Source organism: Pseudophryne corroboree, chromosome 10, assembly GCF_028390025.1.
Source record: "Pseudophryne corroboree isolate aPseCor3 chromosome 10, aPseCor3.hap2, whole genome shotgun sequence".
Classification (NCBI taxonomy): domain Eukaryota; kingdom Metazoa; phylum Chordata; class Amphibia; order Anura; family Myobatrachidae; genus Pseudophryne; species Pseudophryne corroboree.
In genome coordinates this window covers 84,344,197-84,416,285 of record NC_086453.1, presented here as the reverse complement: position 1 = coordinate 84,416,285, position 72,089 = coordinate 84,344,197, and positions in this window count along the sequence as shown.

The window sequence follows — 72,089 nt, the reverse complement described above, 5'->3', positions numbered from 1 at the left end:
AAGTAGTTCACAGAAATAATGGCTGTAACGCCTGAGTCAGGAACAATCAGAAAGAAGTTTTCTGGACAATGGAAGAGGAAGAGGATTTTGTTCTACTGGATGTTTCTATTGATGCCCAATGTTGCCCTGTTTTTGGAAGCTATGAGGAAGTGACAAGTGACAGTGAATTAAATTGAATCAGGAATCTGATAGAGATGTGCACCGGAAATATTTCGGGTTTTGTGTTTTGGTTTTGGGTTCGGTTCCGCGGCCGTGTTTTGGGTTCGAACGCGTTTTGGCAAAACCTCACCGAATTTTTTTTGTCGGATTCGGGTGTGTTTTAGATTCGGGTTTTTTTTCAAAAAACCCTAAAAAACAGCTTAAATCATAGAATTTGGGGGTCATTTTGATCCCAAAGTATTATTAACCTCAAAAACCATAATTTCCACTCATTTTCAGTCTATTCTGAACACCTCACACCTCACAATATTATTTTTAGTCCTAAAATTTGCACCGAGGTCGCTGGATGACTAAGCTAAGCGACCCAAGTGGCCGACACAAACACCTGGCCCATCTAGGAGTGGCACTGCAGTGTCACGCTGGATGGCCCTTCCAAAAAACACTCCCCAAACAGCACATGACGCAAAGAAAAAAAGAGGCGCAATGAGGTAGCTGTGTGACTAAGCTCAGCGACCCAAGTGGCCGACACAAACACCTGGCCCATCTAGGAGTGGCACTGCAGTGTCACGCAGGATGGCCCTTCCAAAAAACACTCCCCAAACAGCACATGATGCAAAGAAAAAAAGAGGCGCAATGAGGTAGCTGTGTGACTAAGCTCAACGACCCAAGTGGCCGACACAAACACCTGGCCCATCTAGGAGTGGCACTGCAGTGTCACGCAGGCTGGCCCTTCAAAAAACTACTCCCCAAATAGCACATGACGCAAAGAAAAAAAGAGGCGCAATGAGGTAGCTGTGTGAGTAAGCTAAGCGACCCTAGTGGCCGACACAAACACCTGGCCCATCTAGGAGTGGCACTGCAGTGTCACGCAGGATGGCCCTTCAAAAAACACTCCCCAAACAGCTGACAATGCTAAATACTTTTGTCGTATAAACAACCCTTTATGAAGTCTAAGAACACTGTACGCTGTTTACTTAAGAAGTACCGTACGGGTACGCTGGTTGCGTAACGATCGCTCAGCCGTAGGCGAGACGCTCAAGCGTCACGTTCGCTCACGGCCCAGTGATCACAGGACACGTTATTGGCTGTTGACTAACGTAATGATTCGCTATGGCGTAGCAGACGCTCGAGACCACGAGGAGATCACCAGCAGCGCAGACGCTCACAACGCTATAGCTTTATGTCTAAACCTTTTAACAATGAAATACACAGAATACCTTAATGTGAATACAGGGTGTAAGTGCAACCTTGTGTAACCTGACTAACTACAAAGCTGCTTGAGCGTCACCGACGCTCAAGTGAACACTTAACACTATAGGAAATACACAGATACTGGTTTAGGGTCCAAAGCCTATTAACTGTATTATATCTAATATACTTGTAAAAGAGAATCACAGTACAAATGATACACTACAATATAACAGAGACTACCTAACCAGATAACTACACAAGAAATACAATACAATACAATTACTATTTATGGGAAAATGGAAGGGGAAGAGAAGAAGAGAGAGATAGAGAGAAATGGCTCATGATAACATTAAATAAGAGACAACATGGTTGCAGATAAAACTACACATGTGAGAGACAATCGCTGCGCAGTTAGTCAATGCTGAATACAGCATGGGATGGAAGCTAGACTCCATTTTGAGAAACCTCCACTTGATTCCAAAGACCACACCACATGGCTGAAAGGGGGAGGGGAAGACATCCAGCAGCAGCCATTTTAGATTTGCAGGTCCAAACACATGGCACTCTATACTAAACCACAATCACATAGCAGAAAACACAAGACTCCATTTTCTTCCAAAATGTCCAAGCCTCAAAACAATGCATATGTTCTGATTTTACAATTCCAAACCATCTAAAACACCTTTCACAATGTAATCCAACTTCCTAGAACCATCTCATAATTTCACATCCTAAACAACTTCAGTATCTCACTAACCAGAGCATATTCATCACAAGACCAGATCACAATGTAATTAACACAAACGTAACTGCATGGTGGTATTTATGATTAACAGGATATATATATTATAACTAACCAGCACAATCTATCTTAAATCTCCATAGGCAAACAAATACCACAAATACTATGCTACAGATTGTATACTGTTCCAATTCATCACGGACTTCACAGAGTATCCACAAACACCCAACAATCACACAACCAAGTTACAATATCCTATTTAAACCAGAAAGCAATCTATCTGTTTCCTTATCTAGCCATGTGAGGTTCAATACTTAGCCTTTAGTTTGGAGGATGTCCTGGGGATTCAGCCGCCATGCTGCTGGGTGCTAGGTAGCTGTGTGTGTGTGTCAGTGTAGCTACATTACATCTGTTCTCTGAGGCCACACCTGACCACTACCTTCCTGTTTGACCAGTACCTGGGGGAGGGGTCTTTCTTTCTCCTTTGTATTGAGTCACCATTCTCTTTGTATATGCTAATCAGGTTCAGCCCTGAAAACTTAGTAAAAGGTTGTCTTGAGCATCCATTGTTCTAACAATATGATCTTAGCTTTTATACATATAATCATATCTATCCGCTGCAATGTCCCACAACAACACAACAGGCCTCAAACTAACCCACACCTCATTCTGCTTGCTTCAATACCAAACATGATGTGTTTATCTGGTTCGGTTCGAATGATACACATCCATGACATTAATTCATCAGCCAATTCTAAATCTCCATTATGTCTGGTGTTTGCTGTGCTCGCTGCGCATATTTGCAAGTATAGCGACTTATATGTGTGCAGTTTATATGGTCTCTCTATGTAATATTTTTGACTTTGACAGTCCACCCTTTGGCAGTCACCAATAACTGCCACTTCCTAAAACATTTCAAAAAGAGAAAAATATATGTCAGGGGTTAATACATTTCCATGGTTGGGTAAGGGAGGAGAGAGGAGAAGGTGTGAAGAGGGTATGACCTAGTGAGATAGCAGAAGCATGTGTGTATGAATCCATGTTTGGGGGGTCATGTATCATCGTGCCGTACGTGTTGTACATCAAGCTTCGAGGTATTGCGAAGTATACATTTGAATTCCTTCTTATCCCGTACTAAGGGTCTGTGGATGGGCTGTCAAACTTTACCGAGCTCATTTCGGCTGTGGTTGTAACAAAATGGGGGAGCACATTTTAGTTGATGATACATGAATGGGGGAGGTATGTGGTTGCTGATATCTGTGCCTGTATTCCCTATCGACTATGTGTGTCATTACCTGAGGGTTGTAGAGATGAAGATAAAGAACACTTATGGAAAATGCAATGATATTCTATGTCAGGGAAATGTACATCTGTTGTTGAAGTTTTGTTCGGTATCTGTTGAGAGTCGTCTTCTTTGCGCTGTATTGCTCTTTGGGCATGAGCAAATAGCTTTGTCAGTGCCATCAGATTTACAAAAAATGTTGGGCTAGCGTGAGTTTAAAATACTAGGGAAACTGGGGATCCATGGCAAAGTTCATCAAGTGTCCATATCATAGGTCGTCAAAACTTCATCTTTGGTTCTTGTCTGTTGTCTGTATAGCGTCTCGTTAACTTCCTCGTCCAAGGGGTCTTTGTATCTTGGAGAAAAGCAGAAAAACAGGTGAAAGAAACGGACCGTATAATCGCATTTTCATCACATCATGGTTTCTATCATTGGGTCATATACCAAATCCAGGTTAATTACAGTTTCCTCACTCCTTAGACTCATTACCTCAGGTAGTACTTTTCCAATACAACACAATCCTTCAGAGTTTGGGGCAAGCCGCTCATACGCCTTTCTCCCACATATGAAATATGCGTCATCCTCTACTGGCTATGTGGCGTACAAGCTCTGTATCTGTAGGCATTTATCTGCTCTATGCGAAAAGGTCATGGTTAGGTTGCTCCATGACACTTCCCAATTTCCCGGCTTTCGGGGGTTGGAGATGTTAAAACATAATAGGGACCTATCCACATGGTATTGGTGGAGCTTCAAACTAGGAGGGCTGGAGATGTTAAACCTCCTGTCCACCGGTCTCCCACCCTTTAGCTCAAGTACCTCCCCTACCGTTAAAGGAAATGGTACTAGCCCTGATTTACTATGACCCTGAGGTACTTGAGAGCATACCCAACAATCAGTTTTGTTTAACACATTACCCACTAAGGAGTGATGGTCACTCAATGGATGCTGGTCCATATGGATATTAAGACTGGATTGGCATTTCTTTATGCATCCATCTTCAACCATTGTCACAGAGCCTACAGATACAGTTTTCTTTTTGAACTAACAATCCTTCACAATTGTTTACAAATAACATGGTTGTTAGATCGTGCCCGGTACTCGCCTTTGCTTGGTGATTGGGTTGCTATTGGAAATTTACACCTCCGTCTCAGTCATCAGGACCTTTCTGGATCCTTTCTCGACCTCACTGGTACTCTCACCGAAACAGACTGCTCTGGTCAACATCATGGTTAACGGGAAAATCCATATCACAGTCTCTTGGGGCAAGTCCATCTTACAGGAGGAGAAAAGAAGAAATTTGTAAAGGGGGTATAAGAAAACAGTTTGAGGGGGAGAGAACTTGTTACGATAATAAGTTCTCTCGTCTTGTTGTTCTTCTTGTTCTGCTGTCCTCTCAAAGGTGCTGTCTCTCAGTCTTCCAAACGAACATTCTGGTGATGCAATATTCCTTCCTAACCGGCGATCTTTCTGTAAGGAGAAAAAATCTGGCATTACCATTGGTCCAACTGAGGGGTGACATACCATCTTTAAACCATGAAAACATGAGTGAGAAGAGAGAGAGAAAAAAAAAAAAAACCAAGAGATAGAGAACAATTCATATGCATATATATATTACATAACTCGACATTAACCATCAATAGGAAAAGAGAAACAAAGCATTTTTAAAACATTGTCAACATTAAGAAAACATTGTTAGCATTAGAAAAACATTGTCAGATTATCAGGCTGTCATATCTACGTGTCTAATGGTCTCCTTGAGCAGTCCCTCCCCACCAGCACCTGCATTACTCCACTGTCTGTATCTGGCCAGAAATACATTGTGGCGGAGGTCATGCTGGGGTTTGGTAGACTTCTGCAAGGACCAAGTGGGTATGCAATGTGTGAATTCTTACCAATACTCGTCAGAGATGGGGATAGAGAGAGAGAGAGAAAAAACATTTCACTGATACATTTACAACGTTTCACCTGGTCATTCCTGTGTCTTTCAGTGAATGACCTCCCAATTTATTAACCGTTACCTCAGGCTTACCATCAGTCGTATGATCACCTTTCTTGACTACCTATCATGGGTGTGGCTCAAAATTCTTCCTATGTGATCCCTGCTTGTAATTTGGTGTGTCATAACTTTTGCTCATTTTCATGTCTAGGGGGTCTGATTTTATGTGGGCTGTTGCAGTTACTGGCATAATGCCCTTCTCTTTTGCACAGATCACAAATCCTTAAGTTCCTCCATGTGCCAATGGCCTGGGGTTTTGGTTGATTTGATGCCTCCTCAAACGCTTGGATGCTCATCACCATCAACCGCTTTCCCTGTACCTACCTGATTCCTTGTATACCATGATTATGTCGTTGTCTAGGGGGTTGGTATGCCTTCTGTGAATCTTTGATCATACAGTTAGATCTTTCCTAGGATCTGGGTAATCAGACATGATTGATCTCAATTCTGTCCGGGACCAGGGATGGCGCATTGCACTGTCCTTGACGGGAATGGTTCCCTGATCGTCAGTCTTCCCATTGGGGACTGTGATCACCCTGACAGGACTAAACTCAATTACATCACCTTGTTTTGGTCTTACAATATGGGGTACATTTGTTTGTGCGTGATATAAAACATTGTACGTACCTGTGGACACGACCTCACCTGACCCTCCGTTAGGGGGTTTGATTATTGCCTTTACCAATTTGGTCGCGTCCACCTGGATGTCTTGTAGGATGGCTTCTGGAAGAGGTGCCGACATCGTTCTGGGCTCACTTTCTTGTTGGTAATCCTGAGGGAAGTTTAACATGGGGTGCGACTTGCACAGGTTAACATTTGTAATTTTTACACTTTCATTTTCATAAACATTATTACATTTAACACTTTCATTCTTAATACAGTTACTAAGTGCATTTTTATCGTACAACATTGTGCCATTTCTCTGCAACCATAATCCTCTTCAATGCCATGTCTCTCCTCTCAAGATGAAAGTTAGATATGTAAGTTACATTTCTTTGCATTTCACTTTCCTGTTGCCATAACTGCAAACAATCATCATGTTTAACTCGTTGTTTCCAGGATTTTATGAGACTGATCCTTTGCCTTAAATTATGCAACACCTCTAAGTCAAAACTACCTATCCCGGGAAATGGTGCCTTATCCCCCGCAGTCATTCGTGTCCATTCATCACAAAAGGTCTCAGTGTGGGGACCATATTTCCCCCACATTACTAACCGAGCAGACCCTCGGGGTCTGCAAGCCTCTGGAGTCTGAATCCTGACCTCCGACCGTCTCTGTGTTGTGCACTTGGCTGCCATTGTGGACCTTTTTAACACAGAAAAACTTCCTAAAATGCACCAAACACAGAACTTCGTTGGAAATCCTTAAAGCTCTTCCACTGAACTTCTTCTGCTCCGGGTATCCCCGTTCCGCCTTCTAGCAGACACGTGTAGCCGTTGCAGGCCCTATCTCTAGAGATTTTCCTGAGAAAATTCCCTTCCTTTTTCTTTACACAAATCACGCTTGCATGTGCTCCCTACAACACGTATGAGGGCAAGATTTACGCATGGATATACGACCTCATATCACGTTGCGTTATTGGTCACACATACAACCGTGCGGTCCAATCGTACCACTTATAGACACTTGTTGCCCATAAATGGTAGGATCATTGGAGTCTCCCTACTGTGCTCCAAAACAGCCAGAGCATAATACAACGAACTTTATCACACTCTGTTGCACGTTTTCACTCAGATCGTGCTCATCACGTTCCACATAGATCACACAGATCACAAAGTCCACAAAGCGGAATTCAATACCGTTTTATCACATAGATCACAAAGTCCACAAAGCGGGATTCAATACACTCATACCGTTTTCAACCCACTATCATTCTTATAGTTTTCTGATCAGAAAAATCATTTCCCGTAGTCTGATAGCTCTCCCCAGAGGCGTTACAGTAAAGTAAGGTATTTAAACTAAATTTTGGAAACTGAACAAATGTGTGCTATTGTCTTGTGGCTTCTGTATCGCCTTACTATAAGCGATATTTCACTATATAAACGCTTACCAAACACCACACAGTATCTTCTATGCTGTGTGCTTGTTTTTTCTCAGCACGTTATCAATGCAAATGGCAAACAGGAAGGTGAGATGTGAAACTTACACAGATGAAAATGCAATTCTAAATTTAATCTAATAACATACATTGATGTAAGCACACGCATATGAAATTACATATAAGTACCAATCACTATTACTTATGATTGACTATGATATAGATTAAATAAATGCATAAAAAAAAACTCATTAAATGATGATTTCTTTTTAACAGTGGATGGCTGATTGTTTCCTGAGTCAACTGAAAACCAGCCGCTCAGAAAAAAAAATAAAAAATTTGACCTTCCCAAAATGGCCGCTGCTCCTCCCCCTTCCACCTCCATGAGGGTCACACAAAATGGTGGACAGACCATGCGGCCTCTTGTCACAAAGAAAGTCATCATTCAAAACTCCTAAAGTTATTCTAGGCCTGAGTGTGTAGTTGGCACCAAATTGAAATAAAAACCAGATTTTCAAAGACAATAGCGTACTGTTCTTACCTCCGGTCCCGGATTCCCTCAGCACCCTTTACTAAGCGAAACAGACGCTTATCCAATCAGCACTGCAAGGAATATGATCCCGCCCTTTGCTGATGGATAATGTCTGCTGATATTACCTAGCAGAGATATGTGAAGGATAGGACGAGTCCCCCAATTGACAATGCTAAATACTTTTGTCGTATAAACAACCCTTTATGAAGTCTAAGAACACTGTACGCTGTTTACTTAAGAAGTACCGTACGGGTACGCTGGTTGCGTAACGATCGCTCAGCCGTAGGCGAGACGCTCAAGCGTCACGTTCGCTCACGGCCCAGTGATCACAGGACACGTTATTGGCTGTTGACTAACGTAATGATTCGCTATGGCGTAGCAGACGCTCGAGACCACGAGGAGATCACCAGCAGCGCAGACGCTCACAACGCTATACCTTTATGTCTAAACCTTTTAACAATGAAATACACAGAATACCTTAATGTGAATACAGGGTGTAAGTGCAACCTTGTGTAACCTGACTAACTACAAAGCTGCTTGAGCGTCACCGACGCTCAAGTGAACACTTAACACTATAGGAAATACACAGATACTGGTTTAGGGTCCAAAGCCTATTAACTGTATTATATCTAATATACTTGTAAAAGAGAATCACAGTACAAATGATACACTACAATATAACAGAGACTACCTAACCAGATAACTACACAAGAAATACAATACAATACAATTACTATTTATGGGAAAATGGAAGGGGAAGAGAAGAAGAGAGAGATAGAGAGAAATGGCTCATGATAACATTAAATAAGAGACAACATGGTTGCAGATAAAACTACACATGTGAGAGACAATCGCTGCGCAGTTAGTCAATGCTGAATACAGCATGGGATGGAAGCTAGACTCCATTTTGAGAAACCTCCACTTGATTCCAAAGACCACACCACATGGCTGAAAGGGGGAGGGGAAGACATCCAGCAGCAGCCATTTTAGATTTGCAGGTCCAAACACATGGCACTCTATACTAAACCACAATCACATAGCAGAAAACACAAGACTCCATTTTCTTCCAAAATGTCCAAGCCTCAAAACAATGCATATGTTCTGATTTTACAATTCCAAACCATCTAAAACACCTTTCACAATGTAATCCAACTTCCTAGAACCATCTCATAATTTCACATCCTAAACAACTTCAGTATCTCACTAACCAGAGCATATTCATCACAAGACCAGATCACAATGTAATTAACACAAACGTAACTGCATGGTGGTATTTATGATTAACAGGATATATATATTATAACTAACCAGCACAATCTATCTTAAATCTCCATAGGCAAACAAATACCACAAATACTATGCTACAGATTGTATACTGTTCCAATTCATCACGGACTTCACAGAGTATCCACAAACACCCAACAATCACACAACCAAGTTACAATATCCTATTTAAACCAGAAAGCAATCTATCTGTTTCCTTATCTAGCCATGTGAGGTTCAATACTTAGCCTTTAGTTTGGAGGATGTCCTGGGGATTCAGCCGCCATGCTGCTGGGTGCTAGGTAGCTGTGTGTGTGTGTGAGTGTAGCTACATTACATCTGTTCTCTGAGGCCACACCTGACCACTACCTTCCTGTTTGACCAGTACCTGGGGGAGGGGTCTTTCTTTCTCCTTTGTATTGAGTCACCATTCTCTTTGTATATGCTAATCAGGTTCAGCCCTGAAAACTTAGTAAAAGGTTGTCTTGAGCATCCATTGTTCTAACAATATGATCTTAGCTTTTATACATATAATCATATCTATCCGCTGCAATGTCCCACAACAACACAACAGGCCTCAAACTAACCCACACCTCATTCTGCTTGCTTCAATACCAAACATGATGTGTTTATCTGGTTCGGTTCGAATGATACACATCCATGACATTAATTCATCAGCCAATTCTAAATCTCCATTATGTCTGGTGTTTGCTGTGCTCGCTGCGCATATTTGCAAGTATAGCGACTTATATGTGTGCAGTTTATATGGTCTCTCTATGTAATATTTTTGACTTTGACACAGCACATGACGCAAAGAAGAAAAAAAAGAGGCGCAATGAGGTAGCTGTGTGAGTAAGCTAAGCGACCCTAGTGGCCGACACAAACACCTGGCCCATCTAGGAGTGGCACTGCAGTGTCACGCAGGATGGCCCTTCAAAAAAATACTCCCCAAACAGCACATGACGCAAAGAAAAATGAAAGAAAAAAGAGGTGCAAGATGGAATTGTCCTTGGCCCTCCCACCCACCCTTATGTTGTATAAACAGGACATGCACACTTTAACCAACCCATCATTTCAGTGACAGGGTCTGCCACATGACTGTGACTGAAATGACGGGTTGGTTTGGACCCCCACCAAAAAAGAAGCAATTAATCTCTCCTTGCACAAACTGGCTCTACAGAGGCAAGATGTCCACCTCATCATCATCCTCCGATATATCACCGTGTACATCCTCCTCCTCACAGATTATCAATTCGTCCCCACTGGAATCCACCATCTCAGCTCCCTGTGTACTACTTTGTGGAGGCAATTGCTGCTGGTCAATGTCTCCACGGAGGAATTGATTATAATTCATTTTAATGAACATCATCTTCTCCACATTTTCTGGATGTAACCTCGTACGCCGATTGCTGACAAGGTGAGCGGCGGCACTAAACACTCTTTCGGAGTACACACTTGTGGGAGGGCAACTTAGGTAGAATAAAGCCAGTTTGTGCAAGGGCCTCCAAATTGCCTCTTTTTCCTGCCAGTATAAGTACGGACTGTCTGATGTGCCTACTTGGATGCGGTCACTCATATAATCCTCCACCATTCTTTCAATGGGGAGAGAATCATATGCAGTGACAGTAGACGACATGTCCGTAATCGTTGTCAGGTCCTTCAGTCCGGACCAGATGTCAGCATCAGCAGTCGCTCCAGACTGCCCTGCATCACCACCAGCGGGTGGGCTCGGAATTCTGAGCCTTTTCCTCGCACCCCCAGTTGCGGGAGAATGTGAAGGAGGAGATGTTGACAGGTCGCGTTCCGCTTGACTTGACAATTTTGTCACCAGCAGTTCTTTGAACCCCAGCAGACTTGTGTCTGCCGGAAAGAGAGATCCAAGGTAGGTTTTAAATCTAGGATCGAGCACGGTGGCCAAAATGTAATGCTCTGATTTCAACAGATTGACCACCCGTGAATCCTTGTTAAGCGAATTAAGGGCTCCATCCACAAGTCCCACATGCCTAGCGGAATCGCTCTGTGTTAGCTCCTCCTTCAATGTCTCCAGCTTCTTCTGCAAAAGCCTGATGAGGGGAATGACCTGACTCAGGCTGGCAGTGTCTGAACTGACTTCACGTGTGGCAAGTTCAAAAGGTTGCAGAACCTTGCACAACGTTGAAATCATTCTCCACTGCGCTTGAGACAGGTGCATTCCACCTCCTATATCGTGCTCAGTTGTATAGGCTTGAATGGCCTTTTGCTGCTCCTCCAACCTCTGAAGCATATAGAGGGTTGAATTCCACCTCGTTACCACTTCTTGCTTCAGATGATGGCAGGGCAGGTTCAGGCGTTTTTGGTGGTGCTCCAGTCTTCTGTACGTGGTGCCTGTACGCCGAAAGTGTCCCGCAATTCTTCTGGCCACCGACAGCATCTCTTGCACGCCCCTCTCGTTTTTTAAATAATTCTGCACCACCAAATTCAAGGTATGTGCAAAACATGGGACGTGCTGGAATTTGCCCATATTTAATGCACACACAATATTGCTGGCGTTGTCCGATGCCACAAATCCACAGGAGAGTCCAATTGGGGTAAGCCATTCTGCGATGATCTTCCTCAGTTGCCGTAAGAGGTTTTTAGCTGTGTGCGCATTCTGGAAAGCGGTGATACAAAGCGTAGCCTGCCTAGGAAAGAGTTGGCGTTTGCGAGATGCTGCTACTGGTGTCGCCGCTGCTGTTCTTGCGGCGGGAGTCCATACATCTACCCAGTGGGCTGTCACAGTCATATAGTCCTGAGCCTTCCCTGCTCCACTTGTCCACATGTCCGTGGTTAAGTGGACATTGGGTACAACTGCATTTTTTAGGACACTGGTGAGTCTTTTTCTGAGGTCTGTGTACATTTTCGGTATCGCCTGCCTAGAGAAATGGAACCTAGATGGTATTTGGTACCGGGGACACAGTACCTCCAACAAGTCTCTAGTTGCCTCTGCAGTAATGATGGATACCGGAACCACGTTTCTCACCGCCCAGGATGCCAAGGCCTCAGTTATCCGCTTTGCAGCAGGATGACTGCTGTGATATTTCATCTTCCTCGCAAAGGACTGTTGGACAGTCAATTGCTTGGTGGAAGTAGTAAAAGTGGGCTTACGACTTCCCCTCTGGGATGACCATCGACTCCCAGCAGCAACAACAGCAGCGCCAGCAGCAGTAGGCGTTACACGCAAGGATGCATCGGAGGAATCCCAGGCAGGAGAGGACTCGTCATAATTGCCAGTGACATGGCCTGCAGGACTATTGGCATTCCTGGGGAAGGAGGAAATTGACACTGAGGGAGTTGGTGGGGTGGTTTGCGTGAGCTTGGTTACAAAAGGAAGGGATTTACTGGTCAGTGGACTGCTTCCGCTGTCGCCCAAAGTTTTTGAACTTGTCACTGACTTATGATGAATGCGCTGCAGGTGACGTATAAGGGAGGATGTTCCGAGGTGGTTAACGTCCTTACCCCTACTTATTACAGCTTGACAAAGGCAACACACGGCTTGACAAATGTTGTCCGCATTTCTGTTGAAATACTTCCACACCGAAGAGCTGATTTTTTTGGTATTTTCACCAGGCATGTCAATGGCCATATTCCTCCCACGGACAACAGGTGTCTCCCCGGGTGCCTGACTTAAACAAACCACCTCACCATCAGAATCCTCCTTGACAATTTCCTCCCCAGCGCCAGCAACACCCATATCCTCCTCATCCTGGTGTACTTCAACACTGACATCTTCAATCTGACTATCAGGAACTGGACTGCGGGTGCTCCTTCCAGCACTTGCAGGGGGCGTGCAAATGGTGGAAGGCGCATGCTCTTCACGTCCAGTGTTGGGAAGGTCAGGCATCGCAACCGACACAATTGGACTCTCCTTGTGGATTTGGGATTTCGAAGAACGCACAGTTCTTTGCTGTGCTTTTGCCAGCTTGAGTCTTTTCATTTTTCTAGCGAGAGGCTGAGTGCTTCCATCCTCATGTGAAGCTGAACCACTAGCCATGAACATAGGCCAGGGCCTCAGCCGTTCCTTGCCACTCCGTGTGGTAAATGGCATATTGGCAAGTTTACGCTTCTCCTCCGACAATTTTATTTTAGATTTTTGAGTCCTTTTTTTACTGATATTTGGTGTTTTGGATTTTACATGCTCTGTACTATGACATTGGGCATCGGCCTTGGCAGACGACGTTGATGGAATTTCATCGTCTCGGCCATGACTAGTGGCAGCAGCTTCAGCACGAGGTGGAAGTGGATCTTGATCTTTCCCTATTTTTGGAACCTCAACATTTTTGTTCTCCATATTTTAATAGGCACAACTAAAAGGCACCTCAGGTAAACAATGGAGATGGATGGATACTAGTATACTTATGGATGACGAGCGACTGCCGACACAGAGGTAGCTACAGCCGTGGACTACCGTACTGTGTCTGCTGCTAATATAGACTGGATGATAATGAGATAAAATTAAAATATATATATATATCACACTAGTACTGCAGCCGGACAGGTATATATTATGTAATGACGGACCTGCTGGACACTGTCTGTCAGCACTGCAGACTCCTAAAGTAAGCTACTAGTATCAAGAAGATAGAAAAAAAAAAAAACCACGGGTAGGTGGTATACAATTATGGATGGACGAGCGACTGCCGACACAGAGGTAGCTACAGCCGTGGACTACCGTACTGTGTCTGCTGCTAATATAGACTGGATGATAATGAGATAAAATTAAAATATATATATCACACTAGTACTGCAGCCGGACAGGTATATATTATGTAATGACGGACCTGCTGGACACTGTCTGTCAGCACTGCAGACTCCTAAAGTAAGCTACTAGTATCAAGAAGATAGAAAAAAAAAAAACCACGGGTAGGTGGTATACAATTATGGATGGACGAGCGACTGCCGACACAGAGGTAGCTACAGCCGTGGACTACCGAACTGTCTGCTGCTAATATAGACTGGATGATAATGAGATAAAATTAAAATATATATATATATATATCACACTAGTACTGCAGCCGGACAGGTATATATTATTTAATGACGGACCTGCTGGACACTGTCTGTCAGCACTGCAGACTCCTAAAGTAAGCTACTAGTATCAAGAAGATAGAAAAAAAAAAAACCACGGGTAGGTGGTATACAATTATGGATGGACGAGCGACTGCCGACACAGAGGTAGCTACAGCCGTGGACTACCGTACTGTGTCTGCTGCTAATATAGACTGGATGATAATGAGATAAAATTAAAATATATATATATATATCACGCTAGTACTGCAGCCGGACAGGTATATATTATGTAATGACGGACCTGCTGGACACTGTCTGCAGAATGCGTTTATAAAAACACCACACGACGAGTGTTTAACTTTTTCAGGCAGACAATCACAATATACTGGTGGTCAGCAGACAATCACAATATACTGGTGGTCAGTGGTCACTGGTCAGTCACACTGGCAGTGGCACTCTGGCAGCAAAAGTGTGCACTGTACTTAAAATATGTACTCCTGCTATAACTGCTCCCCAGTCTCCCCCACAATTAAGCTGTGTGAGCAGTGAGCACTCAGCACAGTCAGATAATGATATACAGTATTACATATGATGCAGCACACTGGGCTGAGCACAGATATGGTATGTGACTGTGTCACACTGTGTATCGTTTTTTTTCAGGCAGAGAACGGATTAATTAAACTGGTGGTGGTCACTGGTCACTGGTCACACTATCAGCAAGTAGTACTCCGTCCTAAGCAGACAATCACAATATACTGGTGGTCAGTGTGGTCACTGGTCAGTCACACTGGCAGTGTGGCACTCTGGCAGCAAAAGTGTGCACTGTACTTAAAATATATTATTTATGTACTCCTGCTCTAACTGCTCCCCAGTCTCCCCCACAATTAAGCTGTGTGAGCAGTGAGCACTCAGCACAGTCAGATATACAGTATTACATATGATGATGCAGCACACTGAGGCTTAGCACAGATATGGTATGTGACTGTGTCACACTGTGTATCGTTTTTTTTCAGGTAGAGAACGGATTAATTAAACTGGTGGTCAATGGTCACTGGTCACACTATCAGCAAGTAGTAGTACTCCAGTCCTAATATGCTCCCCAAAATTAGTAAATAGTGTCTCTAACTCTCTACTCTCTTCTCTATAAACGGAGAGGACGCCAGCCACGTCCTCTCCCTATCAATCTCAATGTACGTGTGAAAATGGCGGCGACGCGCGGCTCCTTATATAGAATCCGAGTCTCGCGATAGAATCCGAGCCTCGCGAGAATCCGACAGCGGGATGATGACGTTCGGGCGCGCTCGGGTTAACCGAGCAAGGCGGGAAGATCCGAGTCTGCCTTGGACCCGTGTAAAAAGGCTGAAGTTCGGGGGGGTTCGGATTCCGAGGAACCGAACCCGCTCATCTCTAGAATCTGATTCTGTCATCATTCAATGCCCTCGAGAGATTGCCCAGACAAGGCATTCAGGGGGTAATTCAGAGTTGATCGCAGTAGCAAATTAGCTGTTGGGCAAAACCATGTGCACTGCAGGTGTGACAAATATAACATTGACAGAGAGAGTTAGATTTGGGTGGGTTATTTTTGTTTCTGTGCAGAGTAAATAATACTGGCTGCTTTATTTTTACACTGCAATTTAGATTTCAGTTTGAACACACCCCATCCAAATCTAAAGGGGGGTACTCACGGAGCGATATTCTAAGCAATCTGACTAGATTGCTTAGAATTTAAGCATTATCGCTCCGTGTGTACCACCTACAGCGATAGCCATGTGCAGCCCCGCGCATCGCTATCGCTGGTGCTAGATTGGCCTGCATGCAGGCCAATCTAGCCGGTCGCTCACTTCACCTGCTGGATGAAATGAGCTGCCCCCCGTCTCTCCCCGCATGCTCAGCACAGATCGCGCTGTGCTGAGTGGCGGGAGAGATGTGTGCTGAGCGGTTCGCACAGCACACATCTCTCCCACATCGGCCCGTCTATATGGGCCTTAACTCTCTCTGCACATGTTATATCTGCCACCCCTGCAGTGCACATGGGCCCTCATTCTGAGTTAATCGGTCGCAAGGCGAATTTAGCAGAGTTACACACGCTAAGCCGCCGCCTACTGGGAGTGAATCTTAGCTTCTTAAAATTGCGACCGATGTATTCGCAATATTGCGATTACTAACTACTTAGCAGTTTCAGAGTAGCTCCAGACTTACTCTGCCTGTGCGATCATTTCAGTGCTTGTCGTTCCTGGTTGACGTCATAAACACACCCAGCGTTCGCCCAGGCACTCCCACCGTTTCCCCGGCCACTCCTGCGTTTTTTTCGGAAACTGTAGCGTTTTCATCCACACGCCTCTGAAACGCCGTGTTTCCGCCCAGTAACACCCATTTCCTGTCAATCACATTACGATCGCCGGAGCGATGAAAAAGCCGTGAGTAAAAATACTTTCTTCATAGTAAAGTTACTTGGCGCAGTCGCAGTGCGAACATTGCGCATGCGTACTAAGCGGATTTTCACTGCGATGCGATGAAAAATACCGAGCGAACAACTCGGAATGAGGGCCATGGTTTTGCCCAACTGCTAACAAATTTGCTGCTGCGATCAACTCTGAATTAGGCCCTCAGGACAGGACTCGTTAAATGACTCCCCAAAGATTTGCCAAAAAATGAGAGGTGTAAGCTGATTATCCTTTCATGAAGTCCACAGAATAGACTGTAACAGCCCTCTGGGAAGAATGAAATCTATGGATCACTTTCTGCTGGAATGTCCCTTTAACATACGAGTATTTAAAAATGTTTCCAGCCCCTTCGTTATCTCTTTCTAATCTAGTTTAATTATTTAACAAGAATAATTGTGAGCAAAATGTTTTTGTTTTTTTCAGGTGGCTCGGGTACTTTTCACCACTAAGTATCATATTTATATGGCACATGGGGGGTCATTCCGATTTGATCGCTAGCTGAATTTGTTCGCAGCGCAGCGATCAGGCTAAAAATCGGCAGTTCTGCGCATGCGTATGCGGCGCAATGCGCACGCGCGACGTACGGGCACAACGAACAATGTAGTTTTGCACAGGGTCTAGCGATGCATTTCAGTCGCACCGCTTGCCGCAGAGTGATTGACATGAAGTGGGCGTTTCTGGGTGGCAACTGACCATTTTCAGGGAGTGTGCGGAAAAACGCAGGCGTGCCATGAAAAACGCAGGCGTGGCTGGGCGAACGCTGGGCGGGTTTGTGACGAATTTTGTAGCCGCTCTGCAATACAGCCGTTCGCACTTCTAAGCTAAAATACGCTCCCAGTGGGCGGCGGCATAGTGTTTGCACGGCTGCTAAAAACTGCTAGCGAGCGATCAACTCGGAATGACCCCCATTGTTGTCTGCATTTCCAAGAAAACTCCCAACTTCTAAGAGTAAAGAAGGACATATAAGCTCATGTATATTTGCAATAGGGAGCTGCAAACCCGAGTAACTCTGGGCCAGATTCATGTTTGTATGCAAATGCAATTGCTATTTTCTAGGCTACCTAATTACTAATGTTAGCAAGTGAAGCTGTCGCCCAGAAATTAGGTAAGTTCAGACCTACTCAGAAACTGCACAAACTATTTTTGTAGTGTTAACAGCACAGGCATTCGCACCAGGGGCGTAGGGAGGGCGGTTCCTGTGGAGCGCACGCTCCAGGCGCTGGAAACTTCAGAGGGCACCTTGCAGCGGCGCCGGCAGCATAAGCAGGCCCGGCGTTACCCGCTCGGCAAGGTCTGGAAAGCAGGGGGGTGCTGGGCTTGAGAGGGGCGCCGCTCTCCCTCCCTGCTCTGCAACCTGCTGATGCTCAGCGCCTGTCACACTGTAAAGGGCTGCGGTGCCGAGCCACAGCATGAACAACAGAGGCGGCTCTTAATTTCCTCCTGTGTCAGGGCCCTCCCCCCATCCTACTTACTCACCGCTGCACTAGTCATGTAAGACAGGCAGCAGCAGCAGTATCGCCCACCTCTCTTCCCTTCTCTCTGTGACTTCAAACACAGCACAGCAGTCTTCAGCACCGCCCCCTCTCTCCCCTCCCTGTCCGTCAGAGCAGCCCTGAGACGAGGAGCAGCACTGCCAGCCAGCCACACGAGGATCGGAGGCTGAGGTTAGTCAGTTCTGCTGCAGCTAAACAAAAGGGGGTGGGGGGAGAAACTGTCCTATTAATGTGTGCTGGGGGGGAGGGGGGTCCTACAGGGGCGTAAGTTATTATAAGACGCCCGGAGGTGAAAAAGTTTAGATTGCCCCCCCCCGCGGCCCAGTCCAGGTATACACTCACAGCCACATATACACGCATACACGCACTCACATATATACAAATACACACCCAACCACATATACACACACACATTATACCACTTATACACACATAGCCACATATTTATATACACACACATAGCCACATATCTGCATACTCACAGTCACATACACATGTAATATCACTAGAAAGTGGGTTCGTACCTGAAAGTTCTGTCGTTTTCGTGGTCAGCCGTATCCACTCTTCAACGATGTCGAGGCCAGCGACTATTCTTCCCGTCACCTGTGAGGCTGGGGCAGAAGGACCAGGAGGACCCCGGAAGGACAACCCAAACACAATATACTCAAAGACCACTACACATGGAGGCGGTGACAACCATTTATTGCACTGAAATATCAGTCACCGCTATAACTCAATTCTCATTTGGATCAATTGCATAGGTTGAACATCCACACAATACCCTGCTTCTTTCCCTGTCTATAACAGTGTTCACAGTTTAGATTTCTCAAAAGTATAACTATGACTGGATCAAACAATCAAATATTTCACATGCAAGAACAATCATTTGGAGGGTAACGTTATCTTAGGGTAAGGAATGTCCTGGCAGTAATGTGGGAGCACCTCCTAAACTGTTCACATATTGGCGCTGTATGCCGGGCACTAATGTTCAGTTCCTGCGCCACAGTGGGCGTTTGCGGTCAGCGTCTTTTTTAACAGAACACTTGTATCCTAACGGTGGACTCCTGGGCAGACGTCGGTGGACTAAAGGTAAGTATCTGTAGGAAGGTGTGCAGATCGGACTGCTTGTAGTACAACACAGTAATAATGGTCAACGGTATTAACCGTGTTTGTATTCCACAACAAGAGTAAGGCAGGGGAAATCAAGTTGCTTCGGGTGTAGTGCCCTATGGGTGGAACCCTGATATCATGGCCACGGGGTGCTTGTCTCAATGTGAGAGGCTCCCGCTGTCCGCCTCTAAAGCTCTGGCGGCAGTCTCTTCTATATGTTGCTGGTTAACTGGTGGGATATGGGTTGGAGCGGCCTGGCTTGTAGAATGGTGAGGGGAAAGTACTATTATGTCACAAATTCGGGGGCTGTGGATAAAGGTACCTGTGTGTGTTGCTGGCTCCTGCCAGTCAGATCACTCTGCGGGTCTCCATCCGGTCCTGTGGCTCCATTATCTGCCCGCAGTGTAGTGAACGGGCAACTCCAGCCGCCCCCCTGGTTCCTGCGTCCGCCTCTCTGCTCTGTGCGGCGGCTGGTGGCTCTGCTCGCAGGCGTACGGTGACGGCTGTCCCACCCGCAGCTCTCCCTCCCTGGCGCTCCCCACAACGGCTCTCTTCTCCTGCGCGCACTCAGCGCGTCCCTCCGCTGCCGCTGATCCCCGCAGCGTCTCGTCTCCCAGCCACCACTGGACACAGCCGCTTCCCTTCCTCAGCGCGGCGGCTCTTCTCTCCCTCGCTGGTCCCGCTGCACCCTCCTATATCCCTCGGTTTCTCCTCCTCCTTTTTCTTCCCGTGCCCTCCGTCTTCCAATCCCCATCCCCAGGGCTTCCCGCTCTCCAGGATCCGGGCTGTTGCTAGGCAACCGGAGAGGGGACTTTTTTAACACTGTCAGCGCCTGCCCAGCTGACAGAACTCCCCGGGCAGCGCTGGCTGCGGTTAAGGCCATGATGGGGTTAGTAGTGGTATCACAAACGTGGGTACCACACACATCTATACAAATACACACACACACACACACACACACACACAGCCACATTGACAAACACACTGTCTCCCACCCTGACACTTTCCTCCATCAGATACCTCTTCTTACCTGCCTCAGTGTCAGCATGCAGGAGCTGGGCAGCGGCGTTGTGCGGCAGGAGCTGAAGCCGGGAAGCTGTGCTGTGGTTTTGCAGGAGCCGAAGCCGGGTAGCGGCACTGTGGGGCGGGAGCCGGCCAGCCGTGATCAGGCTGAAGCCGGAGCTGGGCAGGTGCGCTATCGGGGGCGGGAGCTGAAGAGACACAGTATCATCATCCTGGAGCCGGGCAGCCGCACTTCTCAGGGGGCGGGAGCCGGGGTGTCATTCGTGAGACGGGAGCCACAGCCGGACAACCACACTGTCGGAGGCAATGGAGAAGGTGCCCCCTTCATTGCTGGAGCTTGGCGGCATCCGACTCCATTGCATCCCAGACTTCCGCCACTGGGGTCCTATTAGTGTATGCTGGGGGGAGGGGTGTCCTATTAATATGTGCTGGGGGGAAGGGTGTCCTATTAGTGTGTGCTTTGGGGAGGGATGTCCTATTAATGTGTGCTGGGGGGAGGGGTGTCCTATTAATGTGTGCTGGGGGGAGGGGTGTCCTTTTAATATGTGCTGGGGGGAGGGGTGTCCTATTAATGTGTGCTGGGGTGTCCTATTAATATGTGCTGGGGGAGGGGTGTCCTATTAATGTGTGCTAGGGGGAGAGGTGTCCTATTAATGTGTGTAGGGGAGGGGGTTCAATTTTTTGTGTGAGGGGATGAGGCATACTTACCTACTTTTGAAAAAGCATTTCAGGGAGATTGTGAAAGTAACACCTATAAGCGCTGACGTGTGCTGCTACATCTGAGAGGCGTGTCATGAAAATAACTTGCATCCAAATGTAAATGAGCCCCAAAGTTATTAAGATCTACTTGTTGAAGAAAAGGCAGTGATATTTTTCAGGATTTGTTTGTGTATTGTGTTTTACAAGAAGTCTCATATACTGTAAGTGGCCATGAGAAACCTTATTTAAAATGCATGTAGCCATAGGGATCATTTGTGCCCTATAACCAATGCAGGGAAATGGCACTGATGATCCCATTTGAATGTATGTATCTCTGATTTCTATTTCCCCCAAAGAATGTAACAGCTGTGTAATGGGGATAAGGTGCAATCAGGGAGATTACTGGTCCATTCAGGGAGTGAGGGAGTTTGCTGCTACTTCAGGGAGTCTCCTGCAGAATGAGGGAGGGTAGGCAACTATGGGATGAGGATGCCGGGTAGCGGCGATGTAGTGAGTGGGGTGCAGGGTAGCAGTGGTAGTGTCATGTGTGCAGTGTGGGGGATGCAGGGTAGCGGCGATGTAGTGTGTGGGGAGTGTAGTTCAGGGTAGAAGCAGCAGAGTAGTATGCGTGGAAGAGGGGCGAGGGTAGTATGTACCTGTCCTGTGTCTGGACGTCCCTGGAAGATCTCTCTGTGACACTGGAGGAGAAAAAGAGAACCGGAGGAGAGTAATTAAAGACTAATTAAGCTAATTGGAAAATTCCAATTGCCTAATTAGTCATTAGGGGGAGGGGGGGGGGGTGCCACAGCAGTACAGAGCAATTCTGACCAATCTTCCTAAAGATATCGATTTTAGGAAAATCTGGTCGTGATCTGGGGCTGGGAGGAAAAAAGAAAAAAAACCTGCACCCAATTGAATAACAAAAATTTGTGTGTATATCGGGGGGCGGGGTGGGGGGGGGGGGGTCGCCGTGGCACGAGCTTGCTCCGGGAGCCATGGCCCCACGCTACACCTCTGGTTCGCACACTTGCAAAGCTGAAATACACTCCCCAGTGGGTGTCGACTATGTGTTTGCACGGCTACAGAAAGTAGCTAGCGAGCGATCAACTCGGAATGACCCCCTATGCTAGGATAGGATAATGGGGGTAATTCAGATCTGATCGCTGGGCTGCGATTTTTGCTGCCCTGCGTTCAGATAGTCGCTACCTACAGGGAAAGTGTATTTTCGCTGTGCAAGTGTGCGATCACATATGTTGCAGAGCTGCACAAACGTCTCTGCGCAGCCCAGAACTTATCCTTCCCGTGTGATTGTTTCCTGCTGATCGGGGCCGGAACTGACGTCAGACAACCTCCCTGAAAACGACTGAGCCCGTCTGCGTTTTTCCAGACACTCCTGGAAAACAGTCAGCTGCCACCCACAAACGGCCTCTTTCTGTCAATCTCCTTGCAAACGCCTGTGCATTCGGATTTTTCACACCATCCCGTCGCAGGGCGCCGATGCCCGTTGCAGCTGTGCGATGCGCCGGCGCGGTGCATACGCATGCGCAATTTGGATCTGATCTCCTGCTGTGCGAGAACACACAACAGCGATCAGATCTGAATTACCCTCAATGGTGCATGCAGTAGGGTAGGTACAGAGCACATGAGATTACTTCTTGGCCTTTTCCATGATGTCTTTCTGTACACTAGAGAAACTGCAAAATGTATGCATAGTGCTGCAAGTCTAGTGCATTTATGATGTACATGGTACTTAACCCCATTGATGTTTTCTCATTCTAAAACAAATGGATCTACTGTAGGTTCTTCTAATATAAACTTTTTGCGTCCTTGAGAAAGCCTACTTGCCTCCTTGGGCCCCTGATGAGGCTGTTTTATGACGCTTCAGCTTTGTGCAACGTTGGCTGCACTGTGACTTGTAGGCATTGATACATTATTAGTTAAACCTGTAAATGCCTATGGCTGTCTATGTTTAGTGTAATCTTGAGATATGTTTATACCCCCCGGGCACTATATGGGTTATAAGTGCATCAACACCCCCTGCTCCTGTTCCACTCTTTCTGTGAGATGTTATCAAACAATCCTTCTCATCTACTATTGCATTCAGATCACGGGGACAGGCATTCAACAGAGTCTTGCCCCTGGTGCTAATAATATAGATCATAGTAATAGTTGAGGAATGCTCTGAATTTCGGCAGGTCCCAGCTTGCCTGTGTTGTAGTGGGGCACATAGAACTTACATACCGATACTGATCACTCACGTCCAGGCGTTTCTTCCTCATACTATGAGAGAGCAGTGGGAGATAGGGAGCGGTAACCTACGCCAAAGTCAGTCATGTGCATATAAATCTATAAGGAAATAGCATGCTATAATTCATGTGTGTTACCAATGGCAGATGTTGGACTTAAAAATAAAAGGCACATTCTGGCTAGACTTAATTGAACTTGTATAAAAGTAATTAGTACTAGATTGGTCAACGGCCTAAACAACTCATAGGTGCCTGCTCTCTAGGACCATTGACAATGCTCCCAGACTCCCATGGGGTAGGCAGTTCTCCCAGAAGCCCACTCACTGGCCTGCAAAGTGGGCAGGGTCCTGTCATAGGAGAAGATGTATGCTTCTAAAAGAGGTCAAGTTTAGAAATTGCCCATAGCAACCAATCAGCTTATAGCTACAATTTATCTAATAGATTCTATAAAATGATAGATTAAAGCAGATTGGTTCCTATAGGCAACTTCTTCATCTGTAGAACTTTTGATACAACTCCTCCGTCCATACTGAGGCAAATCTTTGCCACTTGGGTTATCGGTCGCACGATAATGCGATTTGAGGTTATTATATTTTGCCCCACCCACTTGATGATGTAACTTGCATCCTAAAGCTCTTTATTAGAGAAGAGCTCGAACTTTAGGGATCCGAGGGAATCCGAGCTCCGACTCAGGCTTTCCTGCCAGGTTCGGATTCCAAAATGAGGCAAAACGTTATCATTCTGGCATCAGCTCTTGCAGGTTTTGGATTCTATATAAGTCCCTGCAGTGGTGATTCGGGTGCAATTTCACACAGAACTGCTGGTAAACTGTGTGCTGACAATGTATGTGCTGAGCTGAACTGTCTGTCCAGTGCTCACTGAGCCGACCTATCTGTCCACTCCAGTGCTGAGCCAACCTACAGTATAACCCGGTATTGACCCAGTATATTGCCGGGTCGTCGTGGGTCGCTGTGCGGTGTGAAAGGTGTCCTTCCCGAATTCCCGGGTTGCCTAACCAGGTATTTCAACCCGGGAATAGCCCTTCTTTATTCCTGGGTTTTTACCGGGTCAGGTGCAGTGTGAACGCGTTGCCGGGTCGATGCCACCCGGTACCCATTCACAGTATAGGCAGAGGTGGCGAGGTGATGATATCACCTCCCAGCACCGCCTCTGCCCCCGATGTCGCCTCTGTCTTCACCCCCGATGACAACATGCCGGGTCGGGAAGCCAGTCTGAAAGGGTCCAATGGCGGGTTGCACCCGGGAGGGACCTGTTACCAATTTCCAGGTGCGACCCGGCATTGCGATGTGAAAGTGATATTAGCGTAATATTGGCCAAGCTAGATACAGTATAGACAGTTAAGCGAATCATTGTATTTTTTTTTTGGGGGGGGGGGTTATAGTGCAGGAACTCGGAAACATCTGTTGTCTAGATGTGTCACACTGGTGCTGCTGTATAACCCTAAGTGCCATACTGGAGCTGAGCATTAACCTTAGGTGCAACTGCACCATGATGTTGTATTTTTTTTGTCACTCCTTGCAGTGCAGCTGCAGCCCAGAGCACCATATATGGCAGCATTAAACCTTGGTGCACAGCACACTGGTGTGGTTTTTTTTTGCCACTTGCCGCTGTGCAGCCCAGAACAAATATAAAATATAATACAGGGGCAGCATTAACCCTTTTTTTTGGTGCACAGTTCATGCTGGTGCCACATAAAAATTATGCTGGTGCCACCCAAAGTTTTTGCTACATTCGTCATTTATGGAAAAAAATATATCTATACTTTTTTTACAATTTGTGTGTGCTGTAAGTGCTGTACCCCACTGTGTTCACATACATATAAGCACTGTGACACAGCAGGCGTACCACACTGCTTTCACATAAATATAAACACTGTGACTAAGAGTTGTCATTTGTGATAAATTTTTTAAAAATGTTGGTTTTTGTACTACTTGTGTGTGTTCATCAATCTGGATCATAATCAGTCCAGAGTAGAGCAGGAGCAGCAACCAAACACTAGCACTGCAACTGCTAACACCAGTCATGATGATATTAGTGCTTCAAAGTCATCTACTAAAGGCGATGCTCAAGGGCATACGGCATAAGTCAGGTCATCTGAAATAAAAAAAATAAAAAAATGATATTTTACACTGGTAAAGAAAATAACATCTCTAGTAAAGGGAAAATTTGCTGTAGAAAAACATGAACTTGCCAACATGCCATTCACCACATGCAGCATCAACTAAAATCTCAGGCCTTGACCTTTATTTATGAGTGGTGGTTCTGCAAATGTCAGTGAGGCATCTTCTTCTGCCTCTCAAGATGATGGAAAACCTACTCACTCAGAGTATAGAAGAATGTAAAAAAACTGAAAACTGGTAAATCAGTGCTGAAAAAAAATACTAAGGCAGTAAAACAAACTGCTCAGAAACATTGCAAATTCCTCAGGACAGTCTAAAGCTGGGTACACACTAGATGATATGTTGCCCTATACCACAGATCAGGGCAACATATTGGGTACATGTTCTAGTGTGCACCCATGATATGCGCACTCCTGTGGGTCGTAAGTGACTTCCTACTTTAGCACTGCAGCAGAAGACATGCTGCAGAATGCATGTCACGTGGCTCCACCCATCAGACCCCGGCATCGACAAGTGTGTATGCACTAGTTTCATGCCGGGTCCTGTCGGCTGCAATGTCAGCTGGGTACACATCATCTAATGTGTGCCCAGCTTTAGTGTGTCCATAAGTGCTATGTGTTAGAGATGTGCACTTGAAATTTTTCGGGTTTTGTGTTTTGGTTTTGGGTTCGGTTCCGCGGCCGTGTTTTGGGTTCGACCACGTTTTGGCAAAACCTCACCGAATTTTTTTTGTCGGATTCGGGTGTGTTTTGGATTCGGGTGTTTTTTTCAAAAAACACTAAAAAACAGCTTAAATCATAGAATTTGGGGGTCATTTTGACCCCAAAGTATTATTAACCTCAAAAACCATAATTTCCACTCATTTTCAGTCTATTCTGAATACCTCACACCTCACAATATTATTTTTAGTCCTAAAATTTGCACCGAGGTCGCTGGATGACTAAGCTAAGCGACCCTAGTGGCCGACACAAACACCTGGCCCATCTAGGAGTGGCACTGCAGTGTCACGCAGGATGGCCCTTCCAAAAAACACTCCCCAAACAGCACATGACGCAAAGAAAAAAAGAGGCGCAATGAGGTAGCTGTGTGAGTAAGATAAGCGACCCTAGTGGCCGACACAAACACCTGGCCCATCTAGGAGTGGCACTGCAGTGTCACGCAGGATGGCCCTTCCAAAAAACACTCCCCAAACAGCACATGACGCAAAGAAAAAAAGAGGCGCAATGAGGTAGCTGTGTGAGTAAGATAAGCGACCCTAGTGGCCGACACAAACACCTGGCCCATCTAGGAGTGGCACTGCAGTGTCACGCAGGATGGCCCTTCCAAAAAACACTCCCCAAACAGCACATGACGCAAAGAAAAAAAGAGGCGCAATGAGGTAGCTGTGTGAGTAAGATAAGCGACCCTAGTGGCCGACACAAACACCTGGCCCATCTAGGAGTGGCACTGCAGTGTCACGCAGGATGGCCCTTCCAAAAAACACTCCCCAAACAGCACATGACGCAAAGAAAAAAAGAGGCGCAATGAGGTAGCTGTGTGAGTAAGATAAGCGACCCTAGTGGCCGACACAAACACCTGGCCCATCTAGGAGTGGCACTGCAGTGTCACGCAGGATGGCCCTTCCAAAAAACACTCCCCAAACAGCACATGACGCAAAGAAAAAAAGAGGCGCAATGAGGTAGCTGTGTGAGTAAGATAAGCGACCCTAGTGGCCGACACAAACACCTGGCCCATCTAGGAGTGGCACTGCAGTGTCACGCAGGATGGCCCTTCCAAAAAACACTCCCCAAACAGCACATGACGCAAAGAAAAAAAGAGGCGCAATGAGGTAGCTGTGTGAGTAAGATAAGCGACCCTAGTGGCCGACACAAACACCTGGCCCATCTAGGAGTGGCACTGCAGTGTCACGCAGGATGGCCCTTCCAAAAAACACTCCCCAAACAGCACATGACTCAAAGAAGAAAAAAAGAAAAAAGAGGTGCAAGATGGAATTGTCCTTGGGCCCTCCCACCCACCCTTATGTTGTATTAACAGGACATGCACACTTTAACCAACCCATCATTTCAGTGACAGGGTCTGCCACACGACTGTGACTGAAATGACGGGTTGGTTTGGACCCCCACCAAAAAAGAAGCAATTAATCTCTCCTTGCACAAACTGGCTCTACAGAGGCAAGATGTCCACCTCATCATCATCCTCCGATATATCACCGTGTACATCCCCCTCCTCACAGATTATCAATTAGTCCCCACTGGAATCCACCATCTCAGCTCCCTGTGTACTTTGTGGAGGCAATTGCTGCTGGTCAATGTCTCCACGGAGGAATTGATTATAATTCATTTTAATGAACATCATCTTCTCCACATTTTCTGGAAGTAACCTCGTACGCCGATTGCTGACAAGGTGAGCGGCGGCACTAAACACTCTTTCGGAGTACACACTTGTGGGAGGGCAACTTAGGTAGAATAAAGCCAGTTTGTGCAAGGGCCTCCAAATTGCCTCTTTCTCTATCGTCCTAGTGGATGCTGGGGTTCCTGAAAGGACCATGGGGAATAGCGGCTCCGCAGGAGACAGGGCACAAAAGTAAAGCTTTCCGATCAGGTGGTGTGCACTGGCTCCTCCCCCTATGACCCTCCTCCAAGCCAGTTAGATTTTTGTGCCCGGCCGAGAAGGGTGCAATCTAGGTGGCTCTCCTAAAGAGCTGCTTAGAGAAAGTTTAGCTTAGGTTTTTTATTTTACAGTGAGTCCTGCTGGCAACAGGATCACTGCAACGAGGGACTTAGGGGAGAAGAAGTGAACTCACCTGCGTGCAGGATGGATTGGCTTCTTGGCTACTGGACATCAGCTCCAGAGGGACGATCACAGGTACAGCCTGGATGGTCACCGGAGCCTCGCCGCCGGCCCCCTTGCAGATGCTGAAACATGAAGAGGTCCATAATCGGCGGCAGAAGACTCCTCAGTCTTCTAAAGGTAGCGCACAGCACTGCAGCTGTGCGCCATTTTCCTCTCAGCACACTTCACACGGCAGTCACTGAGGGTGCAGGGCGCTGGGAGGGGAGCGCCCTGGGAGGCAAATGAAAACCTATTTGGCTAAAAAATACCTCACATATAGCCTCCGGGGCTATATGGAGATATTTAACCCCTGCCAGAATACACTAAAGAGCGGGAGACGAGCCCGCCGGAAAAGGGGCGGGGCCTATCTCCTCAGCACACAGCGCCATTTTCCTTACACAGCTCCGCTGGTCAGGACGGCTCCCAGGTCTCTCCCCTGCACTGCACTACAGAAACAGGGTAAAACAAGAGAGGGGGGGCAAAATAGTGGCAAAAATTATATTATAAAAGCAGCTATACAGGGAGCACTTATTATAAGGCTATCCCTGTCATATATAGCGCTTTTGGTGTGTGCTGGCAAACTCTCCCTCTGTCTCCCCAAAGGGCTAGTGGGGTCCTGTCTTCGTTAAGAGCATTCCCTGTGTGTCTGCTGTGTGTCGGTACGTGTGTGTCGACATGTATGAGGACGATATTGGTGTGGAGGCGGAGCAATTGCCTGTAATGGTGATGTCACTCTCTAGGGAGTCGACACCGGAATGGATGGCTTATTTAGGAAATTACGTGATAATGTCAACACGCTGCAAGGTCGGTTGACGACATGAGACGGCCGACAAACAATTAGTACCGGTCCAGACGTCTCAAAAACACCGTCAGGGGTTTTTAAAACGCCCGTTTACTTTAGTCGGTCGACACAGACACAGACAGGGACACTGAATCCAGTGTCGACGGTGAATAAACAAACGTATTCCTTATTAGGGCCACACGTTAAAGGCAATGAAGGAGGTGTTACATATTTCTGATACTACAAGTACCACAAAAGAGGGTATTATGTGGGATGTGAAAAAACTACCGTAGTTTTTCCTGAATCAGATAAATTAAATAAAGTGTGTGATGATGCGTGGGTTCCCCCCGATAGAAAATTATGGGCGGTATACCCTTTCCCGCCAGAAGTTAGGGCGCGTTGGGAAACACCCCTTAGGGTGGATAAGGCGCTCACACGCTTATCAAAACAAGTGGCGGTACCGTCTATAGATAGGGCCGTCCTCAAGGACCAGCTGACAGGAGGCTGGAAAATATCATAAAAAGTATATACACACATACTGGTGTTATACTGCGACCAGCGATCGCCTCAGCCTGGATGTGCAGAGCTGGGTGGCTTGGTCGGATTCCCTGACTAAAAATATTGATACCCTTGACAGGGACAGTATTTTATTGACTATAGAGCATTTAAAGGATGCATTTCTATATATGCGAGATGCACAGAGGGATATTTGCACTCTGGCATCAAGAGTAAATGCGATGTCCATATCTGCCAGAAGATGTTATGGACACGACAGTGGTCAGGTGATGCAGATTCCAAACGGCACAAAGGTGTATTGCCGTATAAAGGAAGAGGAGTTATTTGGGGTCGGTCCATCGGACCTGGTGGCCACGGCAACTGCTGGAAAATCCGCCGTTTTTACCCTAAGTCACATCTCTGCAGAAAAAGACACCGTCTTTTCAGCCTCAGTCCTTTCGTCCCTATAAGATCATATCTGCCCAGGGATAGAGGAAAGGGAAGAAGACTGCAGCAGGCAGCCCATTCCCAGGAACAGAAGCGTTCCACCGCTTCTGACAAGTTCTCAGCATGGCGCTGAGACCGTACAGGACCCCTGGATCCTACAAGTAGTATCCCAGGGGTACAGATTGGAATGTCGAGACGTTTCCCCTTCGCAGGCTCCTGAAGTCTGCTTTACCAAGGTCTCCCTCCGACAAGGAGGCAGTATGGGAAAAAATTCACAAGCTGTATTCCAGCAGGTGATAATTAAATTACCCCTCCTACTACAAGAAAAGGGGTATTATTCCACACTATATTGTGGTACTGAAGCCAGAAGGCTAGGTGAGACTTATTCTAAAAAATTTTTTTTGAACACTTACAAAGGTTCAAATCAAGATGGAGTCACTCAGAGCAGTGATAACGAACCAGGAAGAAGGGGACTATATAGTGTCCCGGGACATCAGGGATGCTTACCTCTATGTCCCAAATTTGCCCTTCTCACTAAGGGTACCTCAGGTTCGTGGTGCAGAACTGTCACTATCAGTTTCAGACGCTGCCGTTTGGATTGTCCACGGCACCCCGGGTCTTTACCAAGGTAATGGCCGAAATAATGATTCTTCTTCGAAGAAAAGGCGTCTTAATTATCCCTTACTTGGACGATCTCCTGATAAGGGCATAGTCCAGGGAACAGTTGGAGGTCGGAGTAGCACTATCTCGGATACTGCTACAACAGCACGGGTGGATTCTAAATATTCCAAAATCGCAGCTGATCCCGACGACACGTCTGCTGTGCCTAGGGATGATTCTGGACACAGTCCAGAAAAAGGTGTTTCTCCCGGAAGAGAAAGCCAGGGAGTTATCCGAGCTAGTCAGGAACCTCCTAAAAACAGTGCATCATTGCACAAGGATCCTGGTAAAAATGGTGGCTTCCTACGAAGCAATTCCATTCGGCAGATTTCACGCAAGAACTTTTCAGTGGGATCTGCTGGACAAATGGTCCGGATCGCATCTTCAGATGCATCAGCGGATAACCCTATATCCAAGGACAAGGGTGTCTCTCCTGTGGTGGTTATAGAGTGCTCATCTTCTAGAGGGCCGCAGATTCGGCATTCAGGATTGGATGCTGGTGACCACGGAGCCCAGCCCGAGAGGCTGGGGAGCAGTCACACAAGGAAAAAATTTCCAGGGAGTGTGATCAAGTCTGGAGACTTTTCTCCACACAAATATACTGGAGCTAAGGGTAAATTTATAATGCTCTAAGCTTTGCAAGACCTCTGCTTCAAGGTCAGCCGGTATTGATCCAGTGGGAAAAACATCACGGCAGTCGCCCACGTAAACAGACAGGGCGACACAAGAAGCAGGAGGGCAATGGCAAAAACTGCAAGGACTTTTCGCTGGGCGGAAAATCATGTGATAGCACTGTCAGCAGTGTTTCATCCCGGGAATGGAAACTGGGAAGCAGACTTCCTCAGCAGGCACGACCTCCACCCGGGAGAGTGGAAACTTCATCGGGAAGTTTTTTCCACATGATTGTAAACCGTTGGGAAATACCAAAGGTGGACATGATGGCGTCCCGTCTGAACAAAAAACGGGACAGGTATTGCGCCAGGTCAAGAGACCCTCAGGCAATAGCTGTGGACGTTCTGGTAACACCGTGGGTGTACCAGTCGGTGTATGTGTTCCCTCCTCTGCTTCTCATACCTAAGGTGCTGAGAATTATAAGACGTAGAGGAGTAAGAACTATACTCATGGCTCCGGATTGGCCAAGAAGGACTTGGTACCCGGAACTTCAAGAGATGCTTACAGAGGTCTTATGGCCTCTGCCGCTAAGAAGGGACTTGCTTCAGCAAGTACCATGTCTGTTCCAAGACTTACCGCAGCTGCGTTTGTCGGCATGGCGGTGGAAAGCCGGATCCTAAGGGAAAAAGGCATTCCGGAAGAGGTCATTCCTACCCTGGTCAAAGCCAGAAAGGAGGTGACCGCACAACATTATCACCACATGTGGCGAAAATATGTTGCGTGGTGTGAGGCCAGGAAGGCCCCACAAAGAAAGTTCAACTCGGTCGTTTCCTGCATTTCCTGCAAACAGGAGTGTCTATGGGCCTCAAATTGGGGTCCATTAAGGTTCAAATTTCGGCCCTGTCGATTTTCTTCCAGAAAGAATTGGCTTCAGTTCCTGAAGTCCAGAAGTTTGTCAAGGGAGTATTGCATATACAACCCCCTTTTGTGCCTCCAGTGGCACTGTGGGATCTCAACGTAGTTCTGGGATTCCTCAAATCACATTGGTTTAAAACCAGTCAAATCTGTGGATTTGAAGCATCTCACATGAAAAGTGACCATGCTCTTGGCCCTGGCCTGGACCAGGCGAGTGTCAAATTGGTGGTTTTTTTCTCAAAAAAGCCCATATCTGTTTGTCCATTCGGACAGGGCAGAGCTGCGGACTCGTCCCCAGTTCTCTCCCTAAGGTGGTGTCAGTGTTTCACCTGAACCAGCTTATTGTGGTGCCTTGCACCTACTAGGGACTTGGAGGACTCCAAGTTGCTAGATGTTGTCAGGGCCCTGAAAATATATTCCAGGACGGCTGGAGTCAGGAAAACTGACTTGCTGTTATCCTGTATGCACCCAACAAACTGGGTGCTCTTGCTTCTAAGCAGACTATTGCTAGTTGGATGTGAAATACAATTCAGCTTGCACATTCTGTGGCAGGCCTGCCACAGCCAAAATATGTAAATGCCCATTCCACAAGGAAGGTGGGCTCATCTTGGGCGGCTGCCCGAGGGGTCTCGGCTTTACAACTTTGCCGAGCAGCTACTTGGTCAGGGGCAAACACGTTTGCTAAATTCTACAAATTTGATACCCTGGCTAAGGAGGACCTGGAGTTCTCTCATTCGGTGCTGCAGAGTCATCCGCACTCTCCCGCCCGTTTGGGAGCTTTGGTATAATCCCCATGGTCCTTTCAGGAACCCCAGCATCCACTAGGACGATAGAGAAAATAAGAATTTACTTACCGATAATTCTATTTCTCGGAGTCCGTAGTGGATGCTGGGCGCCCATCCCAAGTGCGGATTATCTGCAATACTTGTACATAGTTACAAAAATCGGGTTATTATTGTTGTGAGCCATCTTTTCAGAGGCTCCGCTGTTATCATACTGTTAACTGGGTTTAGATCACAAGTTGTACGGTGTGATTGGTGTGGCTGGTATGAGTCTTACCCGGGATTCAAAATTCCTCCCTTATTGTGTACGCTCGTCCGGGCACAGTACCTAACTGGCTTGGAGGAGGGTCATAGGGGGAGGAGCCAGTGCACACCACCTGATCGGAAAGCTTTACTTTTGTGCCCTGTCTCCTGCGGAGCCGCTATTCCCCATGGTCCTTTCAGGAACCCCAGCATCCACTACAGACTCCGAGAAATAGAATTATCGGTAAGTAAATTCTTATTTTTTCCTGCCAGTATAAGTACGGACTGTGTGACGTGCCTACTTGGATGCGGTCACTCATATAATCCTCCACCATTCTTTCAATGGGGAGAGAATCATACGCAGTGACAGTAGACGACATGTCCGTAATCGTTGTCAGGTCCTTCAGTCCGGACCAGATGTCAGCATCAGCAGTCGCTCCAGACTGCCCTGCATCACCGCCAGCGGGTGGGCTCGGAATTCTGAGCCTTTTCCTCGCACCCCCAGTTGCGGGAGAATGTGAAGGAGGAGATGTTGACAGGTCGCGTTCCGCTTGACTTGACAATTTTCTCACCAGCAGGTCTTTCAACCCCAGCAGACTTGTGTCTGCCGGAAAGAGAGATCCAAGGTAGGTTTTAAATCTAGGATCGAGCACGGTGGCCAAAATGTAGTGCTCTGATTTCAACAGATTGACCACCCGTGAATCCTTGTTAAGCGAATTAAGGGCTCCATCCACAAGTCCCACATGCCTAGCGGAATCGCTCTGTGTTAGCTCCTCCTTCAATGTCTCCAGCTTCTTCTGCAAAAGCCTGATGAGGGGAATGACCTGACTCAGGCTGGCAGTGTCTGAACTGACTTCACATGTGGCAAGTTCAAAGGGCAGCAGAACCTTGCACAACGTTGAAATCATTCTCCACTGCGCTTGAGACAGGTGCATTCCACCTCCTATATCGTGCTGAATTGTATAGGCTTGAATGGCCTTTTGCTGCTCCTCCAACCTCTGAAGCATATATAGGGTTGAATTCCACCTCGTTACCACTTCTTGCTTCAGATGATGGCAGGGCAGGTTCAGGCGTTTTTGGTGTTGCTCCAGTCTTCTGTACGTGGTGCCTGTACGCCGAAAGTGTCCCGCAATTTTTCTGGCCACCGACAGCATCTCTTGCACGCCCCTGTCGTTTTTTAAAAAATTCTGCACCACCAAATTCAAGGTATGTGCAAAACATGGGACGTGCTGGAATTTGCCCATATTTAATGCACACACAATATTGCTGGCGTTGTCCGATGCCACAAATCCACAGGAGAGTCCAATTGGGGTAAGCCATTCCGCGATGATCTTCCTCAGTTGCCGTAAGAGGTTTTCAGCTGTGTGCGTATTCTGGAAAGCGGTGATACAAAGCGTAGCCTGCCTAGGAAAGAGTTGGCGTTTGCGAGATGCTGCTACTGGTGCCGCCGCTGCTGTTCTTGCGGCGGGAGTCCATACATCTACCCAGTGGGCTGTCACAGTCATATAGTCCTGACCCTGCCCTGCTCCACTTGTCCACATGTCCGTGGTTAAGTGGACATTGGGTACAACTGCATTTTTTAGGACACTGGTGAGTCTTTTTCTGACGTCCGTGTACATTCTCGGTATCGCCTGCCTAGAGAAGTGGAACCTAGATGGTATTTGGTAACGGGGGCACACTACCTCAAGAAATTGTCTAGTTCCCTGTGAACTAACGGCGGACACCGGACGCACGTCTAACACCAACATAGTTGTCAAGGCCTCAGTTATCCGCTTTGCAGCAGGATGACTGCTGTGATATTTCATCTTCCTCGCAAAGGACTGTTGGACAGTCAATTGCTTGGTGGAAGTAGTAAAAGTGGTCTTACGATTTCCCCTCTGGGATGACCATCGACTCCCAGCAGCAACAACAGCAGCGCCAGCAGCAGTAGGCGTTACACGCAAGGATGCATCAGAGGAATCCCAGGCAGGAGAGGAATCGTCAGAATTGCCAGTGACATGGCCTGCAGGACTATTGGCATTCCTGGGGAAGGAGGAAATTGACACTGAGGGAGTTGGTGGGGTGGTTTGCGTGAGCTTGGTTACAAGAGGAAGGGATTTACTGGTCAGTGGACTGCTTCCGCTGTCGCCCAAAGTTTTTGAACTTGTCACTGACTTATTATGAATGCGCTGCAGGTGACGTATAAGGGAGGATGTTCCGAGGTGGTTAACGTCCTTACCCCTACTTATTACAGCTTGACAAAGGCAACACACGGCTTGACAAATGTTGTCCGCATTTCTGTTGAAATACTTCCACACCGAAGAGCTGATTTTTTTGGTATTTTCACCAGGCATGTCAACGGCCATATTCCTCCCACGGACAACAGGTGTCTCCCCGGGTGCCTGACTTAAACAAACCACCTCACCATCAGAATCCTCCTTGTCAATTTCCTCCCCAGCGCCAGCAACACCCATATCCTCCTCATCCTGGTGTACTTCAACACTGACATCTTCAATCTGACTATCAGGAACTGGACTGCGGGTGCTCCTTCCAGCACTTGCAGGGGGCGTGCAAATGGTGGAAGGCGCATGCTCTTCACGTCCAGTGTTGGGAAGGTCAGGCATCGCAACCGACACAATTGGACTCTCCTTGTGGATTTGGGATTTCGAAGAACGCACAGTTCTTTGCGGTGCTTTTGCCAGCTTGAGTCTTTTCATTTTTCTAGCGAGAGGCTGAGTGCTTCCATCCTCATGTGAAGCTGAACCACTAGCCATGAACATAGGCCAGGGCCTCAGCCGTTCCTTGCCACTCCGTGTGGTAAATGGCATATTGCCAAGTTTACGCTTCTCCTCCGACAATTTTATTTTAGATTTTGGAGTCCTTTTTTTACTGATATTTGGTGTTTTGGATTTTACATGCTCTGTACTATGACATTGGGCATCGGCCTTGGCAGACGACGTTGCTGGCATTTCATCGTCTCGGCCATGACTAGTGGCAGCAGCTTCAGCACGAGGTGGAAGTGGATCTTGATCTTTCCCTAATTTTGGAACCTCAACATTTTTGTTCTCCATATTTTAATAGGCACAACTAAAAGGCACCTCAGGTAAACAATGGAGATGGATGGATACTAGTATACTTATGGATGGACGAGCGACTGCCGACACAGAGGTAGCTACAGCCGTGGACTACCGTACTGTTTCTGCTGCTAATATAGACTGGATGATAATGAGATGAAATTAATATATATATATATATATATATATAATATCACTAGTACTGCAGCCGGACAGGTATATATATTTATTATGTAATGGCTGATGACGGACCTGCTGGACACTGTCAGCTCAGCAGCACCGCAGACTGCTACAGTAAGCTACTATAGTAGTATGTATCAAGAAGAAAGAAAAAAAAAACCACGGGTAGGTGGTATACAATTATGGATGGACGAGCGACTGCCGACACAGAGGTAGCTACAGCCGTGGACTACCGTACTGTGTCTGCTGCTAATATAGACTGGATGATAATGAGATGAAATTAATATATATATATATAATATCACTAGTACTGCAGCCGGACAGGTATATATATTTATTATGTAATAACTGATGACGGACCTGCTGGACACTGTCAGCTCAGCAGCACCGCAGACTGCTACAGTAAGCTACTATAGTAGTATGTATCAAGAAGAAAGAAAAAAAAAAACCACGGGTAGGTGGTATACAATTATGGATGGACGAGCGACTGCCGACACAGAGGTAGCTACAGCCGTGGACTACCGTACTGTGTCTGCTGCTAATATAGACTGGATGATAATGAGATGAAATTAATATATATATATATAATATCACTAGTACTGCAGCCGGACAGGTATATATATTTATTATGTAATGACTGATGACGGACCTGCTGGACACTGTCAGCTCAGCAGCACCGCAGACTGCTACAGTAAGCTACTATAGTAGTATGTATCAAGAAGAAAGAAAAAAAAAAAACCACGGGTAGGTGGTATACAATTATGGATGGACGAGCGACTGCCGACACAGAGGTAGCTACAGCCGTGGACTACCGTACTGTGTCTGCTGCTAATATAGACTGGATGATAATGAGATGAAATTATATATATATATATATATATATATATATATAATATCACTAGTACTGCAGCCGGACAGGTATATATATTTATTATGTAATGACTGATGACGGACCTGCTGGACACTGTCAGCTCAGCAGCACCGCAGACTGCTACAGTAAGCTACTATAGTAGTATGTATCAAGAAGAAAGAAAAAAAAAAACACGGGTAGGTGGTATACAATTATGGATGGACGAGCGACTGCCGACACAGAGGTAGCTACAGCCGTGGACTACCGTACTGTGTCTGCTGCTAATATAGACTGGATGATAATGAGATGAAATTAATATATATATATATAATATCACTAGTACTGCAGCCGGACAGGTATATATATTTATTATGTAATGACTGATGACGGACCTGCTGGACACTGTCAGCTCAGCAGCACCGCAGACTGCTACAGTAAGCTACTATAGTAGTATGTATCAAGAAGAAAGAAAAAAAAAACCACGGGTAGGTGGTATACAATTATGGATGGACGAGCGACTGCCGACACAGAGGTAGCTACAGCCGTGGACTACCGTACTGTGTCTGCTGCTAATATAGACTGGATGATAATGAGATGAAATTAATATATATATATATAATATCACTAGTACTGCAGCCGGACAGGTATATATATTTATTATGTAATGACTGATGACGGACCTGCTGGACACTGTCAGCTCAGCAGCACCGCAGACTGCTACAGTAAGCTACTATAGTAGTATGTATCAAGAAGAAAGAAAAAAAAAACCACGGGTAGGTGGTATACAATTATGGATGGACGAGCGACTGCCGACACAGAGGTAGCTACAGCCGTGGACTACCGTACTGTGTCTGCTGCTAATATAGACTGGATGATAATGAGATGAAATTAATATATATATATATATATATATAATATCACTAGTACTGCAGCCGGACAGGTATATATATTTATTATGTAATGACTGATGACGGACCTGCTGGACACTGTCAGCTCAGCAGCACCGCAGACTGCTACAGTAAGCTACTATAGTAGTATGTATCAAGAAGAAAGAAAAAAAAAAACACGGGTAGGTGGTATACAATTATGGATGGACGAGCGACTGCCGACACAGAGGTAGCTACAGCCGTGGACTACCGTACTGTGTCTGCTGCTAATATAGACTGGATGATAATGAGATGAAATTAATATATATATATATAATATCACTAGTACTGCAGCCGGACAGGTATATATATTTATTATGTAATGACTGATGACGGACCTGCTGGACACTGTCAGCTCAGCAGCACCGCAGACTGCTACAGTAAGCTACTATAGTAGTATGTATCAAGAAGAAAGAAAAAAAAAAAACCACGGGTAGGTGGTATACAATTATGGATGGACGAGCGACTGCCGACACAGAGGTAGCTACAGCCGTGGACTACCGTACTGTGTCTGCTGCTAATATAGACTGGATGATAATGAGATGAAATTAATATATATATATATATATATATAATATCACTAGTACTGCAGCCGGACAGGTATATATATTTATTATGTAATGACTGATGACGGACCTGCTGGACACTGTCAGCTCAGCAGCACCGCAGACTGCTACAGTAAGCTACTATAGTAGTATGTATCAAGAAGAAAGAAAAAAAAAAAACCACGGGTAGGTGGTATACAATTATATATATATTATATACAATGATATATATATATATATATATTAAACTGGTGGTGATTAATTAAACTGGTGGTCAGGTCACTGGTCACACTATCAGCAACTTGCAAGTAGTACTCCTAAGCAGACAATCACAATATATACTGGTGGTCAGTGTGGTCACAATGGCAGTGTGGCACTCTGGCAGCAAAAGTGTGCACTGTACGTTAAAATATGTACTCCTGCTCTCAGACTCTAACTGCTCCCCACTGTCTCCCCCACAAGTCAGATATACAGTCACACTATTACTTCAGCAAGTAGTAGTACTCCTCCTAATGCTCCCCAAAATTACTAAAGTAAATACTGTGTCTCTCTCTACTCTAGTCTCACTCTCTTCTCTATAAACGGAGAGGACGCCAGCCACGTCCTCTCCCTATCAATCTCAATGCACGTGTGAAAATGGCGGCGACGCGCGGCTCCTTATATAGAATCCGAGTCTCGCGATAGAATCCGAGCCTCGCGAGAATCTGACAGCGGGATGATGACGTTCGGGCGCGCTCGGGTTAACCGAGCAAGGCGGGAAGATCCGAGTCGCTCGGCCCCGTGTAAAAAAACCTGAAGTTCGGGCGGGTTCGGATTCCGAGGAACCGAACCCGCTCATCTCTAATATGTGTGAGCCTAAACTTTCTGATACTGTAGTCGTAGAGAAGCCTCCTTCCACCATTTCTGCAACCTCTGCAAATGTGGGTATGAGCAGCACAGGTCAACATGCTGACATAGGTGAGGTGGACATTTTTGTAGCTTATGCTGGCGCTAATGAGTATTTTGATGATGAGGATGCTGTTAGTGTAAGTCAGGCACCAGTGGAAGCAGTCCTTGCCCATGATAAGCAGGCCATTGTATGCCCGAGCATAAAACCTAAAAATCCAGCTCTTATGTGTGGAATTATTTTTACCCAAATCCTGACAACAGTTGTCAAGCCATCTGTAGCATTTGTAAAGCCAAAGTAAGTAGAGGTAGGGACGTTAACCATCTCGGAACCTCCTCCCTGTTACGTAATTTGCAGCCAGTTAATGAAAAGTTTTTGTTAATATCAGAAACTTATTGCTAAAAAGTAACAAAAAGCAGTCCGGCATCAGCTAACTCCCTTCTCTCCTTTAGATCCCAGCACCTGCAATCCTGACCACCAACATCTTCATCAACAATATCCTCCCTAATGATGGAGGTAGTCCTGCATCCAGGATAAGGCTGGCTCCTCCCTTATCCAGATTTCATCAGACAAATCCTTGAGTACTAGGCATGCTGCTGCTGGGGGTGAATCTTCATCCCAGAAGGAGACCAAGAAGACTACTATGTATTTAAAAAACAAAAAAACAATTGACTGTGTGAAACAATCCCTTGCAAGAGGAAGCAAGCATGACAGCTGTCTTCCAGTCACACAGCAGATCACTGACGCCATGACAGCTATGCTAGTATTAGATCTGCGTCCAATGGGGGTTATTCAGGTTTGTTAGTAAACAAAAAAAGTTAGCAATTGGGCAAAACCATGCTGCGCTGCAGGGGGGGGGGGGGGGGGGGCAGATATAACATGTGCAGAGAGAGTTAGATTTGAACACACCCCACCCAAATATAACCCACCCAAATCTAAATCTCTCTGAGCATGTTATCTGCCCCACCTACGTGGTTTTGCCCAATTGCTAACTTTTTTGGTTTGCTAACAAACTTGAATAAGGGCCAATGGTGGTCATTCCGAGTTGTTCGCTCGCTAGCAGTTTTAGCAGCCGTGCAAATGCTATGCCGCCTCCCACTGGGAGTGTATTTTAGCTTAGCAGAAGTGCGAACGAAAGGATCGCAGAGCGGCGGCCAAGTTTTTTTGTGCACTTTTAGAGTAGCTCAAAACCTACTCAGCGCTTGCGATCACTTCAGACTGTTCAGTTCCGGATTTGACGTCACAAACACGCCCTGCGTTTGCCCAGCCATGCCTGCGTTTTTCCTGGCACGCCTGTTTTTGCGAACACTCCCTGAAAACGGTCAGTTGACACCCAGAAACGCCCACTTCATGTCAATCACTCTGCGGCCAGCAGTGCGACTGAAAAGCTTTGCTAGACCTTGTGTGAAAGTACATCGTTCGTTGTAATAGTACGTCGCGCAGAAGTGTCTTTTTTAGCCTCATCGCTGCACAGCGAATGAATGCAGCTAGCGATCAACTCAAATATCCATTATTCAAGCAGCGGGGTTTAGACAGTTAACTGAGATCCTGTGTCACTGTCAACGCTACTAAATTCCATCTCGGTTCCATTTTATTTGAATAGCAATTCCTCGCCTGTACCAGGATGTTAAAAAAACAACTAATTCTTACTGGCCTACAAAATGCCATTGTCCACTTAACCACAGACATGTGGACAAGCGGAACTGCGCAAACTAAACATTACATGAATGAATGTTACAGCCCACTGGGTTGGTGAATCGACTCCAGCAGCAACAGCAGCAGTTGAGAAATAAATCCTTCAGCAGCAGCAGGATGCAAAATACATGGGGGGTAATTCCAAGTTGATCGCAGCAGGAAATTTTTTAGCAGTTGGGCAAAACCATGTGCACTGCAGGGAAGGCAGATATAACATTTGCAGAGAGAGTTAGATATGGGTGGGTTATTTTGTTTCTGTGCAGGGTAAATACTGGCTGCTTTATTTTTACACTGCAATTTAGATTGCAGATTTAACTCACCACACCCAAATCTAACTCTCTCTGCACATGTTATATCTGCCTTCCCTGCAGTGCACATGGTTTTGCCCAACTGCTAAAAAATTTCCTGCTGCGATCAACTTGGAATTACCCCCATGGACCTGACAGTTTTATGCCTGATTTTGTAGATAATACACACACCTTTACCATGGGTACAGCAAATAGGCATTTCTAATTGGATATTTCATTTTGCGGGTGCGCATTCAGGTGAAGTCTGCAAGTTTCATTAAACAAACTTGCATTTGCACACTCACACCTAATTGAATTCCCCTCATAGTAAACAAAAGAGGGGGTTGGTTTAAGCACCCAATTTAATAAAATAACCTATATGAACCAATTAGAGTCTAGATGTCATTTTTCTAGTGATTGTTAGAAAAAGAATGCAGGCATCTGATTGGTTGTCATCTAATAGCTGCACTTAAGCCCCATATCTTTTCCTGCCTGCTTGTAAATAATGCTTCCACCAGTTGGAGACTCTCTGGGCGAACCAGCTGTGCCCACAGCATGCTAGGCGCTTCTCTACTACCTACAAAGTGTTATACAGGTTCCAGTCATTTACTCGGTAATCTGTATGTCTTGATTACTATTTAGTTGTGTAACCTGTTTCTTGTGCAATATTTTGCCTTCTCTCACAGCAGGAGTTCCTAGAAATATAATATACTAACACAGAAACTGGCGGCAGATAAGAGATCCTCTGCCAAGTTGAGTTTGCTAATCATTGTAACTGTTCCCATTAGCGTTCTGTTGGCTTTGATCCTACATTTCTTCCTGTAAAGTCCCATATTTTAGACACAGTCTCTCACCTGTATTATGACATAGAGCTAAATATAAGTGGCGCAATAAGAAATGACAGATATGTCCTCCTACATTTTTACTGCAGTTACGTTAAACAGCCCTTCTAGTCACACCTAGGGGGTAATTCAGACCTGATCGCTAGGCTGTGTTTTCGTACAGCCTGCGATCAGGTCTAAACTGCACATGCGTATGCACCACAATGCGCAGGCGCGTCGCATGGGTACAAAGCGGATCGCTGCTCAGCGATGGGTTTGTGCGAAGAATCCATTCACACGGCCAATCGCAAGGAGATTGATAGGAAAAAGCTGTTTGTGGGTGGCAACTGACCGTTTTCTGGGAGTGGTTGGAAAAACGCAGGCGTGTCCAAAGGTTTGCGCGGAGGGTTCCTGACGTCAATTCCGGACCTGAACAGGCTGAAATGATCACAGCGGCTGAGTAAATCCTGGGCTACTCAGAGACTGTACAAGATCTGTTTGTACAGGTCTGCTACACATGCGTTCGCACACTTGCACAGCTAAAATACACTCCCCCCTGTAGCAGTGCAAAAATCGCATGCTAGCAATCAGGTCTGAATTAGGCCCCTAGTTGTGAGCGCATTTACTAATGACGGATGACTTTTTGTACATTCTTCCCCCGAAAATGCGTCTAATTCACATCGCTTGGTGTGACAAAAATCAGTGTCCGCTGCATCGTACCACTTTGTATACAGATTCAGACTCAGTCGCACACAGATGTACAAATGTCACAAATTAAATTGATCAGTATAATCTCTCCCTCCCTCTCTGCTTCTCACTCTCTCCCAACAGATGGTGGGTTTCTATCGTATACTTACATACTACTGTGGATACTGGTCATCTGATAATGGGGCTCTTATTTGTATACAGGTCATCAGATGGAGGTCTGCATTCTGTACTGATTGTGCTGTGGGACTTATACTGATTATTGGGGCAGATTTATTAATCCTGGAGAAGGGATAAAGAAGTGATAAGTGCTAGGTGCACCAGCCAATCAGCTCCTAACTGTCATTTTCCAAACTCGTAATGATTGTCTGGTGCGTTATCACCTTCCACTTTATCACTTCTTCAGTCTTAATACATCTGCCCCATAGTCTCAAATTACAGTACAGGGGGGTACACACAGAGAGTTCTGTGCTTAAAATCTAAGCAATCTGACTATATTGCTTAGAAATTAAGCACTGATCTCTCGTGTGTATGCCCCCCAGCGATAGCGATGTGCGGCCCTGCGCATTGCTATCGCAGGTGCTAGATTGAGCCTGCATGCAGGCTCAATATTGAAGGTCGCTCACTTCAGCGCTGTGTGAAGTGAGCGCCTCCCCCGTACCGTCCCCCTCACTCAGCACACATCGCCAGTGGCAGATTGGGCCACCGGGACGCCATACCAGATCCCGGTTGGCCGGTCCCATTGTCCCCTCACCGGCGCCCGTCACCCCACCTCCAGGCCGCTGCCGCGATCGGAGCTCAGCTCCGATCCGGCAGCTTTAACTGAGAGCTTCTGCACATGCGCAGAAGCTCAATAAAGACAAAAGAAGTATGGCCGCCGGGGAAGCTGTTGCGCATGCGGTCATCTGACCACCATTTTTAGCCATGACCTTTGACAGGTGACCGTTCAGGTGAATTTTCTCCCCCTATACCTAATCATAACTCTCCCCCTAGAGCCAAGCCTAATGCTCCATCCCCACCCCCTGTAGCCTAACCCTAACCTCCACCGCACCCTAGTCCTAACCCTCCCAGCGGCACCTAACCTTAATTGTCAACATTTCACATGGTGTCATTTCAGATGACCGCTTTGTGAACATGTCGGCGTTCTTAGCATATCAACATGGTGCCTGTCCACCCAGGCTGACATTCTAGTGTCAACATTATGAATATTAACATGGTCACTGTCGACCAAATGACTGGATCACGATTTTGAGTTGGACGCAAAGGGGCTGTTTTTACATGATGCCGTGGAAGACATGATGCTCCCACACTCCCACAAGACAGAGCAGCTCCATGCAATCGCATTATCACCGCCCATTTCACTGAAACACAGATCTGACAAATATCTGTCTGACGGAGCAAGCAAGCGCTGTATCCTGACACTGGCTATATGCGTCCATGCAGAGAGATCCGCCCGACTCAGAATCACCATGAATGTAACTGATTTCTACAACCACAATACTCTATATTTATTTTTTAGATGTAATTTTGCATGTGTCTTATACTGTACATGTAGATTCTGAAGGAAAGTATGCTGAACTGTCAGGGAGTGAAGATAAGTAGTTATTAATTGTAGTCTGATTAGAAAGCTCCTTGACACATCTCTGGTGTATATCATCCCCCTCCGGGTAGGATCCTATAGTATTCTGTGCATTATTACACGTCTCCAAGTTTCTGCAGGTTCCTGTGATGTTGGTATTCCTACAGCTTCTTTACTTGGCTATATTTTATGAAGTTTGCCTTTCTTAGTGCAATGGAGGCATATTATTTATTACCAGTTATTTATATAGCGCACACATATTCCGCAGGGCTTTACAGAGAATATTTGGCCATTCAAATAAGTCTCTGCCCCAGTGGAGCTTAGAATCTATATTCCCTAACACATGTACATACAGTACACACACATTCATGCGAGGGTTAATTTTTGTCGGAAGCGTACCACATACCTCCCAACTGTCCCGCTATTCGGACACTGTCCCGCTGTCCCTCCCGTGGGTCACAGTGTCCCGAGGGTGGGGGCCAGTTGGGGGAGGCTTTGATCACCCGCTCCTTTGCTCTGCAAAGCAGCCGGTGATCACTGAATAGATGCCACGCGCACGGCATCTATTCAATGCTAGGAGGGGAGCAGGGGGCTGCCCAGCTGCTCGGGTAGCGCTGGGCACGCTCCCAAAATGCCAAAAACGGGTCCGTGGCGGTCGGCCACGTCCACTCGGCCGAGGTCACGCCCCTTCAGTGGTAAGTCACGCCACCTTTTTGGGTCGTGCACGGCTGCGCCGTGCAAGCGTCCCGCCTTGCTGTCATGGAAACTGGGAGGTATGCTACTAGTATATATGTTTGGATTGTGGAGAAAAACCAGAGGAAACTCACGCGAGCACGGGGAGAAGAATATACAAACTCCACACAGTTAGGACCATGGTGGGCATTGAACCCTTGACCTCAGTGCTGTGAGGCAGTAATGCTAACCATTACAGCGTCCGTGCTGCCCACAATATGTATCTATTTATTACATAATAGCGTGATTTTGGGCGTGATGTATTAAAATACATTGCCACCCCTCGCAGCAATGCTTATCGCATATGTACTAACATATGCGATTAACATTGCGATGCAGTGACAGAGGCCCCCTACGATACCTGTCAGAAGGTATGTGTTGGGTCTCTGTGGAGTTCGTCACCTCCCAGCCTCGGGAGCTGACGTGTGCTGGGAGTCCCCGGGCTCCTCATCCTCCTCCCTGCAGCCGGAAGCAGAAATGGCTGTGCTGCGGGGGAGAAGGAGCTGATGCATCGTGGAGCGGCACCGGCAACTGCAAGGACACAGGTGAGGGGGGTCGGTGGGTGAGGTGCTGATCAGCAGGTGCGGCACTGGTCGGCTGGTGCGGCACTTGGCAGGTGCGAAAAAAGCCCATAGGTTTCTATAGGTTATCTCCATAAAAAGACGGCGATACCATCAGCGGCGAAAACCCGGCGGCCGGGTCTTAGTCAGGGACGTGCAGTCAGGGGAGGCAGGGGAGGCAGTGCCTCCCCTGTGATTAATTATTAAAATAATAAAAAGAAGATACTTATGACACATATTCTGTGTCATAAGTATCTATTGAATCCTAATAATTTTACTGCTTTAAAGCAGTTTGGGAGGCACTGACAGCAGGTGCCTCCTGTGGATAATGGGAACGGGACAGTGCGGGGGGCGAGGCACCTGTGATTGGACAGCGGATCCAGGGCTGGATCCGCTTGTCCAATCACCCACATGCAGCGCTGGAGGCGTGGGTCCCGGCGTTAATGATAGCCGGGAGTAGCGGTGGGCAGTGTGTCTGCGGCTCCCCACCCTTCCCGTCCTCCGGCTCCCGCTCACCTTACCAGCGGCGGTCCTGCGGAGTGTGCAGCTCTCCCCCCCGTCCTCCCGATCATCTGACAGGCAGCAGCGGTGGCTTGTGCGGCTGTCCTCCTCCGCCGGTTCCAGCAGCAGCAGGTTAGTTCCGTGTCTTCTCTCTCTCTCTCTCTCGTGGATCATATGTAAGTATAATGTTCATTTTTACAGGTACCCCTTTGGATTCTACTGGACAAGTGGACGTGATCGGCGTGGGATGTAGGTAAGTAATCTCTCTCATTTTTACAGGTACCTTATTGGATTCTACTGGATAAGTGGACGTGACCGGCGTGGGATGTAGGTAAGTATGTGTGAGTGTGTTTTAATAAAATTTTACTGTCACGGTGTGTGTGTTTGTGTTTTTATTTGGGTATTTTTGTTGTTGTAGAACTACAGGTACCAGCGAGCCCGTTATTTCCCCGCCTGCTGGTACTTGAGGTTCTCCAAGTACCAGCAAGCGGGAGAGGCTTGCTGGGCCTTGTAGTTCCACAACAAAAAACAATATTCTTTTTTTACACACATGGCTATCAGCCCGGCACCCACCGCCCAGGGGTGCTGGGGACAGCCTCGGGCTTCACCCCTGGCCCTTGGGTGCCTGGAGGGGGGGGGACCCCTTGATTTAAGGGGTCCCCACTCCTCCAGGGTACCCCGGCCAGAGGTGAATAGTTGGGGGGTAATGCCACGGCCGCAGGGACCAATATAAAAGTGTCCCCTGGCTGTGGCATTATCTCTCTGGCTAGTGGAGCCCGGTGCTGGTTTTAAAAATATAGGGGACCCCTACATCTTTTGTCCCCCGTATTTTTGGAACCAGGACTGGACTAAGAGCCCGGTGCTGGTTGTCTAAATACGGGGAACCCCTGTCCAATTTTTTCCCCAGTATTTAAACAACCAGGACTGGCTCAAAGAGCCCGAGGCTGGTTATAATTAGGAGGGGGGACCCCCACGCATTTTTTTTAACCCATTCAGACCCTTCTCCATTAAGTTAATGGAAGCCCTGGACAACAAAATTGCATTCATGTCCTCCTCCCACTCCCTTCCCAGTCCCAAACACTAATTTTTTTTTCTTTTCTATAAAAATGTACACTATATCACAAGTATGATGAGCAGGCAGCGGGCATTTGCGGCATCTGACTGAGATAGAAATTAGTGGCGGAGGGCTGGGTCAGTTGATGGTGGGCGAGTTTGTAAGCCATTGGCGGTGGCAGCGGGTACCGGCTCAGTGGCAGTAGCGGGCATTGGCTCGGCGGTGGTAGGGGTCATCGGCAGGATTCGGCGGACATTATGGCTGCAGTGCCTCACTAGCCACTGACCTCACCGCACGCCACTGGTCTTAGTACATATGAAAATGCGGTAAAACCCCCGAAAACAGGGAGGTTTGCCGCATTTTCCCTTTAGTACATCCTGCCCACAGCGTGATACAGCTACATGCACCTGATTAAACATGTAAAATAAAATAATATTATCCAATCGCTGTCATCCAAACCAACAATCTTACAGGCAGCAGCATCAGTGACTTCTAAACCGACATTATCCTTTAGGCAAAAATCTAAGTAGTTCATTCCTAAAATATGATGATCGTACTCCTGAGAATACGCTTCAGGTTTTATCTCAGTTTAAATGTGAAATCTCTAGCGCCTGATTAACCCATTAGTCTCAGTATTACAGAACTGCAAAAAGATTTGTTTTATGGTATTCACAGAGAAACGATTAAGAAAACAGATATGAAGGTGAGCAAGGATTATACTGGACAGTGTTTTTTATTTTTAAGAACTAAATCCATACTTTCGTCTAGGAGACCTGGAGAGTTAGAAGAGTAGGCAAAGCTCCCACAGGCCCTCCGCTACTGCAGAGTGAGGTGGTTGGGCCAGATACTGTAGCTTGATGATGCACTTTGCACTGAATCGCAACATCATTACTCGCCGCCCCACAATTACTTTACAATGCCAGGAACCGAGACTTTGCACAGCGATGGGTGGGGCCACAATGATGCAATCGTGGTATTAAATACCCCCCCCCGGCAAATCCCTCCTGGCCTTGCTATGTTCCCCACATCTGTTGCTTGGCTGTCGGCAAGCAACTAAAGTCACAGGTCTGACCAAGGATTTGGCACATGGTTCCAAGCTGGTTCAGATCCGAGACATCACTGCGGTGCGACCCGGGAATATCCCGGGTCGGTGCCGTTTACACAGCACCCAGAGTCTTCTGGGCGGCGCTTGGAGATGACGTCACCTTCTAGCGCCAGGAAGACCGGCAAATCAGGACCCCAGAGTGTATCCTCTGTCCTGCTTGGCCACGCCCCAAATTGGTAGCTGCCCACCGTCATGCTGGGGGCAAGCCCAGCACTCAGGAAGCTACTGGACTGCCTCCAGCCTCCGTAACACACCTTTCCCAGCCAGCGCTGCTGTCTACAAAGCAGGGCATAACGCCTAAGTCTGCCCCATGCCCCCAACCTCCCGACTGTGCACAGGGCACTGTGGTCAGGGAAGTATGGGATGACCCGGGTAACCTGTTTACACTGCACCCTTACGCGGGTCATTCCTGAGTCCGATCTTGGTAGCTACCCAGGTAGGATTCCCAGGTCACTCAACCCGGGTTTATTTTTTTGTGGGAGCCATTTCCACTACCAAAAAAACTGGGTTAATGCATGCCACCAGGCAAAAACCTGTTTTTTTTTAAGCTAGTGGAAAAGGGGTATAAATCACTTTTTGGACTAATTTTTTTAGAAGTTCTATATGCACAAAATATTGGGGATGGTGGGGGCCCGACTGTTGAACACCCACAAAATGGACATGGTTGCACTCATTTTGGGGGTGCAACTGTGCCCCCGGGCTCTCCGGGGGCACAGAGGAGAATAGTACTTCAGTACAGAATGCGATGTGCTTCCAGCACCCGTTCTGTGCACCTGGTGGGAAGAGGCCCGGGAGAGATGCCTGGTGGGGCTGCCTCAGTGGGAGCAGTGGACACATAAAGCATCACCATGGTATGGGTTCAAAGCATAATTTTACACATGTTCCTACCACTCACAAGTTCTGCCACTGCACCTCCATATCCAGTAAGGACGACTTCAGTAGTTTATAGTGAAAAGCTATATGCACTACTAAAATGTTAAAAAAAACTGGTCAGATGTTGACCTTAACAATCTGCATCCTAAGAATGTCGACATTTCACCTGGCGACATTTCAGAGGTTGATGTTGTGAATGTGTCTGCAGTTTGAGGATGTCGACAGTTTGAACCACTGATTACTGTTGACCATGTGACCGGATACCAAGGTTTATAGTGTATGTTATTTTGATCTTCTTACACTGTTATTTGCACTGTTATCATATGAGTGCATTATAGGAGCACTTTACTCCAGGACCCACCTGTGAATATATATTTTTTCCTTTTAAAATTAGTAGTTGTTACTGATACTGTGGGGTAAATTTACTAAGATTCGTATTTTCCCGTTTCAGGTCAAAGTTCAATCACGAATGACATCGAAAGTGTAAAACTGCAACTTTTTGAATTGATTACGACTAATTTACTAAGCTGTCGTATTCAGGTTTTTCTTTTGTTCCGATGTCGATGTCATTCGTGGTTTTTTTTCTATTTTTACGGCAGTGATTAGCAAAACACTGCCGACTTTTTTACAATGAATCTCGGCCGGATCTGTGTGATCCGTGCTGGGGTTCATTTTTTTTGTTTTTTTTAAATTAAACACCGTCAAATATTTAAAAAAAAATTGCGTGGGGTCCCCCCTCCTAAGCATAACCAGCCTCGGGCTCTTTGAGCCGATCCTGGTTGCCGAAATATGGGAAAAAAAATGACAGGGGTTCCCCCATATTTAAGCAACCAGCATCGGGCTCTGCGCCTGGTCCTGGTTCCAAAAATACGGGGGACAAAAAGAGTAGGGGTCCCCCGTATTTTTAAAACCAGCACCGGGCTCCACTAGCTGGACAGATAATGCCACAGCCGGGGGTCACTTTTATATAGTGCCCTGCGGCCGTGGCATCAAAAATCCAACTAGTCACCCCTGGCCGGGGTACCCTGGGGGAGTGGGGACCCCTTCAATCAAGGGGTCCCCCCCCCAGCCACCCAAGGGCCAGGGGTGAAGCCCGAGGCTGTCCCCCCCCATCCAATGGGCTGCGGATGGGGGGGCTGATAGCCTTTGTTGTAAAAGAAAAGATATTGTTTTTAGTAGCAGTACTACAAGTCCCAGCAAGCCTCCCCCGCATGCTGGTACTTGGAGAACCACAAGTACCAGCATGCGGCGGAAAAACGGGTCCGCTGGTACCTGTAGTACTACTACTAAAAAAATACCCAAAAAAAGACAAGACACACACACCGTGAAAGTATAATTTTATTACATACATACACACATACATACATACTTACCTTATGTTCCCACGCAGGTCGGTCCTCTTCTCCAGTAGAATCCAAGGGGTACCTGTTGAAGAAATTATACTCACGAGATCCAGGGGTCCAGGGTCCTCGGGGAATCCAGGTGTAATCCACGTACTTGAAAAAAATAACAAAACGGACACCCGAGCCACGCACTAAAAGGGGACCCATGTTTGCACATGGATCCCCTTTTCCCGACTGCCAGAAACCCACTCTGACTGATGTCTAAGTGGGTTTCTTCAGCCAATCAGGGAGTGCCACGTTGTAGCACTCTCCTGATCGGCTGTGTGCTCCTGTACTGAGTGACAGGCGGCACACGGCAGTGTTACAATGTAGCGCCTATGCGCTCCATTGTAACCAATGCTGGGAACTTTCTGCCCTGCGGTTGACCTAAAGTGACGTCACCGCTGAGCAGAAAGTTCCCAGCATTGGTTACAATGGAGCGCATAGGCGCTACATTGTAACACTGCCGTGTGCCGCCTGTCACTCAGTACAGGAGCACACAGCCGATCAGGAGAGTGCTACAACGTGGCACTCCCTGATTGGCTGAAGAAACCCACTTAGACATCAGTCAGAGTGGGTTTCTGGCAGTCGGGAAAAGGGGATCCATGTGCAAACATGGGTCCCCTTTTAGTGCGTGGCTCGGGTGTCCGTTTTGTTATTTTTTTCAAGTACGTGGATTACACCTGGATTCCCCGAGGACCCTGGACCCCTGGATCTCGTGAGTATAATTTCTTCAACAGGTACCCCTTGGATTCTACTGGAGAAGAGGACCGACCTGCGTGGGAACATAAGGTAAGTATGTATGTATGTGTGTATGTATGTAATAAAATTATACTTTCACGGTGTGTGTGTCTTGTCTTTTTTTGGGTATTTTTTTAGTAGTAGTACTACAGGTACCAGCGGGCCCGTTTTTCCGTCGCATGCTGGTACTTGTGGTTCTCCAAGTACCAGCATGCGGGGGAGGCTTGCTGGGCCTTGTAGTACTGCTACTAAAAACAATGGCCCTCATTCCGAGTTGTTCGCTCGGTATTTTTCATCGCATCGCAGTGAAAATCCGCTTAGTACGCATGCGCAATGTTCGCACTGCGACTGCGCCAAGTAACTTTACTATGAAGAAAGTATTTTTACTCACGGCTTTTTCTTCGCTCCGGCGATCGTAATGTGATTGACAGGAAATGGGTGTTACTGGGCGGATACACGGCGTTTCAGGGGCGTGTGGCTGAAAACGCTACCGTTTCCGGAAAAAACGCAGGAGTGGCCGGGGAAACGGTGGGAGTGCCTGGGCGAACGCTGGGTGTGTTTGTGACGACAACCAGGAACGACAAGCACTGAAATGATCGCACAGGCAGAGTAAGTCTGGAGCTACTCTGAAACTGCTAACTCGTTTGTAATCGCAATATTGCGCGTACGTCGGTCGCAATTTTAAGAAGCTAAGATTCACTCCCAGTAGGCGGCGGCTTAGCGTGTGTAACTCTGCTACATTCGCCTTGCGAGCGAACAACTCGGAATGAGGGCCAATATCTTTTCATTATCACAAAAGGCTATCAGCCTCCCCATCCGCAGCCCATTGGATGGGGGGGGGACAGCCTCGGGCTTCACCCCTGGCCCTTGGGTGGCTGGGGGGGGGGGGACCCCTTGATTGAAGGGGTCCCCACTCCCCCAGGGTACCCCGGCCAGGGGTGACTAGTTGGATTTTTGATGCCACGGCCGCAGGGCACTATATCAAAGTGACCCCCGGCTGTGGCATTATCTGTCCAGCTAGTGGAGCCCGGTGCTGGTTTTAAAAATACGGGGGACCCCTACTCTTTTTGTCCCCCGTATTTTTGGAACCAGGACCAGGCGCAGAGCCCGATGCTGGTTGCTTAAATATGGGGGAACCCCTGTCAATTTTTTCCCCATATTTCTGCAACCAGGATCGGCTCAAAGAGCCCGAGGCTGGTTATGCTTAGGAGGGGGGACCCCACGCAATTTTTTTTAATAAAATAACAACTTTCCCACCCCTTCCCACTGATATACATGCACGGATCTCATGGATCCCTGCATGCCTATCCAATCACGGAAAAAAAAAGCAGGTCTGTTTTTTTTTAGCACTTTTTTACGAGTTGTAATTTTTCACGGCAGTGTTTGTTTTTTTTTTGCTTTGCACTTCTTTGTAAATTACCGAGATTCATACTTAAACAGCCGCGTTTTGACCGATGGTGTATTCATTCGTAATTTTTTTCTTGGACTTGCAAAAAATTACGAATGCCCTCATCACTGCCGTGATTATTGCTTAGTAAATTACCGAGATGACACTTTGATGAAAAAACGGCATCTCGGTCAAAATCGGGAGCTTAGTAAATTTCCCCCTGTATGTCCATTGTATTGTAGTATTAACAATCCAGGACAAGGATATTAAAATATTCATTATAAAAAGCATTTCGACCCTTACTTGCAATAGTGAACATTTACTTTTAATGTTACTATAGCTCATGATAGTATATGGGTATATTTATCAAAATTGTTTTTACTAAAAAGAATGTGTAAAATGGTGTTTTCACATTATTTTGGTATCATCTTAATTTATTAAAGGGCAATTGGAGGAGAATTCACTAAATTCTCCTCCAAGCCCTTAAATTCCCATTTATTTATTTTTTTTAGTAATATTGCATTTCCCGAATTTACTAAAATGAAAATGTAAAAAAATGCTGGATGGAAACCTATGATAATAACGCTATCCACAGATAGCGTTAATTGGGCTCTCCTCTTGTTCCCTGCCTCCTGCGCAGCCTTCTCTGCCTGCTGGCAGTGAAGGCTGAGCTCTTATCCAGCCCATGTGATCATCACTGTGTAAAAAAAAAACCCAGAAAAATAAAAATATATTAATACTTACCTGTCCCCAGAGACCGGTGGTAGGTGATCTGGGAGGGCAGCCGTCATTTGATCACTGTGCTCCTGCTGTGACCCCTGGTGCATAGTGATGCGGTGAAGTCGGTGTCTCACTCTACAGCACTAGGGGTCAAAGTAGATCGCAATATCAGATGACTGACTGCCCTCCGAGATGATGATGATGAGGGCAACCTCCTCCAGGATGGCGCCAACAGCGATGGACCAGGTATGTGTTTATCCTATGGGCCTCCTCCATCCCTTGCCAGGTGACTTTCCCGGATTTCACTAAGAGTAGGCAAGTCTGGCTGTGTGTGGTCTACTTCGCTTGGGAATCACAACCTTGTATAGCGGGAGACGCGGCCATCGTGATGTTTTGGTTTGGAATTTGGATTTAAAATCCGAATCTATGGTTTTGTATTTCTTGAAAAATTTATAAAAACAGCTAAAATCCTGTCATTTTTGCAATCCAAAACCCGAAATTTGGATTTAAAATCTGAATTTCGAACACCGGGAAGATCCGAACCGGGACATCATTCAGTTTGGATCCACAAAATTGAGGTGAGTTCACATTTCTAAAGAACCTATCACACGTCTGTAGTTCCTACAACCCATAATAAAAGCCTCTCCCTTATACATGTACATTTATTGGGGTCTAGCTTGGGGAATTTCACCTCTCAGTCTTTGCTCGATTTGGTAGCTCTTTCTCAAAGAAAGTGACTGCATATCACAGATGCCCATCACACAATTGGGCAGATCACTGACCAGATGCGTACACTTTAATCACCCGCAGATGTGTGCTCTCCGTAATGAAGCATGCGCAGTGCTAATAAACACAAGATCTGCCGCAAAACAGCTTTGTGTGTGACTCTGAATTGACCTCAATGGGTTTTTCCCTCTGCGCTATTCTCTGTTTGCTCATTACTCGATTTGAACGTTGCAGGTATTGGCACCAATGTGGGTATGTGCATATTTGTGCCTTCAGTTCTGTATGTATGATAATGACTGCTCTCCAGTCATCCCCTGCACTGGGTATTGTTCGTAAGCGGTTTGCGTGCAGCTATAAATGAGCACGATACACCCCAGGCTCTGACAGGAGAAAAAAATTGGGTTTCCCAGTTTATCCAGTTCGCGACCGGTACATCAAGCTTGGATGAAGTGGGGAGGGGGTGAAACGAGCAGTCACTATATTATAAGTACACAAAGAATACATTCTTCCCCTGAACGTGCAGAGGCTCGCAAGCTGTGACAAGCCCATGTGTAAGAGGGACAGGCTTCAGTCACCGGCCTCTCAGCCTGTACACAGAAGACACATTTGTCGCTGGGAAATTACTGGGGGGAAAAATATATAGAAAAAAATGTTTCAGGTGCAGAAGGAAGACAGATTACACATTGATACGAATAATAGCATACAGAAACACAATGATGATAATGAGGGATAGTTATTATTTATTATCAGTTATTTATATAGCGCACACATATTCTTCATTGCTTTATAGAGAATATTTGGCCATTCACATCAGTCCCTGCCCCAGTGGAGCTTACAATCTATATTCCCTACCACATGTACACGCACACATTCACACTAGGGTTAATTTTGTTGAGAGACAATTAACCTACCAGTATATTTTTGGATTGTGGGAGGAAACCGGAGTACCCGGAGGAAACCCACGCAAGTACGGGGAGAATATACAAACGCCACACAGTTAGGGCCATGCTGGGAATAGAACCCATGACCTCAGTGCTGTGAGGCAGTAATGCTAACCATTACACCATCTGTACTGATGTTTTTAATAGCAGCATCTATTTTGTAGATTAAATTGTAGTACTTCCATGACGAAGATGATTTCTTTAGTGCTTATTTTCTCTTCTAAAACCAATTATGGGACCGGATGTAATTAAGTCCGAGTTGGACGGAGGTGCGGGTTCCCAGACGAACTCTGACTTTTTTCAAAGCGGCAATCAATTACAAGGCATGGTTTTGCCTTGTATATTAATGCAGCTTTAAAAAAAACATCCAGGTCCGGCTGGGAACCCACACCTCCGGCCAACTCGGACTTCATTACAATATTCAAAGGTAATTTGACCTCAATTGGACCTGTTCCATTGCAGATGTACCAATTGATACTAAATGGTCCATATATAGACACACTTAATATATTGGACTGTATGCACTGCACTGCAACTCTTTTGACTACGTTGTATAAACTTTGATCAAGACATAGACGTATGCAGTAGGGAAACTATGAGGGATAGTGCAGGCTTTCCCCGATGGGTGCAGGAGGTACACATGTCAGGAGCCCAGCTGACAGAGGGGCGGAGACTCTTAAGATGGTGCTGATGACCACAGCTGCTTCTAATTCACAGAGAGAGCTGGATTAAATGGGAGCACAGAGGGGGCTCATCGCTTGGGCCTTCTCTCTCTCATGGAGTAGCTGACATTACCTGGTGGGTGTACTGTGTGGCAGTACAGCACCTAGCTTCCAGCACAGTGGCGGAACTAGCAGGTGCAGCCACGGATTAAGAGTCTCGCGGCAGCCTCGTCCACATTACCGGCAAGGTACTGTTTGCAAACTTTGCCGCGATCCCAGTGACTCGAGTCTCAAGGCCCATGATCAACTGACCATGGGGGTCATTCCGAGTTGTTCGCTCGCAAGCTGCTTTTAGCAGCTTTGCACATGCTAAGCCGCCGCCTACTGGGAGTGAATCTTAGCTTCTCAAAATTGCGAACGAAAGATTCGCAATATTGCGAAAAGACTTCTCTGTGCAGATTCTGAGTAGCTCCAGACTTACTCGGCATCTGCGATCAGTTCAGTGCTTGTCGTTCCTGGTTTGACGTCACAAACACACCCAGCGTTCGCCCAGACACTCCTCCGTTTCTCCAGCCACTCCCGCGTTTTTCCCAGAAACGGTAGCGTTTTTTCGCACACACCCATAAAACGGCCAGTTTCCGCCCAGAAACACCCACTTCCTGTCAATCACATTACGATCACCAGAACGAAGAAAAAACCTCGTAATGCCGTGAGTAAAATTCCTAACTGCATAGCAAATTTACTTGGCGCAGTCGCACTGCGGACATTGCGCATGCGCATTAGCGACTAATCGCTCCGTTGCGAGAAAAAAATAACGAGCGAACAACTCGGAATGACCCCCCATGTGCTTGTGGCTCACCTCAAGGGAGATATAAAGCACATGGTCAGTTGACACAAAGGATAACCTTAGTATGTGCGATTAGATTCTAATCTATTGAACCAACTCACTTGCCATTTTTTATCCAATTGTTTATTGAATTGTGAGGCCAGATGGTTTAAGGCATTCATAGCCTAATCCCTGGGTTCAGTCACCCCTAGTAACTGAAGATCACTGACTCTCTGTCTTATCTCGGGAGTCACCTGGCCCCCTGTAGGGTAAATATTTATTTCTTATCTTTCCAAAGTTTTAAGAATCTAAATAACAACTACACTTTCATTAGAGATTTATTGGGCTAAAACCTCAACTTATTTGGACCCACTTGGTATGTGAAGTTCAAGAAATCTCTAACCTTTCGAAGTCACCTACCCCTGAAGAAGTCCAACTGGACGAAACGCGTAGTGTTTATCAAATTTCGTTCACCGCCACTCTGCCTGTATATTCACCCTAGAGCTCACACCTTTTTAAGGTGAGGTTGATATCTCATTTGTCAACTAGCTTGCGGTGTGTGTACATAATTAAATCATTGTCAAATTTTAATATCTCTGTATATCTATGTTTTTAGAGGATTTTTGCTATGTCTAACATCTCTGAAACAATCAGTTACATTTTTTTACTTAATCAATCCAATCTCTGTTGGGTGATATATTTCTTGGTGAGAGGGTATATTTTCAGGCTCTAATTGGGGAGAGCCCAAAAGCTAAAGAACTTGCGAAGGCTTCCGAATGAAGAATCTGAATTGGGAATCTCACAATCAGCAAACATCTATTAAGCACACTCTGGACTTTTGTTGTATATGTCAAATTCTAAGTTCCCACTAACAGGGGATCTTCCTGCGGTGCTGTTATTTCAGCACGAGAAAGGGTATATTCTTTGTGCATATGTATATATAATTTATATATATATATATATATATATAGATGTAGCAGCCGGCACTCACTCCAACCAAGCATATATACCCAGGTGCCTCCTGTATTGGTCTCTCAACCGTATGTATGGAAAAAAAGGCAGCGGCACTCTCAGGCTTTCAGTTCAAAACAAACTGGACACAGCGGTCACAGGTTCAAGTTTCAAAACTTGAACCTGTGACCGCTGTGTCCAGTTTGTTTTGAACTGAAAGCCTGAGAGTGCCGCTGCCTTTTTTCCATATATATATATATATATATATATATTTATATTTATTTTTTTAATCTGACACCTCAGTGTTCATTTTGCCCGGTACTGCTCTCCACTGTAAGGCCCCACCCCCTCTCTGCTGTTCTTACCCCATCACCTCTAAACCACCAGCTCCCTGTCACTCTTGAGGAACGGAGGGGGGCCCTTTCAAAATTTTGCTATGGGGCCCACAAAGGTCTAGTTATGCCCCTGTGTATGTGTTTGTGTGTGTTATTTGTAAGATGGGTAGAACCCCCGCTTCCCCCCCCCCCCTCCTTCCCCATTCAAATCTTGCATTTGCCTCTTGTAAACATGAATGGCGTGTCCGTACTGTTGCTGGGGCGGGCCGCGGTGGCTGAGTAACATCACACGCAGCTGCTGTGACCCAAAAGATGGCAGCCCTCCGACTGCCTATGCAGCTAGGCTAAGTAGGCAGGGGCTACCTTAATCATGCGAGCACATGGCTGTATAGTGATGCGTTTACATGTTTGCGAGGGGGTGGGGGTAGGACCCAGCAGGCGGGGCAGCCTTGCCCTGTGCTGGGTGGGCCCCGCATGTTAGAGTAAAGGGTTGTGGGTGTGCGTTTTTATGCACATCTACAACCCAAGCTGAATTAGGCCCTAAGCCCTTTAAGCCAACAGCAACAGGGATGTAATAGTTATATCCCACAGACTCTTACTTCCTTATCCTGTTTCGGCCCTAGGCATTCGCCCAGGTAGTGTAATGAGTAACTGTGACCTTATTGACCGTAGTGTGTATTCTGCATGTTAGTGCCATGTGCATGATAATTTACCATCAATTTATCAACAACCAGCAGCGATTCCTTTGTTTGATCCGATGAGACTTAAACTTCTGGGGTATATTTACTAAAGGTCAATTTTGATTGATTTTTAGCGATTTCAGATCTCTTAAAATTGATCTTCATCGAAGTTGGGCTTACAGGGCCATAATACACATTTACATTTAAATATGTATATAAAAAAATATTCTGTTAGTAAAAGTGTGTTTAGCATTGTAATCCCAACATCGATTAAAATCGATCAAAATCGTTCTTTAGTAAATATACCCCCTGATGTGACATACTGGACTTTGCATTTGTAACATGGGATTTACTCTAAAGACAGTAAAAGTTGCCACCGTTACCAAGGTGTAATGTTTAGCCTGGAAAACAATTCACGTAATAGTCAAGGGGTCTGGGACTCAAGGTCTACACCACTTAGGTCGACACACATTTGTCGACACCAGAAATAGGTCAACATGGACAAAAGGTCGACGTGAAGAAGGTCGACAATTTGAAAAGGTTGACATTATTTTTTTGACTGTTTTTGGTGTCATTTTCTTTGTAAAGTGACGGGGAACCCCAATTAGTGCACCGTGTCCCCACGCATGGCTCGCTTTGCTCGCCATGCTTCGGGCAATGTGCCTCGCTCCGCTACCGCTGCGCTCGGCACAGGTTACCATTCCCAATTGTAGTCCATGTGGATCGTCAAGTATGAAAAAGTTCAAAAAGTGAAGAAAAAAAATGTGAAAATCTCATGTCAACCTTTTTAGATGTCGACCTTTGTCCTAGTCGACCTATTTCTGGTGTCGACAAATGTGTGCTGACCAATTGGTGTCGACCTAATTGGTGTCGACCCAGAGTCCGGATACCTAGTCAAGAGTAGCAGATAAACACAGCATAAATAGCACCTAATGGCAGCAAGACCAGTAGTACCCAGTTTACACATGTGAGCCTTATCAGTTCTAATAAAGCACAGCTACGGTGGGACAGAACTTTTCTGAGTACAGATCTGTGAGTTAAGGTGCGTACACATGGGCCCTCATTCCGAGTTGTTCGCTCGTTCTATTTCTTCGCATCGCAGCGATTTTCCGCAAACTGCGCATGCGCAATGTTCGCACTGCGACTGCGCCAAGTAAATTTGCTAAGAAGTTTGGTATTTTACTCACGACATTACGAGGTTTTTTCTTCGTTCTGGTGATCGTACTGTGATTGACAGGAAGTGGGTGTTTCTGGGCGGAAACTGCCCGTTTTATGGGTGTGTGTAAAAAAACGCTGCCGTTTCTGGGAAAAACGCGGGAGTGGCTGGAGAAACGGGGGAGTGTCTGGGCGAACGCTGGGTGTGTTTGTGACGTCAAACCAGGAACGAAACTGACTGAACTGATCGCAGTGGCAGAGTAAGTGTCAAGCTACTCAGAAACTGCTTAGAAATTTCTATTCGCAATTTTGAGAATCTTTCGTTCGCAATTTTGCTAAGCTAAGATTCACTCCCAGTAGGCGGCGGCTTAGCGTGTGCAATGCTGCTAAAAGCAGCTTGCTAGCGAACAACTCGGAATGAGGGCCATGGTGCGATATGGCCTAGAAACTGCCTTGAGGCATAAACCTCCGATATAGCCAATATCGACCCTGCCTGCTCAGTCTATTTTTTCTTACGATGCCGATCAAGCGGGAGCGTGCATCGCAAGAGCATACACATGGGCCAATATTTACTAAGAATTCGAGTTTGTCCGATTTGTGGGGTTTTTTCTAAGTCCCAATCCGGGAATTCACTAAGCACCAATCTCGGCAGTGTTTGGACTATTCGTAATGGTTTGATTTGCAAAGTTCCGAAATACGAATGAATAGACCATCGGTCAAACACGGCTGTTATTTCATACAATACGGGCATTCACTATTCATTCGTGTTTGGGTATTAGTTTCTGAGTGCTCAAGTGTGGGTCTGGTTTTTTTCGATTCATTAAAAAAAGCAGCAAAAAAATAGACCTGCTTTTTCCAGTCGAGTTTGGATAACCATGCACGGATCAGTGAGATCTGTGCATGGTTATCTATGGGAAAGGGTCTGTTTAGTGTAAAAACAGGGCAAAAAATTGCGTGGGGTCCCCCTTCCTAAGCATAACCAGCCTCGGGCTCTTTGAGCCGGTCCTGGTTGACAAAATATGGGGGGGAAAATGACAGGGGTTCCCCCATATTTCATCAACCAGCACCGGGCTCTGCGCCTGGTCCTGGTTCCAAAGATACGGGGGACAAAAAGCGTAGGGGTCCCCCGTATTTTTGAAACCAGCACTGGGCTCCACTAGCCAGGTACATAATGCCACAGCCGGGGGACACTTTTATACTGGTCCCTGCGGCCCTGGCATTACATACCCAACTAGTCACCCCTGGCCGGGGTACCCTGGAGGAGTGGGAACCCCTTAAATCAAGGGGTCCCCCCTCCAGCCACCCAAGGGCATGGGGTGAAGCCCGAGGCTGTTCCCCCATCCAAGGGCGGCGGATGGGGGGCTGATAGCCTTTTGAAAAAATGTGAATATTGTTTTTAGTAGCAGTACTACAAGTCCCAGCAAGCCTCCTGACCACGCACTGAAAGGGGTCCCATGTTTACACATGGGACCCCTTTCCCCGACTGCCAGGACCCCCCTTGACTCGTGTCAAAGAGGGTCCCTTCAGCCAATCAGGGAGCGCCACTCTCCTGATTGGCTGTGTGCTCCTGTAGTGTCTGTGAGGCAGCACACGGCAGAGATACAATGTAGCGCCTATGCGCTCCATTGTAGCCAATGGTGGGAACTTTGCGGTCAGCGGTGAGGTTACTTTCGGTCAACCGCTGACCGCAAAGTTACCACCATTGGCTACAATGGAGCGCATAGGCGCTAGAGATGAGCGCCTGAAATTTTTCGGGTTTTGTGTTTTGGTTTTGGGTTCGGTTCCGCGGCCGTGTTTTGGGTTCGAACGCGTTTTGGCAAAACCTCACCGAATTATTTTTGTCGGATTCGGGTGTGTTTTGGATTCGGGTGTTTTTTTCCAAAAACACTAAAAAACAGCTTAAATCATAGAATTTGGGGGTCATTTTGATCCCAAAGTATTATTAACCTCAAAAACCATAATTTACACTCATTTTCAGTCTATTCTGAATACCTCACACCTCACAATATTATTTTTAGTCCTAAAATTTGCACCGAGGTCGCTGTGTGAGTAAGATAAGCGACCCTAGTGGCCGACACAAACACCGGGCCCATCTAGGAGTGGCACTGCAGTGTCACGCAGGATGTCCCTTCCAAAAAACCCTCCCCAAACAGCACATGACGCAAAGAAAAAAAGAGGCGCAATGAGGTAGCTGTGTGAGTAAGATTAGCGACCCTAGTGGCCGACACAAACACCGGGCCCATCTAGGAGTGGCACTGCAGTGTCACGCAGGATGGCCCTTCCAAAAAACCCTCCCCAAACAGCACATGACGCAAAGAAAAAAAGAGGCGCAATGAGGTAGCTGTGTGAGTAAGATTAGCGACCCTAGTGGCCGACACAAACACCGGGCCCATCTAGGAGTGGCACTGCAGTGTCACGCAGGATGGCCCTTCCAAAAAACCCTCCCCAAACAGCACATGACGCAAAGAAAAAAAGAGGCGCAATGAGGTAGCTGACTGTGTGAGTAAGATTAGCGACCCTAGTGGCCGACACAAACACCGGGCCCATCTAGGAGTGGCACTGCAGTGTCACGCAGGATGGCCCTTCCAAAAAACCCTCCCCAAACAGCACATGACGCAAAGAAAAAAAGAGGCGCAATGAGGTAGCTGTGTGAGTAAGATTAGCGACCCTAGTGGCCGACACAAACACCGGGCCCATCTAGGAGTGGCACTGCAGTGTCACGCAGGATGTCCCTTCCAAAAAACCCTCCCCAAACAGCACATGACGCAAAGAAAAAAAGAGGCGCAATGAGGTAGCTGTGTGAGTAAGATTAGCGACCCTAGTGGCCGACACAAACACCGGGCCCATCTAGGAGTGGCACTGCAGTGTCACGCAGGATGGCCCTTCCAAAAAACCCTCCCCAAACAGCACATGACGCAAAGAAAAAAAGAGGCGCAATGAGGTAGCTGTGTGAGTAAGATTAGCGACCCTAGTGGCCGACACAAACACCGGGCCCATCTAGGAGTGGCACTGCAGTGTCACGCAGGATGGCCCTTCCAAAAAACCCTCCCCAAACAGCACATGACGCAAAGAAAAAAAGAGGCGCAATGAGGTAGCTGACTGTGTGAGTAAGATTAGCGACCCTAGTGGCCGACACAAACACCGGGCCCATCTAGGAGTGGCACTGCAGTGTCACGCAGGATGTCCCTTCCAAAAAACCCTCCCCAAACAGCACATGACGCAAAGAAAAAAAGAGGCGCAATGAGGTAGCTGTGTGAGTAAGATTAGCGACCCTAGTGGCCGACACAAACACCGGGCCCATCTAGGAGTGGCACTGCAGTGTCACGCAGGATGTCCCTTCCAAAAAACCCTCCCCAAACAGCACATGACGCAAAGAAAAAAAGAGGCGCAATGAGGTAGCTGTGTGAGTAAGATTAGCGACCCTAGTGGCCGACACAAACACCGGGCCCATCTAGGAGAGGCACTGCAGTGTCACGCAGGATGGCCCTTCCAAAAAACCCTCCCCAAACAGCACATGACGCAAAGAAAAAAAGAGGCGCAATGAGGTAGCTGACTGTGTGAGTAAGATTAGCGACCCTAGTGGCCGACACAAACACCGGGCCCATCTAGGAGTGGCACTGCAGTGTCACGCAGGATGTCCCTTCCAAAAAACCCTCCCCAAACAGCACATGACGCAAAGAAAAAAAGAGGCGCAATGAGGTAGCTGTGTGAGTAAGATTAGCGACCCTAGTGGCCGACACAAGCACCGGGCCCATCTAGGAGTGGCACTGCAGTGTCACGCAGGATGTCCCTTCCAAAAAACCCTCCCCAAACAGCACATGACGCAAAGAAAAAAAGAGGCGCAATGAGGTAGCTGTGTGAGTAAGATTAGCGACCCTAGTGGCCGACACAAACACCGGGCACATCTAGGAGTGGCACTGCAGTGTCACGCAGGATGTCCCTTCCAAAAAACCCTCCCCAAACAGCACATGACGCAAAGAAAAAAAGAGGCGCAATGAGGTAGCTGTGTGAGTAAGATTAGCGACCCTAGTGGCCGACACAAACACCGGGCCCATCTAGGAGTGGCACTGCAGTGTCACGCAGGATGTCCCTTCCAAAAAACCCTCCCCAATCAGCACATGATGCAAAGAAAAAGAAAAGAAAAAAGAGGTGCAAGATGGAATTGTCCTTGGGCCCTCCCACCCACCCTTATGTTGTATAAACAAAACAGGACATGCACACTTTAACCAACCCATCATTTCAGTGACAGGGTCTGCCACACGACTGTGACTGATATGACGGGTTGGTTTGGACCCCCCCCAAAAAAGAAGCAATTAATCTCTCCTTGCACAAACTGGCTCTACAGAGGCAAGATGTCCACCTCATCTTCACCCTCCGATATATCACCGTGTACATCCCCCTCCTCACAGATTATCAATTCGTCCCCACTGGAATCCACCATCTCAGCTCCCTGTGTACTTTGTGGAGGCAATTGCTGCTGGTCAATGTCTCCGCGGAGGAATTGATTATAATTCATTTTAATGAACATCATCTTCTCCACATTTTCTGGATGTAACCTCGTACGCCGATTGCTGACAAGGTGAGCGGCGGCACTAAACACTCTTTCGGAGTACACACTTGTGGGAGGGCAACTTAGGTAGAATAAAGCCAGTTTGTGCAAGGGCCTCCAAATTGCCTCTTTTTCCTGCCAGTATAAGTACGGACTGTGTGACGTGCCTACTTGGATGCGGTCACTCATATAATCCTCCACCATTCTATCAATGTTGAGAGAATCATATGCAGTGACAGTAGACGACATGTCCGTAATCGTTGTCAGGTCCTTCAGTCCGGACCAGATGTCAGCATCAGCAGTCGCTCCAGACTGCCCTGCATCACCGCCAGCGGGTGGGCTCGGAATTCTGAGCCTTTTCCTCGCACCCCCAGTTGCGGGAGAATGTGAAGGAGGAGATGTTGACAGGTCGCGTTCCGCTTGACTTGACAATTTTGTCACCAGCAGGTCTTTCAACCCCAGCAGACCTGTGTCTGCCGGAAAGAGAGATCCAAGGTAGGCTTTAAATCTAGGATCGAGCACGGTGGCCAAAATGTAGTGCTCTGATTTCAACAGATTGACCACCCGTGAATCCTTGTTAAGCGAATTAAGGGCTGCATCCACAAGTCCCACATGCCTAGCGGAATCGCTCCCTTTTAGCTCCTTCTTCAATGCCTCCAGCTTCTTCTGCAAAAGCCTGATGAGGGGAATGACCTGACTCAGGCTGGCAGTGTCTGAACTGACTTCACGTGTGGCAAGTTCAAAGGGCATCAGAACCTTGCACAACGTTGAAATCATTCTCCACTGCACTTGAGACAGGTGCATTCCATCTCCTATATCGTGCTCAATTGTATAGGCTTGAATGGCCTTTTGCTGCTCCTCCAACCTCTGAAGCATATAGAGGGTTGAATTCCACCTCGTTACCACTTCTTGCTTCAGATGATGGCAGGGCAGGTTCAGTAGTTTTTGGTGGTGCTCCAGTCTTCTGTACGTGGTGCCTGTACGCCGAAAGTGTCCCGCAATTTTTCTGGCCACCGACAGCATCTCTTGCACGCCCCTGTCGTTTTTTAAAAAATTCTGCACCACCAAATTCAAGGTATGTGCAAAACATGGGACGTGCTGGAATTTGCCCATATTTAATGCACACACAATATTGCTGGCGTTGTCCGATGCCACAAATCCACAGGAGAGTCCAATTGGGGTAAGCCATTCCGCGATGATCTTCCTCAGTTGCCGTAAGAGGTTTTCAGCTGTGTGCGTATTCTGGAAAGCGGTGATACAAAGCGTAGCCTGCCTAGGAAAGAGTTGGCGTTTGCGAGATGCTGCTACTGGTGCCGCCGCTGCTGTTCTTGCAGCGGGAGTCCATACATCTACCCAGTGGGCTGTCACAGTCATATAGTCCTGACCCTGCCCTGCTCCACTTGTCCACATGTCCGTGGTTAAGTGGACATTGGGTACAACTGCATTTTTTAGGAGACTGGTGAGTCTTTTTCTGACGTCCGTGTACATTCTCGGTATCGCCTGCCTAGAGAAGTGGAACCTAGATGGTATTTGGTAACGGGGGCACACTGCCTCAATAAATTGTCTAGTTCCCTGTGAACTAACGGCGGATACCGGACGCACGTCTAACACCAACATAGTTGTCAAGGACTCAGTTATCCGCTTTGCAGTAGGATGACTGCTGTGATATTTCATCTTCCTCGCAAAGGACTGTTGAACAGTCAATTGCTTACTGGAAGTAGTACAAGTGGGCTTACGACTTCCCCTCTGGGATGACCATCGACTCCCAGCGGCAACAACAGCAGCGCCAGCAGCAGTAGGCGTTACACGCAAGGATGCATCGGAGGAATCCCAGGCAGGAGAGGACTCGTCAGACTTGCCAGTGACATGGCCTGCAGGACTATTGGCATTCCTGGGGAAGGAGGAAATTGACACTGAGGGAGTTGGTGGGGTGGTTTGCGTGAGCTTGGTTACAAGAGGAAGGGATTTACTGGTCAGTGGACTGCTTCCGCTGTCACCCAAAGTTTTTGAACTTGTCACTGACTTATTATGAATGCGCTGCAGGTGACGTATAAGGGAGGATGTTCCGAGGTGGTTAACGTCCTTACCCCTACTTATTACAGCTTGACAAAGGGAACACACGGCTTGACACCTGTTGTCCGCATTTCTGGTGAAATACCTCCACACCGAAGAGCTGATTTTTTTGGTATTTTCACCAGGCATGTCAACGGCCATATTCCTCCCACGGACAACAGGTGTCTCCCCGGGTGCCTGACTTAAACAAACCACCTCACCATCAGAATCCTCCTGGTCAATTTCCTCCCCAGCGCCAGCAACACCCATATCCTCCTCATCCTGGTGTACTTCAACACTGACATCTTCAATCTGACTATCAGGAACTGGACTGCGGGTGCTCCTTCCAGCACTTGCAGGGGGCGTGCAATTGGTGGAAGGCGCATGCTCTTCACGTCCAGTGTTGGGAAGGTCAGGCATCGCAACCGACACAATTGGACTCTCCTTGTGGATTTGGGATTTCAAAGAACGCACAGTTCTTTGCGGTGCTTTTGCCAGCTTGAGTCTTTTCAGTTTTCTAGCGAGAGGCTGAGTGCTTCCATCCTCATGTGAAGCTGAACCACTAGCCATGAACATAGGCCAGGGCCTCAGCCGTTCCTTGCCACTCCGTGTGGTAAATGGCATATTGGCAAGTTTACGCTTCTCCTCCGACAATTTTATTTTAGGTTTTGGAGTCCTTTTTTTACTGATATTTGGTGTTTTGGTTTTGACATGCTCTGTACTATGCCATTGGGCATCGGCCTTGGCAGACGACGTTGCTGGCATTTCATCGTCTCGGCCATGACTAGTGGCAGCAGCTTCAGCACGAGGTGGAAGTGGATCTTGATCTTTCCCTAATTTTGGAACCTCAACATTTTTGTTCTCCATATTTTAATAGGCACAACTAAAAGGCACCTCAGGTAAACAATGGAGATGGATGGATTGGATACTAGTATACAATTATGGACGGGCTGCCGAGTGCCGACACAGAGGTAGCCACAGCCGTGAACTACCGCACTGTACTGTGTCTGCTGCTAATATATAGACTGGTTGATAAAGAGATAGTATACTCGTAACTAGTATGTATGTATAAAGAAAGAAAAAAAAACCACGGTTAGGTGGCATATACAATTATGGACGGGCTGCCGAGTGCCGACACAGAGGTAGCCACAGCCGTGAACTACCGCACTGTACTGTGTCTGCTGCTAATATATAGACTGGTTGATAAAGAGATAGTATACTCGTAACTAGTATGTATGTATAAAGAAAGAAAAAAAAACCACGGTTAGGTGGTATATACAATTATGGACGGGCTGCCGAGTGCCGACACAGAGGTAGCCACAGCCGTGAACTACCGCACTGTACTGTGTCTGCTGCTAATATATAGACTGGTTGATAAAGAGATAGTATACTCGTAACTAGTATGTATGTATAAAGAAAGAAAAAAAAACCACGGTTAGGTCACTGGTATATACAATTATGGACGGGCTGCCGAGTGCCGACACAGAGGTAGCCACAGCCGTGAACTACCGCACTGTACTGTGTCTGCTGCTAATATATAGACTGGTTGATAAAGAGATAGTATACTCGTAACTAGTATGTATGTATAAAGAAAGAAAAAAAAACCACGGTTAGGTCACTGGTATATACAATTATGGACGGGCTGCCGAGTGCCGACACAGAGGTAGCCACAGCCGTGAACTACCGCACTGTACTGTGTCTGCTGCTAATATATAGACGGGTTGATAAAGAGATAGTATACTCGTAACTAGTATGTATGTATAAAGAAAGAAAAAAAAACCACGGTTAGGTCACTGGTATATACAATTATGGACGGGCTGCCGAGTGCCGACACAGAGGTAGCCACAGCCGTGAACTACCGCACTGTACTGTGTCTGCTGCTAATATAGACTGGTTGATAAAGAGATAGTATACTACTAATATTATATACTGGTGGTCAGGTCACTGGTCACTAGTCACACTGGCAGTGGCACTCCTGCAGCAAAAGTGTGCACTGTTTAATTTTAATATAATATTATGTACTCCTGGCTCCTGCTATAACCTATAACTGGCACTGCAGTAGTGCTCCCCAGTCTCCCCCACAATTATAAGCTGTGTGAGCTGAGCAGTCAGACAGATATATAATATATATAGATGATGCAGCACACTGGCCTGAGCCTGAGCAGTGCACACAGATATGGTATGTATGTGACTGAGTCACTGTGTGCTGTGTATCGCTTTTTTCAGGCAGAGAACGGATTATAAATAAAAGTGGTGGTCACTGGTCACTATCAGCAAAACTCTGCACTGTACACTACTGAGTACTCCTAATGCTCCCCAAAATTAGTAAATCAAGTGTCTAAACGGAGAGGACGCCAGCCACGTCCTCTCCCTATCAATCTCAATGCACGTGTGAAAATGGCGGCGACGCGCGGCTCCTTATATAGAATCCGAGTCTCGCGATAGAATCCGAGCCTCGCGAGAATCCGACAGCGTCATGATGACGTTCGGGCGCGCTCGGGTTAACCGAGCAAGGCGGGAAGATCCGAGTCGCTCGGACCCGTGAAAAAAAACATGAAGTTCTGGCGGGTTCGGATTCAGAGAAACCGAACCCGCTTATCTCTAATAGGCGCTACATTGTATCTCTGCCGTGTGCAGCCTGACAGACACTACAGGAGCACACAGCCAATCAGGAGAGTGCCACGACGTGGCGCTCCCTGATTGGCTGAAGGGACCCTCTTTGACAGGAGTCAGGGGGGGTCCTGGCAGTCGGGGAAAGGGGTCCCATGTGTAAACATGGGACCCCTTTCAGTGCGTGGTCGGGTTTACGTTTTATTATTTTGTCAAGTACGTGGATTATACAAAGGTCTGATTCTACACTGGATTATGTGAGTATATTTTTTTTCACAGGTCCCCCAAGGATTCTACATGGAGAAGAGGACTGAGCCTCGTGGGAACATAGGTAAGTATGTATGTATGTATGGAGGTGTGCATGTATGTAATAAACTTATACTTTCACGGTGTGTGTGTCCTGTTTTTTTTGGGGTATTTTTTTAGTAGTAGTACTACAGGTACCAGCGGGCCCGGTTTTCCACCGCATGCTGGTACTTGTGGTTCTCCAAGTACCAGCTTGCGGGGGAGGCTTGCTGGGACTTGTAGTACTGCTACTAAAAACAATATTCACATTTTTTCAAAAGGCTATCAGCCCCCCATCCGCCGCCCTTGGATGGGGGGGACAGCCTCGGGCTTCACCCCTGGCCCTTGGGTGGCTGGAGGGGGGGACCCCTTGATTTAAGGGGTTCCCACTCCTCCAGAGTACCCCGGCCAGGGGTGACTAGTTGGGTATGTAATGCCAGGGCCGCAGGGACCAGTATAAAAGTGTCCCCCGGCTGTGGCATTATGTACCTGGCTAGTGGAGCCCGGTGCTGGTTTCAAAAATACGGGGGACCCCTACGCTTTTTGTCCCTCGTATTTTTGGAACCAAGACCAGGCGCAGAGCCCGGTGCTGGTTGATTAAATATGGGGGAACCCCTGTCATTTTTCCCCCCATATTTTTTCAACCAGGACCGGCTCAAAGAGCCCGAGGCTGGTTGTGCTTAGGAGGGGGGACCCCACGCAATTTTTTTCGGATTTTTTAAGACTTTTTTTATCAACTTTTTAAGGTACACAATGAAGCCCTGCACGGATCTCACAGATCCGTCCGGGATTCCTTGTGTTTTGTCAGGCAGTGTTTTACTCATCACTCCCGTAAAACACTGCCTGATATTACGAATCACATCGACATCGGAAAAAACGAATGTGCAAAACTCGGCAGCTTAGTGAATGATCGTATCAGGATTCAAAAAGTTGCAGTAAAATGCACCCGATACCATTCGAGTTCAAACACCCTTCAAAACGGCCAAAACACGAATCTTTGTAAATATACCCCATGGTGCGATTTGCACTTACTTTTCTTTCGATTTTGACTATATAGTCAAAATAATAAGGACAAATCGCACCGTGTGTGTGCACCTTAAGATATCAGGGCTTGTTTCGGGGTTGTTTGAAAACACAAAAGCACCAACTTGGTGAAACCATGTTGCACTGCAGGTGGGGCAGATGTAACATGTGCAGAGAGAGTTAGATTTAGGTGGGGTGTGTTCAAACTGAAATCTAAATTACAGTGTAAAAATAAAGCTAACATTTGCACATGCATACCTCCCAACTGTCCCGATTTTAGTGGAACAGTCAAGTTTATTGGGGGACTGTCCAGCTGTCCCACCGCAAATTATACAGGAGATCTTTACCATGAGAGGGGCTGTATCATGGGGGTCATTCCGAGTTGTTCGCTCGTTGCCGATTTTCGCAACGGAGCGATTAAGGCAAAAATGCGCATGCGCATGGTACGCAGTGCGCATGCGCTAAGTATTTTAGCACAAAACTTAGTAGATTTACTCACGTCCGAACGAAGAATTTTCATCGTTGGAGTGATCGGAGTGTGAATGACAGGAAGTGGGTGTTTCTGGGCGAAACTGACAATTTTCTGGGAGTGTGCGGAAAAAACGCAGGCGTGCCAGGATAAAACGCGGGAGTATCTGGAGAAACAGGGGAGTGGCTGGCCGAACGCAGGGCGTGTTTGTGACGTCAAACCAGGAACGAAATGGGATGAGCTGATCGCAGTGTAGGAGTAAGTCTCGAGCTACTCAGAAACTGCTAAGAATTTTCTATTTGCAATTCTGCTAATCTTTCGTTCGCAATTCTGCTATGCTAAGATACACTCCCAGAGTGCGGCGGCCTAGCGTGTGCAATGCTGTTAAAATCTGCTAGCGAGCGAACAATTCGGAATGACCCCCCATGTGCATCCCTCCCCTTATTGCATGCATTATTGACGCCGTATGCATGAAAATTATGCAAGCTCTTCCGATAGGAGCTGTCCCTTGCAAAAAGAGGACTTTATGATGTTTATGGCCCGGGAGTCTTACTGAACATGTGCGACCTCAAAAAATAATAGTTTGCTGCACTCGGAAATTAAAGCAGCTCGGTAATAGGGTTAGAAGTCACAAGCAAAATATAGCCCCAGGCGCTATATTTAGTGTACTGAGCCATATAAGAAAATTAATAATACTGCTAAAAATGGTACTAAAAATGAAAAACAAAGTAAAAAAGAAATAATAAAATAATAATAATAATAATAATAATAGTTAACAAATGAGAAATAAAGATAATAGTGAAAAGCAAAAAACAGATAAGTGAAAGCATATACAATGAGAATAAAGGTAAAAAGTACAAAATAATAAAAACATACAGAATGGTCAATTGACCATAATGTTTACATCCTTTTTGGGGGATTTTAGAGCTGGGGGAAATGTTGGGTAACAACAGTCCATGCGACCGCTTATGCCTTATAGGCTGCGGTGAGCTGTCCTTATTCTTACTCTACAAGTGAACGTAGCTTCCTCCAGCAGCTGTCCGGTGCTGGCACAGTTATGGCTAAAACCAAGTTGGAGAAAGGACCTCTAAC